This window comes from Micromys minutus (assembly GCF_963924665.1).
Source record: "Micromys minutus genome assembly, chromosome: X".
Taxonomy (NCBI): domain Eukaryota; kingdom Metazoa; phylum Chordata; class Mammalia; order Rodentia; family Muridae; genus Micromys; species Micromys minutus.
This window is the reverse complement of record NC_137970.1, coordinates 91,538,514-91,610,602: the sequence shown is the minus strand read 5'-3', so window position 1 is coordinate 91,610,602 and position 72,089 is coordinate 91,538,514. Positions and strand designations below refer to the sequence as shown.

General features: G+C 45.7%; 1 protein-coding gene and 1 pseudogene across 2 annotated transcripts; both read right to left on the bottom strand.

The window, feature by feature from the left end:
- Positions 1 to 38,253: 38,253 nt before the first annotated feature.
- LOC308415130 (homeobox protein Rhox5-like) lies at positions 38,254 to 42,456 on the bottom strand (the record flags this gene model as incomplete). Its single annotated transcript, XM_080910191.1, has 5 exons — positions 38,254 to 38,400; positions 40,810 to 40,855; positions 41,391 to 41,751; positions 41,926 to 42,007; positions 42,424 to 42,456. 5 exons carry the CDS (start codon positions 42,454 to 42,456, stop codon positions 38,254 to 38,256), a joined length of 669 nt encoding a protein of 222 aa, XP_080766317.1.
- A 1,540-nt stretch (positions 42,457 to 43,996) lies between these two features.
- On the bottom strand, positions 43,997 to 71,689 carry LOC308415128 (elongation factor Ts, mitochondrial-like; annotated as a pseudogene). Its single transcript has 6 exons — positions 71,610 to 71,689; positions 71,419 to 71,554; positions 66,915 to 67,881; positions 64,290 to 64,407; positions 63,885 to 64,052; positions 43,997 to 44,190 (listed from the first exon to the last, which is right to left on the bottom strand). The product of its transcript is annotated as an elongation factor Ts, mitochondrial-like (transcript).
- Positions 71,690 to 72,089: the final 400 nt, after the last annotated feature.

The following is a 72,089-nucleotide window of genomic DNA, read 5'->3' as shown; positions in this document are numbered from 1 at the left end:
GTGTGTGTGCCATGCATGTTCACAAATGTAATAAATCTACAGACCTGAAAATGTGCCCTTCTCAATGATAAACTGCTATATCTTTTGCTTCTTTCAAACTCCAGAGGCCCAGGTCCCACAGTCAAGTTCATGGCAATAGGGAGCACTGTGGTCTTCATAAAAAGCCCATCCAGGGATTTCAGAAAAGGCAAATGCCACACTCTACAGCCCAGGCAGTGAGAATGGGAGCGTGCAACACAAGTGTCCCTCTGATGTGTTCCACTAAGTTTAACAGTCCAGTCTTAATCCAATGTGTGAATGAACTGGATAACCGGTATGATTCTGTCTCTAGCCATATAGTCCTGTGTCAGTGGACACAGTGGAGACCTTCTTTAATCCCTTTGACCCCTTCTAGATTCAGAAAGCAAGGATTTCCCAAGCCTGGCAGCCTGGCCTGGGTAAAGGGTAGAGTGGATCAAGGCACCTCCAGGTTTCCAGTCTCTGGAACGCTGGGTGCCATATTTACTCCTGATCCTATATGTAACAATCATCCTTAGCCCATAGCTTAGATGCATTCTGTTGTTTGGGGTTTTATCCATGCATTTCTATCAGAATCCTTCCTCCATATCTTGTCCATCAGAGCTGGATGGCCTTTACCAAATAAGTAGGTGCGTTCAAGTTGTGAGAAAGAGGCACACAAGTGTATATTCGGATGACATGATCACTCCATGGTAAGATTGAGGGAAAGGTTTGTTTACTGTAGATGTCTCTTTGAACAGCTAGATGCATCTGGAAGAGTCCAAAGCACAGAGAGAGAAAAAGTAGACTAAACATGGCCATCAGATGACATGGATATCTGTGAAAGTCAGGAGAATAGCAGGGCATAGAGACTAGAGAAAAGAGTGGGTGAAGCAGGAACAGGAAAGGAAGAAAACAAAGTAAGAACAAGGGGTTATAAGGAGAATGAGTAGCAGCCCAGAGAGACCCATGAGCTAGATGGAGTTTAGAGGAAGTGAGAAGGGCTAGGGTATTAGCATGAGTATCAGCGCTACTGAGGGAGCCTGAAGACTAGCATGAGCTCATCTGTTGATAATGCACCACACGTAGCTCACACCTTTAACCCATACCTTGTGTCAGAGGTAAAGGAAGTGACTCCTTTGGCAGATAGAAACCAGATCCACAGAGTTCCTGAGGAACGCTGACTTTTTATCAAAATGTCAGAAATACTCCTATAGTCTAAGATGAGCAAATTTCTGGATATTTGGACTCTGGTTGGGGGTTGGAGAATTGGACTTTCCTTTGGACCAGACAGTGGTGGAAACAGCCTCATACTTCCTATGTTGTTCAGACCTAAAAGAAAGCAGTGATAAGGATTGTGAAGGAAAATGACAGAGCCAGCTGACTCTAACTACTCCTTCCCACACTACATTTCTGTCTATGGAAGTAACGTAGTTTAGTACTAAGGTTAACTAGTGCTACCTGTGCGACATGTGGCAAGGACCACTAAGATGAACAGGAAATGACATGTGACTAAGAAGCTAAAAAGTCATTGTCTACCACCTGCACCTACCTATGTGTTCTCCATCCCACTGAGCATGCCAACCCTGGGACCAAGGAGCCAACAGAATATAGGGTCTCCTATGAGACTAGAGAAGGAAAGGGCAATGTCTCAAAAAAAAGAGATGCAATTAAATGTGTCTCAATCCTGAGTCCATACAGGAAACTCACAGTGGGGTGTCATGATGGCTTCTGAGGTACAGGAGTGCTTAGGGCTATAGGTTGTGGGGCCCCAGATAGCTTCCATGCCTCAGTTTCAACTGTCTGCTGGAAATAAATGCTTCCACTAATATCTGCCTCCTACAAATGTCCTGGCTCTGGTCCTTAATGCAACTCTGAAGCTTGCTACAAGGAAGTTGTCCCAGGAAAAAGGGAGTAAGAGGTGGAGTCTGCCTCTGAGTCACAGAGCCCTCTGGTATTACCTAGAAGCTGTGGTGGCCTGGGTCCCTATGTGTGCTATCAGCTATCTGGGGTCTTGCTTCCTGGCCAGAGACACATTATAAGTAGACAAGGAAGAGGGACTTCTACTAGGTGTAAGGTCACAACAGCACAAGAAGCTACACAGCCTAGGAAGTCTGCTTTATATTACCTAAAAAAAAGTATTTGGGCTAATCTCCAATATTTGTGAAGAGAATCCTGTTATCTTAGCACCAATTGCAAATGTGGAAGCTTGTGTTCAGATCAACCCTAGCCTTGCAACCAAAGTCTGCCAAAAGTACCAAAAGTACAGCTGTCCCCTTCTAGGCCTCCAGGGGAAACGGCTTGCCTTCTTTCTAGGTGAAAGTACTCTCAGAGTCACCTGGAGTTTGAAGTCAGTAGCACAGCGTGTTTGCCAAACAACTTTGGATGAGCCATGCCTACAGAAGCCCACACAATCACTGTGATCCCCTTGTCATTTTTTTTTTTTTTGTTGTTGTTGTCAAAAAGTCCCTAGAGTATTCAAGATTGCCCATCTTGGCATGTGAGCAATCTGATAGGCTGATCATCAGAACTTTGCTCAGGGAAGCCAGAAGAATAAGGCAGCATCCAACATCCACAACTTAGGGAGCCAGGTTGCCTCATTTCTGGTATCTTTGCTAGTTTGAAGGAAAATGGACATCAATATAAGTGTAAGGAATTTATCTTTAACATTACTGGTGATCTTTTAGTAGATTGTAACAATGCTTTAGTAGTACTTTGCAGGTGCCCAGTGCCATGGGGAGACGTGGGGTTTCCTTTATCTATGCCATGTATGTCAAGGCTTTGCTCTCTTGTTCACCTTTTGTAGAAGTAATACAGTCTATACCTGGTCAATCTTTATATGCCTAGCCATGAGGAAATTTCTTCCCAGTTAAGTGGCCTCTATGGAGCCACTTGCTTCTTGGGAAATTTCTTCCCGGTTAAGTGGCCTCTATGGAGCCATAGCAGATAGGAGGTGCCGGGCTGAGTTCTCAATATCCCTAGGCTTGGGAATGATTAAGGAATAATCATCTCCCTCGTGGAAGAGGGAGACTAAAAAGGCACTCTGGGAATAACAACATAATTTTTGATCCAAGCACCTTAATAGCTATAAACACTTCATATGTCTAGCAGTACTTCCTTGGACATCCAAAGGTCCTGAGCTCCTCCTCTCCACATTATCTTCTGCCTAGGAGCTAAAAATAAGCACTGGGTGGACCAGCTGCCCTCTAGGAATCCTCCCAGACTCTAGCACCAGATTATTATGACAAAATTCCCAAACAAAAGCAACTTAAAGAGTTTGTTTGGGCTCAAGCCAACATCATGCAGTCCACCATGAATTGACATCATGGTGGGAGGGGCTCAAGGCAGCTGATCACACCGCATCCATAGCCAGGAAGCTCTCTGTTCACACTCTCTTCTTTATTTAGTGTAGGACACCCACCCATGGAATTGTGCCACTCATAGTTTAAGATGGGTCTTTCCATATTAGTTAACTTAACTTAAGCAATCCCTGTGGTCATTTGAATGATAAGTGTCCATGTAGTCTAGGGCATTTGAATACTTGGCCCCCAGTTGTTGCTTCTGCTTAAGGTGTGGCCTTGCTGGAGAACTTATGTCACTGAGGTTAGGCTTTGAGTGGGATAAGCCTTACCTGCGCTCTCTCTCTCTGCTTCATGTTTGAGGTTTGGAGATGGGAGTTCTCAGCTGCCTGCTCCAGTACCTATGTCTCTGCTCCGCCATCATGGGCTTTTATCCCTCTGGAACAGGAAGTCTGTGGAGAGCTGATAAAGTACTAAGTGAGTATGCATTATTGACATGAGAGTGGCCTATCATGGACCTAAATTCCTCAGGCCCACAGTAAATGGCAAGGCCTTCCACTAGCCTTAGTATGGATGTTGACAATGTACAGAAAATAATAACCACAGCTTCTTCCTCCCAGATGACTAGAGCCTAAAGTCTTCCCCTACAAAGATCTTATACTGAGATTTGCTAGCCCTCCACCTCATTCAGACTGTATGTAGTGAATTTCCTGAGTTTCCCTGGTACTGGTGTGTCTCCATCAGAGCCCACAGCATCCAATCCAAGAGTATTTATTTATTTATTTATTTATTTATTTATTTATTTATTAAATTATTCATTCCCTATCACCCCTGTCAGGTCAATCTCAGAGCCATGCATGTCATAGCATAAACCATAATAAATTTTTTTAAGTTGCTTTGGCTATGGTGCTTTATCATAGCATTAGAGAAATAGCCAATACATACTCTTATAGGCATGCCCAGAGACCTATCTCATTAGGTAGTTGTAGAGGTTGTAAAGTTGACATTACCTGTCACACTACCTTAACTAGCTTGGAGTCAACCGAGTCACAATGGTTGCATGGATATACTCTCAACCTAGAGGAATCCACATTCACCAAGACTTTACTTACTCCGTTACTCCGAGATACCATGTAAAACCACAGCTAATTGAAAGCCCCGGTGTAGCATTGGACAGGCCAATACTTCACAGAGCTCCTGGTTAGGCAAATAAAACAACTCATCTCTCTCTCAGAGTAAGCAGATGTTAAACTGTGTTAAGATTGTTGTTAGTTTCATAAGGTAGAGCTCACTTGAGAAGTCTTGTGGAAGAGTGTGGGATAGAATTGAGTAAGCTGGGGGTGGGGATGAAGGTTACCACAAGAAGACCTACAGAGTCCACTAACCTGAGCCCATGGGACTAACAAAAACTGAACCATCAACCAAAGAGCCTGCAGGGGCTAGACCTAGCCTCCCATATGTAGCAGATGTACACCTTGGTCTCCATGTGGGTCCCCTAACAATTGGAGCAGGGGCTGTCTCTGACTCTGTTCCCTGCCCTGCCATTGGATCTCCTTCCCTACCTGGACTGCCTGGTTGGGCCTCAGTGGGAGAGAGTGCACTCAGTTCTGCTGGGACTTGATGTCCCAGGGCAGTGTGTTACCTAAGGGAGATTTTTCCTTCTCTGAGGAGAAGGGCAGAGTGGGGTCAACCCAGTCACACTGACCTCCCTCCACACATACACCTTGCCATACATATGTGCACCTACACACACATACACACACATAAATCAATGACATTCACACATAAATTACACACACACACAAACACACACACACACACACAAACACACACACACACACACACACACACACACACTAAATAAAACAACAATATAAGTACCATCTCTCTGACCATGGTCCTAAAGTCAGCATCCTGCCTGTCTTCCTTGTCTGCATGAGCATATGCTGGTGGTGCCAAAAATAGGAAGTCTCTGGGAACCTAAATGTGGTTGTATAACTGCATACAGAACTCTGACTCTACTATCTAGGATGGCAATAAACATACATGAGTTTCAAGGCATTCAGTGTCATTTCAGGGAGGGCATGACATCTGATTCACCCTAACAAACACAGAACAAATTGAAAGCATCTCCCTATTACTGTGGATGATAGTATATGTGCATATGTATATTTTTCTCATTTTATTGCTGATTTCATATACTATATTTTAATCATATTCAATTCCTTCCCCCAATTCCTCCCAGATCTATCACTGAAAGACTTTGTGTCTTTTTTTAAGAAAAATAAAATAAAATAAAATAATCAAGTACAGTTTACACTGCCCATATACTCTTGCATGTGTGGCTTTCAGTGGTGGGGGGGAATAGACGTGGGGATGCAAAGAAGAGGGGAGGCAGGCAAAAGTCCCATCTATCACCAAGGAGCTATTGGCTTGAAAGAAGAGAGTCAGTTTTCCATTAGTATATTTTTATGAATAGTTCTCAGTTTAAGAATTTCAGATATCATTTGGGGCCCATGTGATTTTTTTTATCTTTCTTATTATGGTTTCTTATTTGGGTTTCTCTCAGTCTCTCTCTATCTCTCTGTCTTGCTTCCAGTTCCTCTGTCTCTCTCTGTGTCTCTGTCCTTCTCTATGTCTCTGTGTCTTGTAACTCTCTCATCCTTCCTCTCTCCATCCCTCTCTCCCTTTAACCTTATCTCTTTGCTAAGTTAGTAAGTACTTCCTGACAGAAGATTGACGAGAATATCCTCTTTCATATCTACCCTTTCCATGATATTTCAGCAGATACAAGGTGCTTCAATCCATTCATGAGCTGGAGAGAAGGAATGCGGAGTGAGCTCTATTGAGTGTGAACCTCTTCACAGACTATTACTGCGATTAATCTGGGCAAGTGATCTCACACCAGAGGCTGTCTATTAGTAACTGAAGCTTAAACGCACTGAAGGACATACAGAGTCCTGAGATCCTACAGAGCCCATCTTCTCTTATACACAGTGACTGGGGTTCACCAAGCTGACCCTGTATTTACTAAGTGTATCTTGTGAGCTACCTGATATCTGTGTTACTGAAATTCCAGGGACGTGAGGAGGTTTATAAAAAATAAAAATAAATAAATAAAGGACAGAAAGTTGGGTGGAGAGGGGTGATAAATGGCTCTGAGAAGAGTTTCTGGAGAGTAGTGGTGTGCATATGATCAAAACACAATGTGCAAATATCAAGTAACACACAACAAATCCAGCAAGAGACCCAGTTAATCTCTGGGAGGGGGGTGAGTACTATCCAAAACACATTATGAAAATATATCCAGGAATGAACAACAAACCCACATAGGACACAATTAATCTCCTTTGGAATGGGTGGTCAAAGTGACTCCCAAAAGAGAAGCAATAGGCTGGGAAGGACCCAGTACCTCATGACTGTGCTTTCAGGACAGGGGCAGGTGACCAACACATGGTGCTGCACACCTTTAATCCCGGTGCTCAGGAGGCAGAGGCAGGCAGAGCTCCGAGTCTGTGGCCAGGACAACCAGGGCTCTATGCAGAAACCCTGTTGGGAAAAACTGTGAACAAAATACCTGAACGGTGAGTGGGTGGTTGGGTAAGTTTTGGCACGTTAAAAACAGACTAGTGAGCTAGGCGGTGGTGGCACACACCGCTTTAATGCCAGCATCAGGGAGGCAGAGGCAGGTAGATCTCTGAGTTCAAGCCCAGCCTGGTCTACAGTGAGTTCTAGGACAACCAGGGCTACTCAGAGCAAAGAAAGTGAGGACAGGAGAGGCCAGATAAATTAAGAAAACTGGCAAAGATGGAGCATTTGGCAATGTTCCCCTGGTGTAAGACGAGAGAGAAATATCAGAGTAGGATGCAAGGGTGTAGGAGGAGGCACTTCAATCAGCAGAAAGGTGAGAAGGCTAGAATCAACCACAGGAGACTGGCTATGACTTACGGCCTCTGTATCCTTACCCAAAGCAGCAGGATGTCTAACTCTCAGTTCTCTGTCAGCTTGTCTCTTAGATGTACTGCCTGACCTGCAATTGTAGCAGGCTGTCTGATTCTAATGCCCCTGATCGTGTCTGTAGTCACCTGGCTGTTCCTTATTCTTTGGGTCTGGGGCTAGCCTTGTCTCTGCACACTTCGACCTCATCATTCATAGTCCAAATGTCCCATCCCTACCCCTCAGAGAACTCCTGTCCACACTACTTCCTTTCTATTTCTCACAAACTGCCTTTCTCTAGAAGCACCTTAGATTTGGACAAAGAGCAGGCCAGTGAGGAGGGCAAAGCCTGCTAGGAGCAGAATGACCTTGAGGATCCTCAAAAGTGGCCAGTGCCTGGGGGAGGATTTCCATGAAGGAGATATAGAGGAGTGTGCCGGCCACCATGCCCTTCAGGACAGACTGGGCTAACTGGTGCAGAGGCCCAGCTGACTCTGCCAGAGCTGCACCCAGCCAGATGCCCAGAGGTGTCATACAGGAGAAGAGGTTCCCACAGCCAGCTACCACCTGCACCCATAGGTAGCTCCGTAATAGCCTCAGGGACACTCTGACTGCCAGGAGACCCTTGTGGAGCAACAAAGCTAGGCATAGCTCCATTGCTTCAGTGCTGTCTCTCTGCAACCCTAGAGCCAGGCCCTCAAATACTGAGTGCAAGGCCAAGGAAAATAACAACAGTACAGAGGGCTGAGGGAGCTGCAGGAGTTCTGATGGCCTGTGGGAGTCCCTGGTCCTTAATGCCATTGTTCACTGTTCCCAGGGGAGCCCTTGTCTCTTCTGGATGGGGAGGACTGGACTGCTCCTTGTTAGCCAGTGTGATCTGCTCCTTCACCAAGACCAGGAAGAAACCATGGCCAGGATGAACTCTTGCCCGGGAACTGAAATGTCGCATGCAGGACCTCCAAAACCTCATCAATGGCAGCCAGGTAGTCAGACAGCAAGTCCAGGAGACAGGTAGCCAAAAAGATTCCCCCTGCAGCTGCTTAGTAGGCATAGTGCTTTCCAGTCTGAGGAGGAACTTTCATGGTTGGGTCCTGGCCTTCGAAGCACATGAAGGGGTATCATGCTGTGGGTGAATGTCAGTGGTAGCAGCAGCACCAGGGCCGCAAGCTTCATATACAGCCCCAGTGGCACCAAGGGCAACGATGTACTCGCTTCTGGGCCACACCAGGAGCTCTGATCCACCAGGTCCCTGTGGCAGTTGTGAGAACTCAGTGAATCCACACCCTCATTCTACTGCTGTCAGTCTGTTCTGGCCCTGTTGAAAATCTCACCATTTTGCCCATTTGGTTTTAAAATTTTACATTCTGGGTCAGAGATGTGTGCAGTAGATAAGATGGCTCAGGCCCACATGATAGATGACCGAATTGATTCCCAGGATTTGTACAGTGGAAGGAACGAACCAACAAGCTCTTCAGTTTCTCCTCTGACCTCGACATGTGTGCCCCCTGATACAATTAACAGTATAGAGAGAAAATAAATACATGATGTAATTGACCTCAAACCAGGAGGTTGGACAGCCTCACTTGCTAATTGAATATTTGTATTGCTTGTATGGCTTCGATCGGTTCAATGTGTGCTTCACCTTTACCTTGTTTCCTGTGTCTGTGACAAAACACCATGACCAAAAGCAATGTGGGGAGCAAAGGGTCCTTTTGTAGCTCACAGATGATCATCTACAGAAATGGAGGCATGACAGGAGGCAGGAACTGGAGGCAGGAACTGGAGGCAAGAACTGGAGGCAGGAACTGAAGCCGAGGCCAGGAACAAATACTGCTCACTGGCTTGTGCCCTGTGATGCTCAGACCGCAGTCTTTATGCATCAGGAGGATCTGCACAGGGGTGCCCATTATACTGTGAGACACACTCTCATATATCAAGCAAGAATCCAGAAAATGTCCACAGGAGTGCATACAGAGTTACACAGACTTTTCAATGGAGAGTCCCTCTTTCCAGATGTATCAATCTTGTATGTAGTTAAAAAAAAAACCCTTATGAGCACCACTGACGTTTTCTCCCATTCAGACACACCCGAAAAAACAAATTAAACACAAACATGTAAACATGCAAACATACAAACTAAAAAGAAACCAAACAGACACACTTGCAAACATACACACAATCAAACAACCTCCCAGAAAAGTTCTCTCAGACTCAGTGGTGCCTATGGAATCCCACAATTAGCTCGATCCGGCTCTGTCTGGATGAACACTAACTTTTCGTGGACATTTTCCATGTACCTCTTGCATATCTGGGGTACAAATGATCAGTATGAGGAGGGAGAGATCATAATAAAGGACAAAGCAATGTACAGGTCAATGCAATGTCACCGAGACATGTGCCAACCTTCTATGGTATTAAACAGCTACTGATGGTCACTCAGTAACATCACCCCATAGAAGGAGACCTTGCCCTTTACTGTAAATGGCATTTCCTCAATAAGTGCCACACATACCACACTAATCCAGAAGACACACGAAGCAAATAAACTGAGAATCTGTTTTATTTCAAATACAAGTGCTTAGAAAACAAAGATGCAGTGACATGTTGTTGGAAGAAAGCAGGCATCTGCAAGTGGCTGCAGGTACAGGGTGGTACACTAGGGGTCCTGAGCCATCTTCAGAGAGAGGTGGAGTGGGTCCCTGGAGGAGCGTCGTCACTCATCTCTGACTGACTTTGTTCTCTCCTGAAGTGTTCTCTCCTCCTCTTAAACCATCTCTAAAATGAGAGGAAAGAGGGGTTTATTCTGTATAGTAAGCAGGATTACAATCAGAAAACACATCCTGTGATATTAGCTGTGCTCTAGAATTTATACCAATATCATTTAGATTAGATGCACCTGCATGGTCCTGAGAGTTATCTTGATGGGTGTCCTCACCTGCATGGCTTCACTAGGCTGTAGCCTGAGGACCAGGTATTTGGAATGTGTCTTTCCACATTCCCACAGGTCTCTGAGTGCTGGGCTCTGCCTGTGAACCACCATACATTCAGATTGCCCCTTTCTACAGAGTGCTTTCATTCAGAGTGCCCAGTCTGCAGAGTGAGCCTTCTGATCTCATTTTCTACCCAAGGAGATCACAGATCTAGAAAGTTACTTTGAGGAGGCTGCAGAGATGGCCCAAGGTTAAAAGCAACTGTGGCTCCCACAGAACCTGATTCCATCCCCAGAAGCCATGCTTCCTCGCTTAGCAATGACCTATAGCTCCATCTATGTGCACCCAGTATCCTCTTGTGACATTTATGGCCACACACACACTTGTGGTTGGAACACACACACAGAAACAGAGAAAGGGACTTTAAAGAACTCTATAAAATATGTACAGTGAGACAAAATAAACTCTCTAAGTTCAGAAACAGGATGATTATATCTGAGACCTGAAGAAAGTTCTCGAAGGCTGTGTTGTCAAATGGCCTTTTGTCCCTTACTCACCTGCACTTTGGCCTCAGTCACACCCATCCACCTTGCCAGCCGTTTTCTGAGAGAGAGAAAAATGGCAGATGTTCAATATTGGGCACCACAGAAGAAGTAATGCATGCAGAGGGGACATTACATTCATGGGAATATCTGTCTCAATCTCCTACCTTCCAGGGCACTCAGTTTCTCTGGGAGAGGTTAGTTCAATAGCAAGGTTCTAGCAATAGACATACAATCCTAAGCGTACATCTAATCAAACACTTGCAAATCATTAATATAAAGAACCTTTAAAATGTTTGGAACATGGTCTGTGGTGGAACTTCAAGCTGTCTCAAACTAAACAACACAAAGCAAGAGCTAAAGAAACAAGTGCTCAGGTCAACAGCCTCTGTGAAGACTTCTATAATGGTGGATGCAAATGAAAGAGGATTACTTCCTGGAAATCATATGAGGACTCCCAACATTCAGTGAGCACACAATGAGTCCAGCATGCTGACCATCAGGAAAATGCCATGTCACATTGCTTCATTGACTGTGTGTGCACATGCGTGCTTGTGCATATGGGCTGCTGTGTGTGTGTGTGTGTGTGTGTGTGTGTGTGTGAGTGTGTGTGTGTGTATACAAGAGTACATGTGCATTTGGGCTGCTGTGTGTTTGTATGTGTGTCTGTGTGTGTGTGTGTATCTGTGTGTGTGTGTGTGTACAAGCATGCATATGCATTTGGCCTGCTGTGTGTGTGTATGTGTGTCTGGATGTGTGCATGATTGCAGGTTCATTTGGGCTGCTGTGTGTTTGTGTGTGTGTTTGTGTGTTTTCATGACTGTATGTGCAATTGGGCTGTTGTTTGTGTGTCTCTGCGTGTGTACGTATGTGCATGTACATTTAGGCTGCAGTGTGTGTGTGTGTGAGTGTGAGTATGTGAGTGTGTGTGTGTGTATACATGCTTGCATGTGCATTTGGGCTGCTGTGTGAGAGCACACCCTTGGTTGACTATGGCCACAGTATACTTGTGAAGATCAGTGCAAGCCTTGAAGGACTTGGTAATTAATCTCTGGGTCCCAGGCCAGCTTGACATTTTACTTGCTGAGCCCCCTCATCAGTCCCGAGAGTGAAAAGATAAACCACACCAGACACAGAGAAATGTTACAAAGTGTCTCAGAGCTGGCCACAGAGTGCTGAATTTCCGGCACAAGGGAGACATAAACATATGTTCCAGGCCATCCCTACTAAGGTTGGGAGACTGCAGAACACAATCTGAAGGAAAGGTGCACAAAACAAAAACTAGGCCTAAACCAGCAGCAGGAAGGACCTCTGGGTCTAGTCACACAACTAAAGATGACCTTGAATGACTTAGCTTCCTCCATGTTCAAGTACAGGAGTACAGACATGCCTGGTTGATAAACAGGCTACTTTTCTGCGTTGACTTAGGGTTCTCTGCAGCCCTGGCCTCCAGGAACTCACCACCACAGCCCAAGCTTGTCCTTCTCTGTGAGGAGATTACAGGCAGAGGCCACCATGCCCAACACGGGCTTATCTGTCTGAGCAATTTTCTTTGGGCAGAACATAAAATTTCCATAAAATACTAAAAATATCAGTAAGGAGAAAGGTGTTGCTGATGTGTTTGTTTTAGGAAGCACAGAGGGAAACACACAGGTTATAAAAATGTATCAACACTTTGACTGTCACCATGTATCCCAACCACACCTCCAGCCTCTGAGGTCTGTCCTACCAGGACCTTACTTAGATCAGCAGACTCTGACAAAGATTTTTACTTGTTCCAAGTAGATGCTACAAGAGAAGGGCTCCACTGCCCATTGCATAGTCCCACTCCCATCCCAGAACCCAGGGACAGCAAGGTAGGGGTCTGGTGGGCTGGATTACTTCTCTGATTTTAGCCTTCGTCTAGAAGGCAAAATGGAGGCAGATAAGATAACTCAGCAGATAAACCTGCTGACAGGAGAACGTGATTTTGCGGCCAGAGCCCACACATGGGAGAAGAGAAACAAGTCAGTGTAAGCTGGCCTCTCACATCCAAACATGAAGTACAGATCTTGTGCCCAAACCAGGACAAAATAAAAAAAAAAAATTACCCAGACAATAACAGAAAAAAAAAACACTTAAAAAGTATTTAGTGTCTCTAATAGAGGAAGAGAAGGTCAGCTGCCTGAGTACCACAGGCCTCCCTGTACCAGTTCCTTCCTCCCTCAAAGCACTGAAGCCATGCAATGTGCTCACCCTTCTGCAGAAGAGAGGTAGTGATTCCTCTGGAAAATGCATTCCAGCTCCTGCAGCTGTGGCTGTGTAAATCTGTCACGGAGGCGGCGGCGAGGCACCAGCACTGGCACAGGCCTTATACAGGACACCGGAACTATCCCGGGACGTGTGCAGGGAACTGCAATCGGTATGGGCTGTTCAGGGGCCATGCCAACTGGCATAGGCTGCTCGGCAGGCTCCGGCATATGCGGTATGCAAGACTCCTTAACGGCTGTTCGCTGTGCATTAGACACAGGAAATGGCACAGGGTGTGTGTGAGGCACAGGGATTGTCACAGGCTGTATGCTGGGCACAGTCACAGGCATAGACAAGTCCTGTGGCCCATGAAGAGGGAAAAGCTGTCCACCGAAGAGAGGCACCTGCGTATTCTCTGTGTGAGGCACACTGGTTGGCATAGGCTGCATGTGGGCCACAGTAACAGGCCTAGACTGGGTCTGTGGCACCGAAAGTGGCAGAGGCTGGACATGGGGCACTCTAAGAGGCATAGTGTGTGCATGGGGACCAGGAACAGGCACAGGTTCTGTGTGAGGTACAGTGATTGGCACAGACTGTACCTGGGTCATAGCAACTGTCATAGACTGGGCTTGGGACACAGAAAATGGTCCAGGCTGTTCATGGGGCACAGACACTGGCATAGGCTGAACATGGTGCAGAGGGATGGGCATGGACTGTACATGAGGCAGAGAAATGGGCACAGAATGTATACTGGGCACAGACTCTACCTGGGGCACATTGATTGGCATAGGCTGTACACGGGGCACAGGAATGGGCACAGGTTGTATACCAGGAACTTTTCGGGACTCAGACTGTGCCCGGGAACGACCTTGTTGCATCCTCTGGACACGGGGCATCAGCACTGGAATGGGCTGCACATCCTGAGTGCCCCACATAAACCCAGAGATAGGCTTCTCAGGACAGTGCTCTTTCTCACTACTGCTGCTGGTACCCTCTTGGGTCCAGGCATCCCTGAGGCACGAAGCACCTACAGCAGAAGTATTTTCTCCATTCCTCCCCTTCATCCCCATTTCCCCCAGTTCTTCTATTCCTCCCCATTTTACAGCTGAGGCTCCCGGTCCAGGGGCCGAAGGTTCAGTCTCTTCCCCATTTCTTCCCTCTCCAGCATACAACTTAATCTTTGGTTTTGCATCTGAAAGTGAGGAAACAGAGAAAGATCAGGTGACAGGACCTAGGCTGGTGCAAAGTTTTCATGATGTCAACCAGGCCAACCCTGCAGCACACAGAGCCTGTCCAGGCAGCGAGGACATGTCTTCCCTCGTAGAAGTGGCGAACCCTCCAATCCTCGCATTCACTGACCCTTCGGTTTTTCCTCTCCCGGTAACATGTGTGGTGGGTAGTCGGTCTTTCCACTCGCCGTCACCCGGATCTTATCAAAATCGCTTGAGATCTGCAGTCCCTTGAGCTTCTCCAGACTCTGAGCTGGAGACCCCTACAGTTCCGGAAAAAGAGAGCTCCTATACCAGGGAAAGGACCACAGGTTATCTTAGCCAATCAGGGCACCCCTTCCTGGCTTCTGGACTTGATTGACAGTTGCTATTGGTTGAGCTTCTGAGGAGCAAAACTGAGAGCACCTTGAAACTGCACCGAGTATAGTGTGATTGTAGGGAGGACTAAGTAAGTTGTACATGGAGCGTTCCAGGTTGAATCTTGGTTGGTATTTTCTCTGGTGAGTTAACTTCCTAGGGAAGCGTATCATTTAACCGGAAGAAACTGTAGATAGTACAGGAGCTCTGGAAGACGTAAGAAATGTGCAGACCTCTTGGTCTAGGGAAACCCATGGTGACCCCGATCCTTTGCACAGACCGGATATTACACTGACATAGTTACCCATTATGTTTGAGTGGAATGTTTACTGTCTGGTGCCCTGAATCCAATGACTGGCCTTGAAGAAGTAGCTGACCAAGGGTTTTACTGAACTCATGAGCATGTGAAGGGGGCAGTACTGACTGACAACACACTGACTGGGGACAACTAGGCCTTCCTGGAACACGTTTCTGCTCCTTCATGGTCAGCATGAAGGTGTGGGAGGCCCTAGGGAGAGGCCACAGAAACACTCTGATGATCAGGGACCACTGAGGGTGACACAGGTATGCCGCCTCAGGCAGGAAGCCCTCTTGACCCATCTCTTTGTGTCTTCCATAGGGAACGGTTTGCATCGACATTCCACAGTCAGAAGGAAATACAGCGACACTTTCTTCTTCATTCTTTCTGTGATACCAGTGCAGGTACAGAAACATGAGTCTCCCTCATGAATGGCTAAATTGTGACACCATGCAACATATGTCCACGTGGCTCCCCGAGGTTTGGTACCCTAGGGCCCCTCCGGGTCCATTATGAAAATGTGTTCCTGATCATTGCTGTCTTCTCGCTGACCCTCTGTCTGGCTCTCCTATTGCTAAACCAGATTTGTAACAGAGAACCGCAGGAAATGTCTCAATATGCCGAGGGCTTTGATGGCAAGAACACGTGGAATGTCAGACACTGCCTGTCAAAAAATTATGATAGAAAGTATTTTGAGATACACAGACCTGTGGGGCTGGGACAGCTGCTATCACTAGTCTACAGAGTTACGGCATGCCTGCTTCTTCAGATCACACTCAGACAGCACCATTTATGTGGAGTTCTGGAACAGACCTCTAAGGATACATGATCATCACATGGGAATTCTAAAATGCATCACTTTTAAAATTTCACTCCATCGTATTCACCATGTTGTTGGGCCTCTCATAAATTGAGCATTACTGGTTTTGATGTTTCATTCATTATACATGTTTTCTAGGACATTTACCGAGCCCTCTTCCCATGCCATTGGTACAGTTTTGGCCAAGTGGTCAGGTGGAGACAACATGTGAACTAAATTCAATCCTCCAAGTTAAACTGCTCATGCAAGCTCACAAAGAAGGAGAAGCCACCATAGCCTAAGCTGCTAAACTGAATTTCTGGTCAGTCTGGCCTTACCAAAGTAGCTAAAACTTATGGTGGAGACCTGGAATTCCAATTGCAACCCTGAGCTAGCAGATGCCACTACGAGGTTTGGGTGAGCTCAAGATTAAGTTCAAAGGTAGCCTTAGGAAGTTAAATCGAAGCTATTTCAAACCCCACGACTAATAAGGGGAGCCTGGTAGAAAAAGTATGCTGGTACAGGTTGCAATTCTGAGTGTTGATAAGAGGACGACATAGTTTTAAAGGCTAGTCTACATTACACACAGGGTTCCATTTCAGCTGGGAACACAAACTAAATCAAGCATCCTCTCAATATGAACAAACAAGAAAAGGATACTGTGGCCATGATTATCTGTGGACTGGCCAAGGACCATACAACTAACCCTAGCTTCAATCCTCTCCAATGGCAAAAACATAAAATGTGATGAAGGCAAGCACAGAATAGGAAAAGAGTATTTGAAAAGAACATTTTCAAGACCTCTTATGAAGTACAGTAGCTGTACCTGACAGAAAGCAAATGGCCAGTGTTGTTGAGGGAGGGACAAAAGGAAAGCCTCTGTCCTCTGGGTGGAATTTCTGACTCAGACAACAAAGGCACAAAGAGAACTGAGTCTGAAAAGGCTCAATCCAGAAACTCCACTTCAGCATTTACTAAGAAACACCAGAAGTCTGGATCTAAAGAGTTATTTGACACTCCAGGTAAGAGCTACCCCACCCCCAGTAGCCACAAGGTAAAAACAACCCTCAACTCTCAAGGGAAGGGATTCTAAACAATGAGGGGCTATGTCCACACAAGGGTGTGTCATTCAGAGTCAAAGGCATCTGACCACCTCAGACACCAGAGCCATAAAACCTGAGAACTCTGCTAACTCAGACAGTCAGGAAGGGACTTGGAACTCTGTCACAGGAGGCTTTTAGAGTATTCCTGTTTACACAAGAAGGAACCTGTCAGGTTCTGGGGTGGAAGAAGAAAGAAACTATTTCTTAAATTTTGTCAAGAGGAACTGCCCTGCAGAGCTCTGTCAGACAAATTACAAATAACTTGTCAATGCATCAGAATAGTTGAGACCCTCATTTCTTGTCTCTCAGTGTAGCGACAGTATTAAGAAGCGACTTCAAAAGGCACATGAGCATTCAGCACACATGCTTCCTGTCCCCACTGACTGACTCTTGGACCTTGTTGCCACAAGGTTATCCCCACTCCGGTCTCTGGGTAGAGTTTACCTTAAGCTCAGAAATGTCTGGGGAGGAGGACAGGGCTCAGAATGAGCAAAGGTCGGGTCCACATAAGCTCTAGCCCCTGGTGCTCAGGTGCTGACCACATACCTTGTGAGCACGTCTGGGCACTGAGTTTCTTGGATCGAGGACTGTATCTTCTGCACCTGCCACTGTGTTAGGTGGAACTGGATGTGGTGCCTCCTTCCCTGGTACTTTGTAACCACAGACAGCAGGAAGTTGGGCTCCTCCTGGTCAGGCTCCATGCCTTCCTGGTCCCTCTAGTCATCTTTAGGATCCAGGTTGTTGTCAGCACTCAGTCAGCTCCACGGTTCAGCTGGCCAGGTAGGCTCTCACTGTCATCCTGGCTTTGAGGGTCCTTACAGGCAATGCCACCCACTGATGCCACTGCTCCCTGTTCAGACTGGTGGCTGCTATCCTCCTCATAGTCCTGCAGGTCGAAGTTGGGGTCCTTATAGTAGTCACGGTACTGGGGCTCCATGCCTGCTACTCTTCAGAAGCATAGAGGTTTTGTGGCTGTATTTTTTTAAGCCTCGCCTGGGGCTTTCAACATGTTGGGGAGTCACAGGCTCGGGTCCTCCTCTTTCAAGACTGCTATTGGCTCTCTGTGTGCTTCCTTTCTCAGTGGGTGGGCCTCTGAAGTGAGGATGGGGTGAGTGCATGTGTGGAATTGTGACGTAGGTGGAAGCAGGCTGTATGGACCTGGGCACTGAATCATACTTTTAGGACACCTACTCACATCTGCCAGGCAGTCCTGCCTGCCACTCTTGGACCTTACAGAGGACATTTGGAAAGGGGCTGTAGGAGACCGTGCAAGCTGAGGTTAGGCTGGTGTGTGGAGAAGAGGTCAAAGCTCACATACGGACAGAGCCTTGGGTAAACAATTGGGGATTTCCCTTGATCCCAGACTCCACATTTCATTGTCTGTATGTTCCATCAGACCATTTTGAGTGGATGTGGTTAGAACTCTGGATATCTCTGCTGCAGAGTGTTCAAGGACTCTGAAAGCACAAGCCAGTCACAACCCTCCACCTTCAGCGGTGACACCTTGCTCTTTTTTTTTTCCTAGCAGTTTCTTGGCCCACATGATATTATAAGCACCCGAACGGTGCCCTTGAGAAATGTCACATACTCTACATTGCTGGTAAAGATTCTCCATCAGAATCCTTGTTCAAATACCAGTATAGTACTTCTCATGTCTGCAAATGCTGACCTGCATGGGTAAATGACTTCTGGGCGGAGAAATGTAGAGAAACAACTTAGGGGTGAGGGTTTATTGGAACCATACCTGGGTAGGTAGACACTGCAGACACTTTAAGGGAACAAACAGACAAAGCTCTGTGCAGTCATCCTGCAAGAGGGACTGTTGTGATTGAATGTGGTCCAGAATCCCGAGGATGACAGTGGTGTGTGAACAGGATACGAGACTGTAAATGCAACTTTTTTTTTGTGCATGTGTGTGTGTGTGTGTGTGTGTGTGTGTGTTTGCTTTTAATTTATGACAGTCTCTCCTAAACCGTAGGCTATCTTGAACACTGCTTTTCCCATTCTTACTGTCAAAACATACTGGCCTGTCATGGTACATTCCCAAGTGTCTGAGCTTCTCAAACATCCCAGGTGTACATAAGATACCCAGCCATGATCAGATAAATAATTTCAATCGAAGTGTCCCTTAGCTGCATGTAGAGTGGTTCATGGCCGGTCAGCACACGGGAATTTAAATATATTCAAGGTCACATCTCTCACCTATCAATATGAACTCCAATCAGTGCATAGAACACAGATAGCCTTGTCAATCACTTGCAGATAGACATGGGCCGAATGAAGCAGTCCATTTTTGTTTCTGAGGAAATAATGAACCAGCTTTTATGGATGCAGGGCAGGGAGTGTTGCCACTTTGGGCTGAAATGGCTTCAGAGAAAGGTCCAGAAGATTGAATATGAGCATTTCATGGAGATATTGTTGGGGTTCTGTAAACCCCACCCCTCAGTTAACTGGCAATTGCTAGGTATGCTCATCCCAGCGACCTGACATTATAACAGGGTCTGCTTGCCCCCTTCTCTCTCTCTCTCTTGCCTCTCTTGCTCTTGCTCTCTTGCAACCTTGCTCTCCCATCCCTACCTCTCCTCTACCCTCCCCTTCCCCCCTCTTTTTCTATGTGCTCATGGCCAGCCTCTACTCCTCTCCCTCTCTCCCCAACCCTCTCTCTTTTTCTCTCTGCCATTACCACCCTCTTAACTCTCCCATCACCTGTATAAACTCTATTCTGTACTATACTGTCATGTGGCTGGTCGCTCAGGGAAGGGATTCCCAACATGGGCTCCCCAGAGGCATCTCCCTTGACTACAGGCCTCACTTCACCTCTATGGGCCAAATGCCTCCCACTCTCTTTATCCTTTTCCCTATCATTGGTGCCGAAACTCGGGATGTCATCTTTTCACAACATTGGCGCCCTGTGTCTTTTCCTTTCAGATATACTCTGAAGACTCTCTGGGGAATGAGAAGCCCTTTACGTGCATGGCAAATCCAGCAGTAACATCAGAGCCCATGCCAGTGGTGCTTTTGACCTTAGTAATGCTGTGTCCCCAAAGAACCTCAGTGCAAAAAGGTCATGGCCTCTTGAGATGGAAGGGCCACATGCATTTTTGATAGCTGGATGAAGGGCTGTGTGGATTTTGGATAGCTGCAGGAAGAGCTGTGTGCATTTTGGATAGGTGGATGAAGGGCTAAGTGTACTTTGGATAGGTGGATGAAGGGCTAAGTGCACTTTGGATAGCTGGATGAAGGGCTGTGTGCATTTTGGATAGCTAGATTAGGGGCTATGAGCTATTTGGATAGCTGGATGAAGGGCTATTTGCAAAATTTCCTCAATGGGCAGCAGAAAGCTTTTCCTCCTCCCAGAGTGTCTTTGGAAGCTCTATTCCTTAAACAAGTTCCCCAGGAGGCTAGGCATTCTGATCAGAATTGCAGAGCCCTTTTGAAAACCTGTTAGCTGGTTTCCCACCAATGTCTGCCCATGTTTTATGAAGGTGCCTTCTCAGAGACACAATAAAAATGGTCCCTTGCACAGCACTCTGAGATTCAGCAATGCACATCTTATAAAATTGGAAGGAAGTTCAGTCAGAATCTGATTCAGGCATGTGGTCACCTAGATCTTGCCTCAGTAGGACTGGCCCTGCTCCCGGGTACACATGTTGAGACCCAATTTCCTCCAAGAATGGACATTCCATTAAGGAGGAGAACTGCTGAGGACCTAAGACATTCCAAATTGAAGTGAAATGTTTCATGATGTGGGAGAGTCACTTACGACACGGGGCAGAAGGAGCTCAATCTCTTCCTTTGGGCTTAGTAGAGATTGTTCACATTTCCTATGTCTCCCCATAGGAGCCTCAAGGGCACATCTCCATTCTGTACAGCGGACTACAGGAGGAGAGCCTGAAGCCGCCATTAGATTCAACTCATGGAGTTTGGGCCCTGTGGAATGGTTGATGGCACCGGATGTGGCAGGCTGGAAGTCAACCAGTCTGGAGATAACAGTTAGTACTGTTGGTGGCTGGTGCCCAAGCACAAATCACAAATCTCAAAATGAATCTTTGACTGGCATGTCAAACCAAGAGCCTGAAGATCCTTCCCCTGTATACCCCAGGATCCCTAGTGAACCCATCTTTCTTTCTCTCTGAGTTTCCATGGTTGCTCCCCTCCATGAGGACTTGGTGATTATCTCAGGGAAAGAGGGTTGTGAAAGACTAGCAGGAAGTCAGCCAGGAGCAGGGGCCCTGCTGTGTCATCTGCAGCTGCTGCAGGGACAGCAGGTGGTGGGCAGTGCTCAGGAAGAAGGAGGAGGCCTCACTGGTGCTGGAACTTTCTCCCAGTGGAAGGTGGAAGCTTTGGACTGGATTAGGTTCCCTGAGACCACCTGAAGCTTCTGGAAACTGCTGTCCCCGCCCCCCCCCCACAAGCCCTGTGGAGACTGAGAACAGCTCCCAGAGTTTCCTGAACTCCCATTGCCCTAGGAGATAAGTCCTGGCCAGGCTCCATCAGGCTAAGCAGCCTGAGGGCTTAAGCCCTGCTCAGACTTCATTGGTCCCTCCAGATCCCTTCACCCTTCCCTGAGCAAAGGCAAAGTCGATTATGCAAACCTCCTGTGCCTGCCATCTTTGCACATCACCAAACACATAATGTCTCCTGACCAGCTCAGAGAAGATCTCATTTGAGCTAAGTCTTTGTTAGTGGAGAGACTCAAACCTGGACAATGTGCAGCAATTAACAGAGTATGGAGTACACACTGAATCGCTTCTCCTGGGACCTAATGAATGCATAGTGAAAAGGCAGGTTTATAGGGACAGCTCTAGGGCAGGTTCTTTGAACTTACAGGTGGGCTCTATGAAGTCCCAAGGCTGGGCTGGGGTAGGTGTTTCTTTAAGGGAAGTGGAGAGAGTCCTGTTGAGATGGTGAGGTACTGGGTCATAGCCTTATTTGGGGATTTTTAGGCCCTGTGGGTGGATCTTAGGTGCACTGACTACATTGGAATCCGGACATAGGAGGTTACATTGTCCAGTGTTTTGCGCCGGATGTTGAGAAAGCTCTTGGAAAGCCCACCTTTTCCACAAGCTTTTGTAAAGTCCATCTTTTGCTGGGGTTTTGCGAAGCCCGGTTTTTGTGCAGGCTTTGGAAAGGCTGGCTTATGTGTGGACTTTTGGAATGTCTAAGTTTTAAATCCCTGGTTTTGCAAGCATGGACTTTGAAAGGTCAGGCTGTTGATTAGGCAAGGAGGGTGGGGACATCATGGTCCACGCCATCTTGCCTTTGTCTCTGAACCTCCCGCCTAATACTCAGGTCTAAATGGGACATCTGTATTACACTCCTTGTTCACAAGGCATAGATAGGGACCATAGAGGAAGACCCATCATATTTGGCAGAACAGAGTGTTGTAAGTGCTCTGGACTGACTGATTGCTCCAGAACATTGCTAGGGGCTCATCTTTGTTTATACACCTAGAGCTGCTAAGAGGCAAAGTGCCACTCCTCCCCCCAAAAGTACAAAATCTCCCTAGTGGGGGTTCTACAGGATTAGTGAAAAAATACAGACAGAAGAACTATCCCTCATGGTCTTGGCTGAAGGGTTGAGGGTGGGCCCCTATGCTCCCCAAGACCTCATGGAAGCAAGGAGACAGAAGCCTCCCTCCAGCAGGATGCACAGATTCTCCTCTCCCTTGGAGCAGCAGGGCCTTTGGCCAGCTTGGCTTTCCTACTGCCTGAGAGTCCACAGAGAGAGCAGGCAGCACACATAATGTCTCCATACCTCTTGCCATCACACCTGGAAGTAGCCTCTGGGGTATTTCCGACAGTGTCCAGGTGTGTGGTGTGGGGGGAGGGCTTACTGGAGTGTGAGTACGAACAGCCATGTCTAGGAACAGACTGTCCTCTCACAGGGGATTTTCCTCTGTGTCCTTATAATAACTTGTTCTCACATTGGCAGTGATTGCTGCTAGTGAGTGTCCCTTCAGGAACCAAGCTCCCTTGTCTGGGATTGACTACTACTCTTCAAATATTTATGCCCGGATTTTAGTAACATCAAAGACAATGAAGCCAAATTATTTTGAATGCACTTCTTTATTGCTCAAATACTTGTAGGGAAGAAAGGGTTGTCCTGGCCATCATGGGTGGCTCATAAGAAGCCATCTTATTGTGGCTCCAGGACAGGGGTGGCACCAAGTGCTGCTCCAAAATCTTCAGGGAGTCTTGTTCCTGGGAAGTGGTGGCAGAGAACGGTGCAACATCATTCTCCTATTTCTCTGGTAAAGGGATCGCCTCATCCGAAACCAATTCTGTAAGCAGGAGACAGGGATGCTTTAGTACACCAAATAGTATCATCATTAAAGCACATATCCTGGAGCACTATGTGCCCAGTTTAATTCACTAACAGTCTGGAAGGTATTCTGAACCCATCCCAGGGCAACGTATGTGCTAGGCCTGTGCTCTAGCACGGGGCCCCTCCCCCAGCAGAATCACTGCCACACCCAGTCTTTTAACCAGATAAGGGACCCAAATATTGCCTCTTCTCTCCATCCTTGATATATATATATATATATATATATATATATATATATATATATATATATATATATATATATATATATATATATATATACATATTTTAATGCGTTTCTTCAGGACAGGATTCACATGTAGTTCATGGGTGGTTCCTGGGACCTTGCTGTGGAAAAGTATCAAAAACACTCCACCCCACCCCCAAGAACCATAGGAAGGCCTGAGGCAGTGGGCAGAGGGTCCACTGTGAATTCTAGACACCAACATCACCTGGTGCAGTGTCCTACCCCCCCCCAAAAGGTGTGTGTGTGTTTGTGTGTGTTTTCAGAATACTTACCTGCACATCAGATTCCTCCACACCCATCCATCTTGCAAGATCCCTCCTAAAGGGAAAAAATTCCAACATTTAGTCTTTGTGGTGGAAATTAAGTGTGTAAGGACATGGCCTATTTGTTTTTATATGTATGGGTCCACATTTGTATGGGCGTACATGTTTACTTACACAGTCACTATTCTTAACCTTTACCTAACCCCAAGCTTTAGCAATTGGATTCTTTCAGGGACCAAATTTAAGGGTATCTTCCTGCCCGAAACACAGATGCGCCTTTGGTGTACTGAAGTTGTAAAATCCGTAAATAGAGCATCCGGGATGAAACGCATTAGAATGGAGGTGGAATTCCTCCTGCTTTTCCCAGCCACGCCTCAAACTTCTCACCCATACTTCCTGAAAGTCATTTAGAACACCAAATACTGTCTACATTTCCCAGTCTTGAACAGGGCAACAAAACATATTGTTTCCACTTGGCAGAGCTCACATACCCCTACCCCAGGATCTAATTGCAGGCGGACAGCCCTAATTGTAGGGGTCGGTCCGGGATGGGTGCCATTATTTGTGCAGGGAATCAGAGGGACAGGAGGAGTCAAAGCACACTCTGGACCAGGATGTATTACCTGTAAATGAGGCGCCAAGAACTGGCCATCTGCTTACCTTGTGCGCAAGCTCGGGTAGCGATTCTCTTGGAAGAGGCGCTCCAGATCACGCAGTTGAGAGTGGGTGAACCTGCTGCGGCTGTACGGCAGAGGAGGATGACTGGTCCCAGCCTGTTGGCTCCTGCTGCCCTCAGGAAGGGCCGCCTCTTGCTGAGGCTGCTGTTGATCATTGTTTCTTTGGCCACCTTCTTGCTGGGCGTTGTCATTCTCGGGGCCAGAAGCACCATCGCCAGCCTGTCTTTCTCCCATTTCTTCTTCCTTCTTTTCTCCCTCCTCTCCTACTCCTTTGGCTTCCGGAGTGAGATTGAACTGGGCAGGCTCTTCTTGAGCAAGCTTGCCTTCAGCAAACTCGCTCTGAGCCTGAGAGGGTTCGCCCTGATCAAGCTCACCCTGATCAAGCTCACCCTGATCAAGCTCACCCTGATCAAGCTCACCCTGAGCAGGGTCACACTGAGCAAGCTCACCCTGAGCAAGCCAGCGCAGCACAAGCTCTCTTTTGTCTCCTACCTCTTCAGCCTGTAAGACCAGCGCATTCCCACCTGAAAGATAAAAGATACAGAGATAAAGATCTGAGCATCGCGACCCGGGATCTCTGGAAATCCCGGAGAGGGATCACAGGCAGAGCTCAGTAACCGAACCGATGTCCATGTCCACTGCCCTTTCTACCACCGTTTCTCCCCGAATTTCACCCAGGTCCCGTCAGAACCGGTTTACTGACCATGCTGTTGCTCCTGGTCCTCCTCAGCTCCCGGATTCGGAGGCTTTGGGGAACCTTGGCAGCTGTCTTTAGGAGCCTCCATAGCGAGAATCACTGGATCCGACCCTGCTCCCGAACAGGCTTCCAATGTGGTGTCCTCAGAGCTCTGGAGCGAGAATATATAGCTCTGCTCTGATCCTTGACCCGGAAGAATTTTTTTTTTCTCTTCTGGAGCCTCACCCACATTACGTTGTGTCCAGACATACATTCTCTACTGGCTTCCTGCACAGTCGCAGTAGCTGTGAGCTTGTTGCCTAAGGTGCAAACACAGAAGCAGTTCGCGCCACAAAGTGCAGAGGGCTTTGGGAAAGGAATGCAGCCTAGTGGGTGTGTGCTGGTGCAGACCTCGTGACTCTGACTAGCCGCTTAGGGGCCAACTGTAGCCCTGGTTAAGGCTGAACGGTTCTAATTCACTCACAAGGAGTAACACAAGGACCTTCTCAAGCTCAGCAGGCCATTGAGCTGTGCTGAATAATTTTATTAAATTATGCAAATGTCCTTCAAACCAGATGACAAAGACACACCCGTTAATAAAGCGGTACACATTCGGCTCCATCCTGTAGGACCCACATCGTGGTTTGCCCAGTTGTTCACACTCTTACTGCCCCTACGTTGGTTGTGCTGCCCTCAACAGCCCAGTATGGTGGCACATATTGGAGGAGCCCAGGGCAAGATCGCCCTGAGAGACTTGTGTTCCCAACAGGGCTGGTTTCTACCAGTATGCACACGTTCATTCTCACGGAGCGTTTGTTTGGGAAGAGACCTTTCTGTGCCCAGCTGTATTTGACCCAAGGACCCGGGGTGTCCCAACGATCCCCCTTGGGCACTGTCTCCAAAGTTCTTGTCTCACAGCTGTGAAGATCAAAGGCACGGAGTAAGCGATTCTGGACACATGCTTTAACGAGAAACAGAGAAACTGAGGAACAATTAGAGAAATTCCCCAGAGTGGATGATGTCCCCCGAATTTAAAAATGCCATCGAGCTCTTCTGTCGAGTGTGTTTTGTTTGTTATAGGAACAGGGTGGGGCCTGGCCAATGGCTGAGGTAACTGTGATGCTATGGGTTAGTTCTCTGGGGCAGCACTGGCCAGGCCCAGGCGGGAGGATGATCAAGCTCTGTTCTCCTATTGTCTGCATGGTTAGGGTGGCTGGGCCAATCCTCCCAGTTCCAGGCTCTTCCTTTGGTCTTTTTGGCATTGACTGTCTGCTGGCCATTAGCCAGTGGGTGGCACTGCATCCTCTGAAATGGCAGCTCTGTCAGTCTCTTTTATCACTCCTCTCTCCTCACAGCTACCAAGAAGCAGCTGTGATTGTTGGTCCTTTCCTCTGTGCCTCCCTCAGTGCCTCCCTCAGTGATGTGGAGACCTTCCGGAAGCAGGGAAACAGGCTCGCTCAGAAGCTCTCCTTACTGACTCTCACGGTTAGCTGCTTAAAACCTGGCTCCGTTAGGAAACCAGAGTGTCATGTGTGCTTCCCTTTAGGACTTGGGGGGCTGGCTGGCCTGCTGGTACTAGCTGTGAGCCTGGTCCTTCTTGTCAGTCTGTCTGTCTCATATGGGGCTGGCTCACTCTCGTTGTTTGTCAATCTCAGTGGTTCTGGTTTAATGTTTCTACTCTCACCCCCTTGTAGCCCTAGCATCTCTGTGACATATGGGAGCAACTTTCAAATTTGAACGTGGATGCTTTTCTCTCATTGCAAACAGAGGCTCAGCTACTGCGTCAGTATCAGCCCTGGATTCTGAGATAACTTTACCTTGACACTGCAGTCAGAGTTTGGGGGGAATCAGGGGAAGTGATTATAGATTCAGAATTTTCCCAGAGTCTGTTCATTGCCATCCCTTTCTGGAGAGGTCACGGGACTCTGGGCTTAATGTTTTATCAGTGACAGTTTCTTTCCAGGCCTTAGCAGGAGTTATGCTTGGAGGATGTTTACAGGCTTGGGTCGCTGATGCTGGATTTGGTGTGCTGTATAGCTCAGATGTGCTGTGGAGTGGACAATGGGGCTAAGATAGGTAAACACCAGGCTCTGATCTGCTTCAAGCTGTTATCTATGTGAGCCTGGAATCCAGCACCTATCTCTGCCTTTCCCATGGGTCCCCCTGGCCTTGTTGCTCCTGTTGAACTCACGGGAGGCCTCTGCACTCTCTTGACTCCCTAGGAAGTCTGATGCTTGCCTGCAGTCAGCTGTTTGGTACAACTTATCCCTGCTGCAAGGGAAAACCTGTTCCCATGCACACCTTTTACAGTGGAACAGCAGAGGTGTGTGTGTGTGTGTGTGTGTGTGTGTGTGTGTGTGTGTGTCTGTGTGAACTCAGTTTCTTGCCACATGTCATTTTTTCCATAATCTTCTGTGACTGCCTCTTTGGGGCTGACACGAATTAGTGAAGTCTTGTGCCTACTCCTTGTTTGGTTGCACATTCAAAGCTTTAGGTCCGTCCTTGTCAATCTTACTAATACTGTGACCTCATTAGCCACCTCATTTGATACAGTTCCTCATGCTGTGGTGACCCCTAACCATAAAATGATTTTTGTTTTTACTACATAACTGTGATTTTGCTGCTGTTCTGAATGGTAACGTACATAGCTGTGCTTTACAATGGTCTTATGTGACCTCTGTGAAATGGGCACTAAACTCCCAAAGAGGCTGTGCCCTATACAGGTTGAGAACCGCTGCCTTGGGTTAAAAACTGTGATTTTGGAACTTGTACAATGCTTTCCCAGCTGACTATGCTCATCCTCGTTATTAGACGAGTAACCTATCCGCACACGGGTTTTCCTGAGGGATGACTGTCAGTGTGTGCAGATGTCCTTTCCCAGGCTTATACAGGAAACGTTCACATGTAGTCACGCATGTAGTCAAAACCATCCCATCCCATTGACCCATCCTCTAGACAGAAGATACTCTTCAGAATGTAAGAGTCGTTCCAGAAAAAAAAAATGGAATTCATAAAGGGACAGTGATTATAAGTTTCACGAAGCTAGTTATACCCTCGAGGTGAGACGGACTGAATTTTAAGCCTGTTTTCGGGATAAGCACAAGGTTAAAAACAAAACAAAAGCAAAAATTTGATTCGCTGCCTATCTAAAATCCCAGACAATGCTAAGTTTATAGTAGAGCATTAGTTTAAGAGAATTTAAACTAGCAATTTTAGAAAAAGCAAGTCACCAGCTTCAAGAAGAAATATAATTGACAAAGAATGAATTCTTTAATGAACTTGTATCTGTACTCTGACATAATATCACAATCAGAAAGAATAATAACTTAGGAAGTTTTCCCAGATGTGAGCCATCTTCCATAAATTTGTGGTGAGCATTATTGGGGACTCTTGATATTTTATGACCTGGCTGTGTCCAGGTTAGCTCTGCTATGAAGCCTTTGTGTGTTCATGGTACAGAATACAGTGACCCCTGCACTTCCCAGTTAGTCACAGCTCACTATGTCATTTTTCTATTCTGTACTTGGCACTCCATGACCATCAAGTGAAAACCCAGGTCTTTCTAGAATCTTCCTAGCCCCTGGGTATGACTATCATGTGCTGCCACCTAGTGTACATGAGCTGCAACTGCAGCTTAAGTAGCAGCTGTGCGCTGGAGTTTTGTCTCTCCTCTCTCTCTCTCTCTCTCTTCTCTCTGTATCTCTGTTTCTCTGTCTCTTTCTGTCTCTCTGTGTGTCTCTCTGTGTGTCTCTGTCTCTGTATCTCTCTTCTCTCTGTGTCTTTGTCTCTCTGTATCTCTGTATGTCTGTCTCTCTGTGAGTCTCTGTGTGTCTCTCTCTGTCTGTCTTTCCCACTCCCCCCCGTGTGTGTGTGTGTGTGTGTGTGTGTGTGTGTGTGTGTGTGTGTGTGTGTGTGTGTTTGTGTGTGTAGGGATAATGAAGGGTAAGCCCCTCTCTGAACCAGGAAAGGAGTGGGTAGATCAGGTCCAGGATCCTGCTTCTCAGTCACCCACATCTTTCTGGACTGTTCTTAACTAATTGACCCTTCTGGTATGCTCCTTCCCAGCCACCGGCCTTGGAGCAGTCTTACCTAACCCCTTTGGCATGCTGTATCCAGGCCACAGGTCCAGTCCCTGGTCACAGGTCACATCCTTCAGAGACTCAGTTAAGTAGTCTTCCTGGTATATTTCTGAGAGACACGTGGTTGAAAGAGACATGGGTGGACATAGAGGGGGGTCGGGACTGGGAGGTAAGTGAGCAGACATCTAGGAAGATAATAAAATAAAGAGGGAGAAGGAGGAGTGGCAGAATGAGTCCAGAGAAGGATACCTCTGATACAAATGAAAAGGGTCTAGAGACACACTGGGGCAATTTTCCAGCTAAAAGGAATTAGGACTGGGGAGGTTGAGCCCCAAGGAGAAAGTCAGAGCTGGGGGCACCCAACAGGGCCCCAGAGAAAGGACCCTGAGTGATCAGAAGACAATACAGGGGGATGAGGACATAGTGACACGGGCTATAGGTGTGACTGTAGTACCATGGCTGGTGATTTATCATGTCAGGTCAGCCTGGTCAACCAGGGTTCAAAGTACAGAAGGAAACCTGGGCCCTTATAGAATTTCCAGAATCCTAAATGTACCTCTGTGGGCTTCGAAGAGCAGTAAAGATGTTTTCTCGTGCTAATCGTTTTTGGTAAGTGAACAGTTGACCACATAACCGCCCCCTCACCACCACCATGCTCTCAGAGAAAGACCTGTTATTCCTGGATGCAAGTTTAGACTGGTATACCAAGCTCAATGATAGTCCCCTGGTGGGATGGTAAGAGGATTCGACTTCTTCAATGATACCCCTCAAGGCGACTTAGTAATAGAAACTGATTGTGAAGGTTCAACATGTATCGGTTTGGCAGTGATGCTCACTGCAGAATTCTGTCTAGCCGGACATCTGGAGAAGGCCTTGATATCCATCATCCGGGGACTGATTCCACAGACAAATTCAGACTTTCCCATGCCGTCAGGGAAACGCTCAGACACTGTCCACAGTTGTCCACTGCCCAGTGCTGCCCTTCCCTGGCTTGTTTAACATTTGAATTTGTCACCACACATTGTTCCTTGGCCCACCTTTGCTCTTTCTAATTTTCTCCCTGGCATGTGCTTCTTTTAAACGCAACTCCGAGCCTTGTCCTGTGCAGTGTCTGCTTTTTCCCTCCTGTGTGTGATTCTTTACTGCTGCCGGGACTTCATATCACTGAATTGAGGGGTCCCTCAGGACCTCTGAAGATTATAGGCATGTCTAGTACTGGATGTGTCCCTGTGGGCACACACTTATGCTGTGAACAAGGAAGCATTTAGGCAGGTAGGTAGCTTCCCCCTTCCCCCAAGTAAAAGAGAAGGCAGTCGACCAGTATACCTGTACCAGCACCAAACCTGCTGAGGCTGAGAGAGTGGGCATTTAGCTCGCTCTCAGATAACAGCAGAGTGCCAATATTCTGCTATGCAAATGAGAGTCTGGAGGAGGGTTGGTGGCAGAATGAAGGCATGGTACCCACAGGAACCCTAGCATCATCTTCTCACCAAGCTTCCAGGAGTCCCATACACTTCTCTCCCATCCCACAGCTTGCATTACCACTGAGAAACTATGGGGTCCCTAACCCTACGAAATGCTTAACTCCATTTCTAGCCCCCATTTCACTGTCCTGGAGCCGCAGAGGCCTCTACAAGTCCCTGCTGTGACTACCCCTAACAAGTCACCCAGATCACGATGCTCCCCACTTTGGGAAACCAAGTCCACAAGCCCTTCCTTCTCACATACACACACCCTCACCCCCAAGATGGTCTAATATTTTTTATTGTATATGTTCTTTATTTACATTTCAAATGTTATCCTCTTTCCGGGTTTCCCTTCTGAAAACTCCCTATCCCATCCCCCTGACCCCACTGCCCTGGCATTCCAGTACACTGGGAGATCAAGACTTCACAGGACCAAGGGGCTCCCCTCCCAGTGATGCCAGATAAGGCCATCCTCTGCTACATATGCAGCTGGAGCCATGGGTCCCTCCATGTGTTTTCTTTGGTTGATGGTTTAGTCCCTGGGAACTCGGAGGGGGGGATACGGTCTGATTGGTTGACATTTTTATTCTTATCTTGGTTTCTTGTCTTGCCCCCCCCCTCCAGGAATAAAGTGGACCTTCAGTGAAGGGAAAACAAAACAAAACAAGAGGAAGTTTTATTTTCCAAACAGAGCACTTTACACAGCAGAATGGGGAAATAGGAAGAGGCCGCCAACCAACTGGGAGATGTCGGTAGGGTTTCAGCAGTAAGTTCTCAGCAGGCTCCAGTGTGGCTACTCAAGCCACCAACGAGTGTGCCAACGGCAGGTTCTCAGAGAGTCTCAGCTTACCAGCTGGGAGCAGTCATTTTCAGCCACATCTGTAGAGAGCGAGCCACTGGGCGGCAGTGCACTGGATCTCCTGTCTCTGGCACTTCCCAGAGGCTGGAGAAAATGCTCTGCTTGTGGCTGAAGCAACAAATCTCAGAGGCCCTGGTTGCAACGGTGGATCTCAAACCAAAGCAGCATCTCTCTGAGTAGTAAGATGTGTATTCTGGTTTTCAAACAGGAGAGGTTGTGAGGTTACAAGAGTACAGGCTACTCAAATATAGCTGTGTCATTGGAAGTCCCACCATAGCATGAGGAAGAGCTTTGCTATGTACAAAGTCCCTGGAGCTCTTTGTACAATTTGCAGGCATCGGGTCTGCAGGGTCCCCTCCCCCGCAGAATTCCATTTACTTATTTTACAGCCCTTGGGAGGACTCTTGTGATGCTTCTGAACTTAGTAAATTTACTTCGCTTCTGAGTCTCTTGTTTTTGGAGAACAGGGTTTCTCAGTGTCACCCTGCCTGTCCTGGAGCTCACTCCTAGATTAGGCTGGCATCAAACTCAGAGATCTGCCTGCCCCTGCCTTCCTAGTGCTGGGATTAAAGGCGTGCACCATCGCCTAGCTCAGCTTCCTGAGTTTTCAGAGCCTCTGACCCCTCTCCCTTCAGGAAAAAAAAAATATCTCGATCCAGAGTAAATACATGGCGAAAAGGCTTCCTTAAAGAACAAAAACAAACAAACTGGGGGACAGCGTGTACAGAGGTGCATTCCACCGTACCAGCCCAGAAAAATCTAACTCCTACCATGCATCTATTTTGCTGGGAACCTCCAGACCCATCTCAGAGGCTTGTGAGAGGTTTGTCTGCCTTCTCCCACCAACTGCAAACAGACTCAGGTTTCTCCTTAGAGGCACTGGAATCTACCATGTACTGATTTCCTACCTTGGATCCACCATATACTACGGACCCCAGCAAACTCCAGATGACTGACCTTTTTCCCTCTTACGGGAGATGGTGGAAACTTCCCTCTGGAAGCCTAGCAGACATTGTGATTCTGCTAAAGGGGAAGGACCAAGGTTGGTTCAAACATAGTCCTCCATGTCTACAATGCAAGACTGTGATTGGGCCAAACAAATATTTCTTCTCGGATGACATAAGCAGGCTGCTTAGGCTGTTAATGAGTTTACAGGAAGACATCCCCTTGTCCTCTCTCCTGTGATGTTGCAGCACTAAACCCAGGAACAACTGTTTTTCCTCGCCTGCTCATTAGTTCTGTCTGGCTAGAGCAAACGGACCTGCCAGCTTACCAGCCAGTAACATAGGACAGAAGCCTTTCAGGACTCAAGCCACAGCCCAGTAGGACAGACACAAACATCCATGTTGATCTCAACTTGTTAGTCCAGGCACACATGGACTAAGAGAAAGACTGGCTCTACTAAAAGCACCAATGGCTGTGTGGGAAGTGATATTGATTACTATCATTTCCGTCTAAGAAATGGGTAAACTGAGGCACGGGTGTGCTATCTGAAGTTAGAGAGGACACTCAAGACCCCATGAGACCTTTTTGTGATTCCCTACGTAGACTCTACCTGGCTCATACACCTAGATTTTTGAGACATTTCCTCCCCAGCTCCCAGCATCAGAAGGTGACCCCACTTCCGTCTAGGGGCCCTCATCCCAGAGTTGGGAAGCTTTATAGGGACTGAAAAGTTCAGTGACCTGCCATGAGGGTATGTCCAGTGAATAGGCAGAGGCCACCCGGCTCAGAGAGCAGGGGAGATTGGTTGTGGGGGACCAAGACTAAGCAGATAACCCAAGGCCAGGAAGCACCATCTCACTGGCAGAACTCTTATTCCAGTACTAGCAGAGACTAGGGAACTGTGTATAGCCCCTCTGACAATCCCCCTAGCTTCACTGTATATAGCCTTGGATTTAATAGTCACAGGCCTGAAATTCAGCCTCTACTCAAACCTATTAACACAGTAGCCTGTGGTTTCCTGATACAGAATCCTCAGTTACAGTACTTGTTCCAGGATCTTCCAAAAAAAAAAAAAAAAAAAAAAAAAAAAGAAAGAAAGAAAGAAAGAAAGAAAGAAAGAAAGAAAGAAAAAGAAAAAAAACAAAGGTGTGCTAAGAATGTGGGAGTGCTAAGGCCACAATGAAGCCTGAGACTAACCCTCCTGCCTGGGCTCCCACCCCCACTCTGAGAAGCAGATGGCTGTCTCACTGTGACTCAGGCTGTGCCCTCTGTCCTTTCTTACAGTCACACATTCCCTTAGGCAGCATGAGCAAAGAGGTTTCACATCACTAGGTGGCTGGGAATGGGGTCTGGTCTTCTGGAAGTTTATCAGCAGGACATTCCTGAGGGATGGGCGCTTGAAAATGACTGTCCCTGCAGCTATCAACGGTGGGGCCTGGGAATGGTGGGAACGGTGCCGGTAAGTCTATAGCCACGGGCGCTCCGAGCAGGGGATTCTGGTACACTGTGCCGGGCTCAAACGCTGACAAAGAAGCACATGACCTGCAGCAAGCTGCCACAAGAGAGAAAGGCAGCCCTCCCCCCAGCCACAGCCCTTCCACGGATCTGCAAACTAGAGCAGATCTGGGGGTACCATAGACCACCATCCTCTACAGAAAAGAGGCAGTGTAACTTGCCCATAGATACAACACCTTTAATGTCCTTTATGATAATTTGGAGTAAACCTCCGATTCCAGGGTCTGAGGAACAGCAGGAGAGGCCCAGCAGAGGCCCTGACCAGGCAGAGCAATAAATACCCTTGTGTTGTTAGGCAGAGAGGTAAAAGCGCCCTGAAGTCACCCAACAAGTTGAGAGAGAACACAGAAAGACAAAGGCTCTCTAGAGTACACAGAAGAGTCCCGGTACTTCAGTAGTCAGAACTTATCACATGGTAGGTCCAAGTGGCAGAGGATGGTCTCCTCAGGTTTCTCGGCCCTTTTCCCTCTGTGTCAGCATCCGGATCCATCACAGCCGGGTTAGCAACTACTCCACTTGAATCTAGTCGTTAGATACATTGGATTTTATTGTTTTTAAAACTGTACAAAGAACGTATGTAGATGAGTATTTTTCTAATGTAGAAAATATAGGGAGCTAAAGAAAGGCTGGGTGGTGGTGGTGCACCCCTTTAATCCCAGCACTCAGGAGGCAGAGGCAGACATATGTCTGTGACTTTCCGGCCAGCCTGCTTTACAGAGTGAGTTCAAGGATGACCAGGGCTGTTCCACAGAAAAACCCTGTCTTGAAAAACCAAACCAAACCAATTAACAACAACAACAAAACCACACACACACACACACACACACACACACACACACACACACACACACACACACACACACACACAAAAGAAAGAAATGTAAAAAAAAATTGAGATGTGAAAGAAAAGAATTCATCCGGTAAGTTATAATCAAAACTATTTTACCTTCTACAAAGTGTTGATTTGGTATCTTAGGAAGTCCTTTCTTTCAATTACTCATTAACAGATAAGACTGAGTCTCAGCCCATTTGAGGAGAATCGTGACATGACACCGACAGGGACCGAATGTGAGTGGAGGAAGGACAATGTGCATGAAACAAATTCATCAGCTGCTCAACAAGGCCAGCTCTGTGTATCACTAACTTTAGTTGTCCCTGGGAGACCCCGACCTCTGTCCTTCCTCACATGCCTTACGGTGAGGACCCCTCACATTTATAAAGCAGAACTCATAGTTGCAAAAGCAGCTCACTCGTCTCCTCCCCCATCCCCGCCATGTGCTTCTTCAGATCCTGTTTGTGACTCAGAAGGAAAATCACAGAGAATCCTGTGCGCATGCGCGTGGGGAGGAGCTTGAGGGAGGGGTCGAGGATCGATGTACTCCGGACTGTAAAGATTCTGTTGTCTTCTTTTGCCTCCTAGTGCAGAATTTTGAAGTCCAGGAAGCACAACGTGATTCAGGCAAGAATGAATGAAATAATGAAGCACACACAGCCAGTGCCTTTTGAGAGGAATGTTTTTAGAGGATCCCTTTTGCTGATCACATGGGCCTCATGTTTGGCTGTGTGTATTTGTTCCCATCTGCTATACAAGAACATTTCTCTGATAATGGCGGCTGAGTAGGACACCGATCTCTGAGGATAGCACAGTGTCATTAGCACTAACTTTATTGTTACATTCTTTTAGTAGAGTTTAGGTTGCTGTCCCCAAACTGATGACAAGGCTCCACTGCTGACCTAGAAGCCAGGGGAAACTTCGGTTTTTAATTATCTTTAATTCACATTCTCTGGGCAATTTGGCCAGTGCACGGAGACAAACAGGCGCACTTCCTGCTATCTTGAATCAAGCAAGACTTGCTCTCTGAGCAAGAACAAAATCATTTCTCCAAAGCAGTCTGACAGACACTTGCTTCTTCTCATACGAAGAGGCTTTAACGAGTAGGCAGTGAGTTCATAAAAGCAAAACTTCAGCAAGCTTAATGTTTTCTTTTATCAAGTCAGAAGTATAACTCTATGTCCTTCGGCTCCCTCCCCCGAACTCTCCAGCCCAGTGGTTGAGCTGCTCTTCCCCATATAATCCAACTATCTTGGTCACATGCCCCTTTACCTTTGGGCCTCCTGGCTGCTTCATCTTGTTCCCCTCTCCCTTCCCCTCCCTCTCTCCCCACATGGCTCAGTTCAGTCTGACCTTCTAATTATGTCTCCCTTTTATCTCCACTAAGCCTTTCCTGCACCACCATATCTAGGAGCAGTTGTAATCTTTCCTTTTCTATTTTTTTTTTCATTCAGAGTCCTATTTTTATTGGTTATTTTATTTATTTACCTTTCAAATGTTGTTCCCATTCCTGGTTTCCCCTCAGCAAACCTCCTATCCCATCCCCCTCCCCTGCTTCTGAGCGGGTGCTCCCCAACCCACCCACTCACACCTCACTGTCCTAGCATTCCCCTGATGGGGCATCGAGCCCCCCTAGGACCAAGGGTCTCCCCTCCCACTGATGCCAGACAATGCCATCCTCTGCTACATATGTATCTGGAGCTATTGTTCTCCTCATATTTACTCTTTGGCTGGTGGTTTAGTCCCTGGGAGCTGGAGGAGGGGTCTAGTTGGTTGATAATGCCGTTCTTCCCATGGGGTTGCAAACCCCTTCAGTTCCTTCAGTCCTTCCCCTAACTTCTCCATTGGTGTCCCCATGTTCAGTCTGATGGATAGCTGCAAGCATCCTCCTCTGTATCAGCATGGCTCTGGTAGAGCCTCTAAGGAGGCATCCATATCAGATTCCTGTCAGCATGCACTTCTGTCAGCAAGCACTAAGGCATCAGCAATAGTTGGGTCCTGTGAGCCTCTTGATTTCCTGGTGTCTGGGACTTTCTGGTGGCTAGCCTCAGTTCCCCATTGCTACACACCTCTGGTCAAATTCCCGACCCTGTGAACTTCTCTTTTGTCTCTTCCCATACCTGATCCTACCCCAGCTGATATGAGCCCTCTTCCACTGACTCTGCCACCACATACAGAGCAGGGTACGTACGGCCTGGTCCGGCCTCAGTGAGAAGATGCACCTAACCCTCAAGAGACTTGAAGCCCTGGGAAGTGGGGAGACCTGGTGGGATGGGGGTGGGAGGCACATCCTCTTGGAGACAAGGGAGAAGGTATGGGATGAGGAACAGTCGAAGGGCAGACCAGGAGGAGGATAATGACTGGACTGGTTAAAAAAAAAAAAAAAGATTAAAGAATTTTTTTTATAAAGAAAGCAAGCAGGCTAAGTAAGTTATAAGGAGCAAGCCAGTAAGCATCACCCCTCTGTGGCCTCTCCATCAGCTCCTGCCTCCAGGGTCCAGCCCTGCATGAGTTCCTGTCCTGGCTTTCTTCCCTGATAGACTATTATGTGGGAGTGTAAGTATAATAGGCCCTTTTGTCACCCACTTGCTTTGGGTCATGGTGTTCCATCGTAGCAATAGTGGACCTAGCTAGGAGAGCTCACAGAGGTGACAGCCACTCTTGACATTGTAATTTCCATTTATTCCACAGGGGAGTGATGGGTACCCTAATTTGTTATACCCATTTATATGTCCATGGTGACTTATGTTCTTGACATAGTTGTTCAACTTTAGCACACAAGAGGGTGCCAGACACACTTGACATCGTTGTGCTCCTTTAATCCACCATGGACGAGAGGCACTCTTGACTGTTTTTTCCCTTTTGTCCAACAAGTGGCAAAAGGGCGAGCACTGCAGAGACTTGATGTGCCAGTGGTGGCCCCCACCCTCTCGGAAGAGAGAGATGGGGGTGGGGTGGGGGATAAAGACTGTATGAAGAAGAAATCAGAAGGGGACAGAGATCAGGATGAAAGTGAATGAATGAATGAATAAAATAAGGGGTAAAGGGCACTCTGATATTAGTCCATGAGGCGACAGGCACTCTTGAAGTAGTTGTACCACTTTATTCCTGGTTGAGTGCCCAGGACAAAGGACCCAGTTTGAAACATGACAGGCCTTAGGTGGTCACCACTTAACTTTTCCTACTCCCCTCACCCTACCTCACAGCTCATCTGAACCACCTCCTGGAGTGCTGAGCTCATCCTTGGAGAACCAACCCACCTTCCAGTCACTGACAAAGTCATAATGGACTCGAAAATAGCAACATTCAGCCCTGTCTGGGAACACACTGAATCAGCAGCTTACCCTGCCCTTCCTTGACATAAAGTGGCAAGGTGAGTTGAAGGCAGCACAGTGACACAGTGACAAAGGAGACCATGTAGGTTCATGTAACCCATTACTGTAGTTGTGGACCTTCTCTGATGTGTAGGGAATACTGCAGGTGACTCAATTATTTCATGTTTAAAGGGCATTTCCATAATACTAGAATCACTAAGATACTGTACCAATATTTTAGTAAACAGAGATAATGGAACAAGCATACTGAGAATTCATTTCTTTATTGCTGACAGAATTATTGAGAAGCAAGAGTTGTCATGGTCGGCATATATGCTCAATATCTTGGTGTTGCAAAAGGACATCTCACGCCCCATCTTGCTCCACGACAAACAGGGCAATCCACCGATGCTCTGAAATGTTCGGGGATTGGTGTTCTCCTCCTATTCCTTCTGTATGCAGCCCTCCTAATCTTAAACCAATTCTACATTCACAAGAATAAAGGGTTTTGTTAGTACACTAAACAGGATTCCATTAAAACAAACAAAAACCAAAACCACATACCTCTCTGAACACAACCACTGATGTTTTGTTGGTGGTTTTTTTTTTTTTTTTTTTTTTTTTTTTTTTTTTTTTTTTTATCCTAGGTACTAGGAATTGAACCTAGGGTTTCATGTATGTTAGGGTAAATGCTTCATAATGTAGTTACATGCTCAGCCCAACCAGTGACATCTTAGCTCACACACAAAAAAGACCTTCATTCTGTGTTCTGATTCAGTGAGGGACTAGGGGAATAGTAATTGCTTAACACGTGTGAAGTTCTGGCTTCGTGCAGAATACCACCACGCCCTTCCTTCAGCAACACCCCCAATTGAGAACCACTGTGTTTTGTGTCCTGTGACTCGGGCTACTCGGTTTGTCTAATGCTTCCATCCTGGGCAAGAGGAAATCTAGAAAATTTCCAGTCTTTGCTGTGGAGTGGTATTCCAAAGAAACACTGGTCTATAAATACCTGTGAACTTCTATAAAACCAAACCTAAACCAAGACCTGTTAACCTGCTCTATTCTCCCAAACTCCCGCTTAATTTTACTATCTTTTTAAGTTCAAAACCTATAGAGCGGGAGGCAAAGGTCTCTTCTCCCTGAGTAACCTCTTTCTCTCCTATGCCACTAGTGGGAGTGCTTCTCCCTTTTAAGTAGATAGTGGAACTCATAGTGGGGAGTTCCAGGACAGTAGCAGTCAGTTTACAAACAGTTCCAGAGAGGAAAATGAGGCCCACATTTACTCCCAGAACACTGTCAAGATACATTTCTGGTGATGCTTAGAAACCAGAGCGGGAGGGGTCTGTGGCAAGCTTTTTGGAGACAGCCATGTTAAAATATCTGAGAATGCATTAAAAGGTCCTCTTTCCCGTGTGCTGCAGTGTGTGGGTCACTGTACCCTTGGAAGGGCCACTGAGAGCACACTAGGTGAACTGAAGGCAAAGCAAAGCCACTCTGTAAGGTCAGCTTCTCCTTCCCAGGCCTGTGTTTAAATGCCTGGGAAAGCGGAAGAGCCTCGCCCTTTGCCCTGAGCAGACCAGGCTGTGAGAATGGAGTGCAGTCTTGGGATTGTAGCCTCAGGAGCCTGCTGTGCTCGGCCATTGTTCTAGAAGCACAATCCCCCAAATCTTTATTGCCCTTCTATTAGTGAAGGCATAGGGGTTGGAGGTGGGGGTGGGGACACCGAGATATAAAGCTAATGCCATTATCCTGATGTTCCCTCTGGATCTTTCACTCTTCATCTCCCCAGATCAAGTTCTGTTCTGCTTGGACCCTCCCATGTGCTCATGTGATCACTTCCGAATCCAGTGAGCTACAGAGTCACTTACCGCTGCCTGAGCTAATGGAAAAAAATATTTCAAACTACCCCAGATGGGAATCTATCCCACACTACAATCTAGTCCCCTACCATCACACAAAGCAGTTCTTCATGACACTACCAGGGGTGGGAAGAAAAGGATCTGCTGTGAGGAAGCTCTTCACTCACACATTAGGTACTTTCAAAAACACGAATGTGTAGGTTTGAACTGTGGGTATCTGTCAGCTTTTGAGACAGGGTCTCATATAGCCCAGGCTGGCCCTGATCTTCCTGTCTCCACCTCCAGGATGCTGGCATTAGAGACAAGCTCCATTGTACGTGGACTCCTTACATGTCAGGAAGACACAGAAAGATGTACTAGGCAGCTTTAAGTCAGGTCTGACACTCAGTCTATTGCTTTACCAAGCACTTATAAACAAAGGAGCAGGCATTCCCACTGCTGCCCCCATTCTCATCAGTCTCTTTAAACACCAGTATTGGGTGCAGCATGTAAGTTGTTTGCTACAATGCAATGGCTGAAAATTTACAAATTCCTTCCTTCATCCTAGAACGGATGCTTAAATTTGCTACCAAAACTGATACCATAGAACTCATAGATTTATAAATTTGAATGATTTCTACATCACACTTAACGTAAACATTGTGTAAAGGGTAGGTGTTATAGAATTTGAACATTTCTCAGAAGTATGTCTATGTGCATACTTTATACAAGCCTATCTATATTTATTTGTATGAGGTATAAATGTATGTATAATTTTAACTCATGCATTTATATTTTACTAATATATATATATATGTAATATATGAATGCATGTGAAGATTAAATTACTTCCATAATATTTTTTTGTCTCTTTAGCAAGTCATGCTCTCCTATGCTTTCTGACTCCATTTTGTACCCACAGACCTTAAAGATCCCCCTGAAATCAAGAGGCTTCAGCAGCAACACACCAACTAATCAGGACAAGGTGCCCAAGACCTCAGATGAGGTTTAGAACGGCTGTCCTGCCAAATCACCCTTCTAGGATTATTTACCTGCACCCTGGCCACACTGTAATCCATCCATCTGTCAAGTTCCTCCCTAAAAGGAAAAAGTACACATGTTCAATTTTTGGATGTGTGCCCTGTCAACCCTTCCTCCTGCCCCCAACAGTGTTTGTAACATCCCCCTTGAGGCTTAATTTGCCCAATACTACCACCTGATACCAACTTTAATGGGAAACTCCCAAAATAATAATTAATCAAAACAAGTCACAGTCTAACATAATTAAGAACCCACAAAGCAATTGAGAGATGTAGAGGTGAAATTTCAAACAAAGGCATAAACCCACTCTGCACTTCACCAGTCAGACTGCCTGCTTCCCACCTTGCACTGCTCCGTTTCCAACCAGACTCATTTAAATATAGCAAGAAAATAGCTCTATTCACAGTTGCCATAGCTTTCACTGTGCCCTAGAACCCACCCACAGGAGGAGGGGTTAGCCAGTCTACGGTTGTTGAGGGCCCTTTATTTCAAGAGGGGACATTGTGGGCCCTGGGAGGAAGCCAAACGCCACCTAGAACTAGCACGCGTTCCCTGAAAACTGGGCACTAAACAAGACAACCAATCTGCTTACCTGGTTGGGCCGATGGAGAGATTGCTGCTTTGCAAAATGGACTGCAATTCCTCCAGCCGCTGCCGGGTTAAACTAGGGCGGTGGAGGGGCATCTGCTCACCCTCAGGCTTCACACTCCCCTGGCTCCCAGTGCCCTCAGCAACTGGCTCATTCTGCTCCTGCTCTGTGTCACCAGCCCTCGTGCCACCATCCTTGTCCCCATCACCCACAGGACCTGGAGCACCAGGACCAAAGTGGCCTTCTCCTCCATTGAATTCTTCTCCTTCACCTTCTGTTCCCACTGCTCCCACTCCAGCCTGGCCCTGTGCACCTCTCTCCCCTCTCCCCTCTCCGGCCTCAGAGAAAGCCTCCGCTTTCACATCTGGAAAAGAGAAAACACAAAAGGAAAAATCAGAGCACGGGAGCCCAGTGTGCCTAGAAAGCTCTGAAAGCTGCCGACTGAGCTGGCAGTGGGCACTGGCACTCCATTCACTTCTGCCAGGGCACATTTGCTCCCCAGAGTCCGAAAAAATACCAATTCAACCCAGGTACTAACCATGCTTTTCTTCCGAGTCTTCCTTGACTCCCAGGGAGAGTAACTGGGTGATATCGTGGCTGGAACTTTGAGCTGCCATAGCCTGAAAATAGTCAATAATGAAGTTATGCTTCTGCAGATTCTGAGCTTGGGCCCCTGGTGTCCCCAGGAACAGAATGAAATTTCTGACACTCAACCTAGAAGGGATCTCCTCCAGCCTAATTCAGGTTACAATGTATCCAGCCCTAGGCTGCTCTTGGCATTTTGCTCACAGGCCATTCCTGTGGGCTGAGCCTTTGGGGTGCACAAGTGACAGCAGTTTGGAGATGTATAAGAATGATGTGCTTGCAAGGACACAGTTCGTGAGCTTGTGGATGTACAGAACTTGGGGGCCCCAGTTACAGCTCAGCTAATTCCTCTGGCTTTGGTAAGATATGCAGCTAGGCATAAAGATCTCCAGAGCTCAAAGAGGAGCTTTCTTCCCCTCCCCCTAACTCTTTTCCTGGGAAGATAACTCACAAAGGCTCGAGCAGTCAGCTGACCGGAAAACATGGCGGCCTATGTACTGCTCAGAGAGAGAGAGAGAGAGAGAGGACGGAAGGGAGGGAGGGAAAAGGAAGGGAGGGGGAAGGGGAGGAGAGAGGAAGGAAGAGAGGGAGGGGGAAGGGAGGGAGGGAGAAAGGAAGGAAGGGAGGGGTAAGGGAGGGATGGAGGGAGAAAGGAAGGGAGGGGGAAGGGAGGGAGGGGGAAGGGAAGGAGAGAGGAAGGAAGAGGGGGAAGGGAGGGAGGGAGAAAGGAAGGGAGGGGGAAGGGAGGGATGGAGGGAGAAAGGAAGGGAGGGGGAAGGGAGGGAGGGAGAAAGGAAGGAAGGGAGGGGTAAGGGAGGGATGGAGGGAGAAAGGAAGGGAGGGGGAAGGGAGGGAGGGGGAAGGGAAGGATGGAGGGAGAAAGGAAGGGAGGGGGAAGGGAGGGAGGGGGAAGGGAAGGATGGAGGGAGAAAGGAAGGAAGGGAGGGGAAAGGGAGGAAAGGAAGGAGAGAGGGAGGGAGAGGGGTAGGAAGGGAGAGGTGTAGGGAGGGGGAGAGGGAGAGAGCTACATACAAAAGTGGCATTTTAATGATCATTGTAAAAACCAATATTCTGTTGCCCATCCCTGGCTCAGGCTGTAACCCTTGACCACACTGCCCCCCTCCCCCCACACCGTAGGCATACATACTCTTTGTGTTTCCTGTTGTCCAACTAGGAAAACAGGAGGTGATCTTGAAGGCTAGAGAGGAAATGGACAGTGTGAGCTTGTATGGGAAGCTGGAACAGTCACAGAAGCAGAGAGAAAGAGAACAGGAAGAAGTGAGAGGGTCATAATGGCTCACCATTGCCAACAGGAACCATGGGAAGAGTGGCCTCACCAGTAGATACCCAGAGACATGACTGGCAGCAAAGGGAGCCAATCCCCAGGGACATAAAGAGTCTCCCCACTGAGGACACACAGCCTCTTACCACTATATCAGGTTCACCTCATCACAGCTGAAGGAGCATGTGTGGGTACCCTTAGGGGCTAGAAGAGGGTATCAGATACTCTGGAGCCAGTGAGGCTACTGACTTAAGTTGGGAAAGCACTTACTATAAACATCTGAGGTCCTGAGTTCAATCCCTGGAACTCATGATAAAAAGGGAAAAAAATAGCTCCTGAATGTTCCTCTAATTTCCACGTGTGCACCAAGGCAGGCACATATGCAAACAAGTAAGCATGAGCACAAGTGTGCATGCGCACACAGGCACACTCACGAGTGCTGTGTGTAGCTTTAGCTGCCCCACCTTAACTCCCGGAATGGGCTGCTCTACCAGCCCCCATCCAGTTTTCCTTAAATTCAAGGATAAAACATGTACACATGTACACAAGTACACACACACACACACACACACACACACACACACACACACACACACACATTGCTCATTTTCAACTTGTCCTCTAACACAATTGCTGAGCTTTACTATCTCCCGCCTGGGAAAGCATGTCCTTATCAATAGTCTTATCTCCACACCTCTCCTTTTGCCCTAAACTTTAGTTGCTCAGTTACACCTAGTCCCTGCTAAACATCCTTTACCACCCGCCTGTAGAAGTGGCCACAGGCCGCCACTCCTCCGGAGAACTCACATGGCTGTTCGTCTTTCCTCTCTCCGAAGTATGGCGAACTTTGTCTCTTCTCCTTACGTCTCTTTTCCTCCAGAGATCCGGAAGTCCCGCCTATTCCTTCCGCCGAGCAATTGGCCCATAGCTTCTTTACTGACAGATCAAGAACCAATTGAGAAACAGGACCTAGGATCAGAATGACCCCTACACACACACACACACACACACACACACACACACACATACACACACACACATGCACGCACGCACGCACGCATGCACGCACACCACACATGAAAAGAAGACGATGAAGAAGATGAGGGACATATTTAAAAAGACAAAACAAATTGAAAGAACAATTTTGAGCAATTTCCTACTTTTAAGGCAGATGAAACTCCTAGGTAAAAATCTTAACTTTAAATACGTGCTTTGGGCTGAATATAATGTTACACACAGTCCTTGATCTCTGGACACAGACAAAGAAAGAGTTAAAGGCCAGCCTTAGGTACATGAGACCCTGGGAATAAAAACACCACTTGCCTTTGAAAAAGTGCTCACATTCTTATGTTGGAGTCTGACAAATGCATTAATGTGTATTTTCCTGGAGCAGACTTAACAGATTTTCTTTCTTGTCTCTTTATAGTCTTCCATTTGCTTAGGCTGAGGTGACCAGTTTGTAGATCCTCACACTCAAAGGTGACTATATGAAGCTATAGGAAATTACAGGTTATATGAGAGCTGTTTGGTTAATAAAAAAGGCTAAGGAGGAGAGAGCATTAGGATGATGTCATTGGCTGTGTTCCTAAGTGTCCTGGGAAGGCAGAGCAGACCAGCCAGCCCCTGTGGCTCTTTCTAAAACAACAGGCTAGGATCACAAACAGGCCTGGCTCAGGGAAATGGATAAAAATTCCAGGCTTTCAGGCAGGTAAGATCAGCTGGGGAACCAAGAAACTGAAGGTTGCTTGCTCCTACTTCAGTTAACCTAGTGCACTCAATAGCACCAAGGGCAGTGTGACCCATATGGCACAAGAAAAGACAAAAGGCAGAGTTCTCAGCTACTCTTTAACCTTTGTTCCCAAAGGCTTCCCAAAGACCTCCAGCGGCGCATTCAGTTCAGATCTCAAGTATCAACACACATATACACACATCACACTATACCACACATACCACAACCCACATACTACACCAGAAACAAACCACAAGCCACACACACCAAAACCCATACACTACACCACAATACATATACCACACAACACACACACTACAAATCACATACAAAAACACACAGAAATACCATACCACTCACACCACACAACCCACACAACACACCATCCACAAAGAAACATATCAAACACACACCGCAATCCACACACAGAAAAGCACCATACCCCACATATACCACAACCCCCACACCAGAGACACTATAACCCATCCACCATACCATGCACACATCCCAAGCCACACACCATACTACACACACACCACAATCCTCATACCACATACTCTACAACCCACACACCACAATATACACACAGAAATAATATACCACATGACACACCACAACCCACACCACATACACAGAAACACCACACAGAACAACACACATGAAAACACCACACTGCAACACACACATAGAAATACCACACCACATATACACACCCACACAGAACACCAAAAAACAGAAATACCACACAACAACCCACACACCATACAGCACATACACTTCAAACCACACACCATGCTACAAGCACCCAAAACCCATACACCAAACATAGCACACCATACACATACCATAAATCACACACCACGACCCACCTAACACACAAACCACAACTCACTCACTACACCACACATACTGCAACCCACATACCATACCACATACACACCCAAACCAAACACCACACAACATACACAAGCCATGTACCTTACCACAGACACTATATAACCCACACACCAAACCACACACAAATACCATGGCACACATACCACAACCCATTCACCATGCCACACATACAGAAATACCACATGACACACCACAACCCACATATCACTCCACACACACAGAAACACCACACAATACACTACAATACATACACCACACCACATACATAGAAACACCCACCACATGACACATGAAACCTAAACCACAAAGACACAGCAACTCACACACCATGACACACAACACACAAAGCACAACCTACACACCACACTATACAATATTAACACCACAGCACACGCAAGCACAAAACACAAAAACACCACACATACACTGCAACACATAAACACAGAACATATATACCACAAAACACACAGAGAAACACACAACCTATATACCACAAAACATACAGAGAAACAACACATTATACACCACAGGAAACACACATACACACAGAAAAACCTCAAACTACAGACCACAATCCACACACCACACCATACCAGAAACACCATATAACACAACACCACAACATACACACAACCCACACACTACACCACAAACATTGAAAAATCATGCACACCATACCACACAGACTACAACCCACACACTGCAACCTACATATCATACCATAAACACACCCCAACCCAAATACCACACCACATACATGCCACAATTCACCAACACCACCATGCATACATCATGGCCCAAACACCAAACCACACAAAAACTACAAACCTCACACTATACCACACACATGGCAGCCCACACACCATATCCCCACACACACCATACTCCCCCACAACCCATACTACAGACCATACCACACACATCACACAAACCACACCCTACATACATCACAACCCACACACCACACCACATACACACACCATGACCCACACACTACACCACACACACAGAAACACCACACCACAAATATACTGCAAACCTACACAGAACAACACACAGAGAAAAACCACACCACACACATATTGCAATCCACACAATATACTACACACAGACCCCAAAACACACCACACACATATCTTCACACTATACCACATAAATACCACAAACCACACACCATACAACCCAACACACCACATCATAGACACACTGCAACATACACAAAATACCACATATGCACTGTAACAAACACTCCATACCACAACCTGCACAACATACCACATACACCTTATAACCCATACAAACCCACACCTACACTCACTGAAATCCACACACCACACTCCACACATTACCCAAGCCACATACTGCACCACATTCACATCACAACACACACACCGCATAAGCTATGCACCGCACCACACTCATACCACAGCCCACATACCATACCACACACACAGAGCACAGTACACCAGAAACACACATTACACCATATATACATACCACAAGCCACACAACACATGCACAATACCACACATAAAACTACGCCCACACATCAAACCACACTGACACCACAACCACACAAAATGCCACACATACTCCTCAAACCTCATACCACACAACACACACACACCAAGACAGACACAACACAACACACACTGCAACCCATATGCCATAACACACACACACACACACACACACACACACACACACACACCACACACCCCACCCCATTACAACATACCACACCACACACATAGAAACTTCACAGCACAAGACACACTGCAACACACAAAACACTATCAGAAAGGACTTAATAGCAGTGTTATTAAAAGAGCTTAATAATTACTGTAAATATAGGAATTCTTATAGGATCATCATTAAGGATAAAGAAGTCATCTACTTGTCTATATAGCATCACTACAAGACAGTACATCTTTATTGTTCTGCAGAGAGCTGCTCAAAATCCTGGGCTAATACCTAGTGATTGTTATATATGTTTAACAATAACAGAAAAAGCATGTTAATAGCAGGAATGTTTCCTAAAATGAATTTCTCCTGGGCCTTGTCTATCGGAGCAAATCTGTTGTGGATTATAATTCAAGGCAGACTCATCTCGGGAAGATCACCTGCTAGTTATTAGCGTCTCCTATGTTGGCTCCTGACAAGGGCAGTATTTCTGGCATTCACAACAATAGTGCTTGATCTCTTTCAAGCATTGCTGCTGGAGCAAATTAATGATTCTATCACCAACCTAGAGAAAAACTTAAGAGATGTAGATTGTTGGCAATAACCACTGTCCCTAGAAAGCATTTGGAAAAATAAAATTGTTAGGAAAATTATTAGATGGCTCTGCTGTAGAAAATGTTAAGGAACAATTTGAAGTTCAGAAAGCCCCACTCTTATTAGGTCAACTCTGGACTCTTTCTGGTCAGGGAACAAGAACAATGGCAGCACTGGCTGACGTGACTCTCACTGAGGCTGGACTGCTGATGATTGATTTCTTATACCCAGTTTTGCCCTCAGCTTCCTCATATGATTTAATAAGAGTTGCTGATGAGTAGATACACATTCTGAAGATTTAAGGCAGATATGACTGATTTTTTTACATAAAAGTTTAGATTTGTGATTCTTTTAACCTTTTTACAAGGTTACTTTTAAAGATAAATAATAAAATAAATACTTCTTTCTTTGTAACAACAATTTTCTGTCTGCCAGTAAGAGAAACTGGCTGAGAAAACTACCTCGCTTACTTACATTTTGTTAATCTATAATGAGTTGCTTGGTGATGAATGTACATGGAACCTTTAGAATAATTTGTTTGTTTTACCAGTACTACAGAATGTTATTTCTTGTAAAGGTATTAAAAACACACTTTTTTCATAATCATTTACTAGAAGAAAACTAACATGTAATCACATTGTAATTGTATACTGCTTGAAAGATTTTGCTGGGATAGATAAGCTATGAAAGAAAGAATAGCCTCCCCCTCCCCTTTTTCTCCTCTTTACGATAAGAAACGGGAGGGGGGCAGCACTAGGGCTGCTCCTGGAAATTTTTTCTCTCTTCCAAACCAAATGTACTTAATCTCTACCTATAATGTATACATATGTGTGTTCCAGCATCTTGTCAAGTCCAGGCGCTCATTACATCTAGAACAGCTCCAGAGAAGCAACCTACAGATGCTTCAGCCTTCTCTCACAGACGCAGACGCTTCTACTGGACATGTTCCTTCTGACCTATCCTCAGATGGTTCCACAGACCCTGGACAACAAGTGAACAGCCAACTCTAAGACTGGACAAACATCCCTATCCCCACTCTTCTAGACTCTCTAGAAACATCACCCCAAAACAAACATGAAGCAGTCAGAGATCACAATGATCCTATTCCTGGTCCATCATCACCTCTGATTTTTCTTTTTTAATTAAACCAAAATGGGGGAATGTTGGGATTCTGTAAACCCCACCCCTCAGTTACCTAGCAACATCCAGGTATACCCCACCCCTCAATTGCCAGGCAGTAGCCAGGCATGTTCCTCCCCAGTGATCTGACACTAGAAACAGGACTGCTTGACCCCTCCTCTCTCTCTTGCTCTTGCGGCCTTGCTCTCCTCTTTACCCCTCCTCTTCCCCTTCCCTCCCTCCACGTGCTCATAGCCGGCCTCTACTCCTCTCTTCCTCTCTTCTCTTGCTCTCTGCCTCTACTACCCACTTAACTCTCCCATAACTTGAATAAACTCTATTCTGTACTATAAAGAAAGAAAGAAAGAAAGAAAGAAAGAAAGAAAGAATAAAGTATGGTATGGTGTGGCTGGAACACTGTTTCTTCCATCTATTAATTGTATGTGTGTGTGTGTGTGTGTGTGTGTGTGTGTGTGTGTATACACGTGTAAGTTTTCTCTTTCTCTTTCTCACAGGCCCCAAGGAGGTAAAAGAGTCCATAGTTTTTCCACTGGCTCCAGCCCCAGTAAATTAAGCTTTGTTTCCTCAGAGAAAAGTCTGCTGAGTAACTTCTCGAATCACTGGCTGCTGTTGATGGCAGTCCTTGTAGATGTCCGGATCCACCCCGATCAGTGGCTCTAAGCACTGACCTCCAACAGCCATGGTTTACCCACTACATGGATGCCAAAACCAGTCATTAGGACAACACAACCCACACCACACACACAGAAACTCCACAATACACATACACACACACACAACTCATACATCACACCACACACAGAGACACATCAAACCATACACACTGCAATCACCATACCACACTACAAACACAGTAATAGCACACACCTAAACCACACCACACACAAAGAAACACCACACCACAAACACTGCCACACACTCACCCCAACCTACACCATACCACACACACACATTCCACAACACACCATATAAAATGTACATCCCAATTCATACACCACACCACACACAAAGTGGAACCTCACACCATATCATCCAAACACCACAATCCACACACCACAACAGACCACAGCATGCTGCAATCCACACACCATACTACACACAGACTGCAAACTACACACCCATACCACACACATCCAAATGCACACACCACACCACTCATGCACATACCAGAACCCACACACCACACCACATGCAACCCACATACCATACCCCATGTACACAATCCACACATCACACACACAAAATAAAACACCACAGCACACACATACTGCAACCCTCACATGACCTCACACAGAGAAGTATGACACCATACACATAACCTTATCACACGCAAAGAAACAGTACACATCACAAACACAACACAACCCATACATCATACCACAAACACAACACAACCCACACACACCCTGCAACCCACATACCATATCACATATACACACATACCACAACCCACACACGTGACCCACGCAACAAACCACATACACACACACCACCACCATACCACACACATACTGCAACCCACACATCATGTGACATACCCCAACCTACACAACACAATATACCACACACAGAGAAACACAACACCATACACACCATACAACCTACACTCACCCCAATGCACATACCACACCACATACACACTCCAACCCACACACCATAAACCATACACCACACTACACCCTCACAATCTTGAATTCCTGATTCTCCTGCCTCCATCTCCAAACGAATAGTATTACAGGTGTGTGCTACCATGTCTGGCAGCTTTTGATGTTCTTGCCACTTGGAATACCCCGTCTGTACGTGATGTGCTTTTCATCAAAGTCCAGTTATAGACATAATGGCTTTGACAATCCAATGCCTCCCTCGTCCCCACTAGCCTTACACATTTGAGAAACAAATGGAGGACAGTGACATGCTTATAACTTTGCACTTTTGCTATAATTGCCAATGTTACTTAATAAAAAATTGGTGTGTGAAGCAACTTTGCTCCTCTAGAGTGGGTCTGCTCTAACCGTATTTTCTAGAACATGGAGAACCAACAGTCCATTCCTGATGCATAATAAGCATTCACAATCCTTATTACAGTCTTGCTCCAGTTTTGAAGAAAGCTAGCATACTTAAGATAGATCTCAGTGCTTTGAGTTCCACTGGGCAGGAATCCTACCGGGAAAACATGCAGCCACCAACAGAGCTGGAGTGGTGGTGGTGGTGGTAATGAATCACACTGGCTGCTCTTGCAGAGAAGCAAGGTTTGCTCCCCAGCACCCACAGGGCAGCTTCCAGATGCCTTCAATTCCAGTTCCAGGGGGTCAGATATCCTTTTTTGGTCTCATAGTACACAGACATATACCCAGGCAAACATTCACACACATAGATTTATGAGAGTCTGTCCTAAGCAGCTTTCACATAAACCAACTGGAGTGATCCTTTAGGAATGTGAGTTTTTAGTGGCTATCAAGTCAGTGGATTAGGAGTGAAAGGCTAAGCCTGGGATGTCCCCTGTAGTGCATCAAAATTCTCTCAAAGTCACAGCAAAACAAGCATGAAAAGAAGGCATTCACCACACTAATCAGCAGTGGAATGGGAGGCTGCATTCCCAGAAAGCTATCAAGATAATTACAGGGAGGGGAAGAGAAGTCAGGGTCAATGCTAGACTAAAGTTGAATCCCCCATTTTAGCCTAGACACTGAACTACCAGCTCTGTGGCCCGGGCAAAAAGATAATTTTTTCAGTTTTTAGGTCTTACAGCATGGGCCAAAATAGAGGTCACTCACTAAGATGCAGCATAGCCAACAAGGGTGAGGACCTGTGGACAGAAACCTACTCCTGGAAATCCACTGCTGTAAAGGAGCATGTGGCTGAACAAAGCTAACAGGACTTGTTCCAGTCAGGCAGGGTGCCCTGACTTCCATTCAGTGTGAACAAGGGCTCTGGGGGTTCAGAGCAGACATGGAGAGCACTCGGCTATGCAAGACACCTCAACTGCCTGAACAAGAGCTTTGCTAAGCCTGGACTAGGCAGACACGAAAATGGGAAAGGGCAGACTCCAGGACTAGTCTCAAAGAGTTCCAGAGAGACTTGTGAAGCTTGGTCCTTGAGATTTATGTCAGGACCAAGAATTCTAGGTGTCTGAAATTAGGGCTCTCTTCTCCATGAGCTCAAGCTAGAGGGGAATTAAAGCATGTCCTCTAGCACTGTTGTTTTAGTACAAACATGCGTACACACAGAGATGTTGGTGGTGGTAGTGGTGATGGTGATGATGATGATGAATAGTACACTAAGAAAGAAAATTGCTTCCGCTGCGTGGTTCAGAATATCAGTGTCCTGATGACGTGCCCATTCCAGGAAAGTGCTCAGCATGCTGAGACATTCCCTGTGCTCCTCTGCTTGGTTTAATGATAGCAGAGCCAGACAGAGGGCCAGTAAAAAGAAAGCAGTGCTCAGGAACACACCAGGTGGGATCCAGGACCATATGATGGACCTAGAGGAGCCCTAGGATACCCAACCTCCAGGAGCTATGTGGAAATGGGCTGCATGGTGTCACAATTTGGCCATTCATGAGGGAGACTCATGTTTCTGTACCTGCACTGGTATCACAGAAAGAATGAAGAAGGAAGTGTCCCTGTATTTCCTTTTGACTGTGGAATATAGATGCAAACCGTCCCTTATGGAAGATACAAAGAGATGGGCAAAGAGGGGTTTCCTGCCTGAGGCAGCATGCCTGTGTCACCCTCAGTGGTCCCTGATCATCAGAGTGTTTCTGTGGCCTCTCCCTAGGGCCTCCCACACCCCCATGCTGACCATGTAGGAGCAGAAACATGTTCAAGGAAGGCCTAGTTGTCCCCAGTCAGTGTGTTGTCAGTCAGTACTGCCTCCTTCCCATGCTCACGAGTTCAGTACAACCCTTGGTCAGCAACTTCCTCAAGGCCAGTCATTGGATTCAGGGGAGCAAGAATAAATAGTCACCTTGCCTGCACTCTGCCTGCTCCCCAACCTCCCAAACTGCTGGGGAGGAAGCGGTGCGTGTATCTTCACTTCAAATTAATCCACTGGTGTAGAAAAAGTGACAAGGGTTAATACAGTTAAGTGACTGGGACCAGCCTGTATTTTCAGGACGGGAAGTGAGCAAGACTGAGGGAAGGGGCACACATGACACTAAGAGCTACTGTGGACAGAGGTCCTGCTGCCTTAAAAGGAATATGAGACTCTGTGCCTTGCAGGCTGCAGCGAGGCTTAACCTTCTCTCTTGCCTCCTAGCCCTGGATCCTGAAGCTCACTTTCGATCCCTCTTTGGTTGTAATCATTTCAGAAATAGACCAAGGTATTTTGTTTTCATTTACTTTTGCGGCCTCTTATATAATTGGACAAGACCCCCAAAGTGCATCATGTGCTCACCGGTCTTCTGGTTCTAGGTGGCAGTCATCTACCTTCCCTTGTCCTGCAGCCACAGAGGCGCAGGCAGTAGCCCCAGCTACCGCACTTGCTCCTTCCCTTGGTCTTACCCACTTCCCATCCGGGGTATACAGGCTGCTCCCAGTCACTTAACTGTTAACCCTTCTCACTTTTTCTATATCAGTGCATTGATTCCAAGTGAAGATGCGTGGGCTCCCAGCAGTTTGGGGGATTCGAGAAGGCAGGCAGTACAAGATCAAATGACACAACACCCACTGAATAGTGGGAATGCTGAGTGTCAGTTACTAAAAAAGGCTAAATGCATTGGACGGTGAATGAACAGGTTGAGTTACACGGTTATGTTAAGGATGAAGTGATCTCCAACTGAATTTGAGCAACAGAAATGGTTGTTTGCCATGTTGGAACAGAAGAATGATAAATAACATAAAACACCTTTCCAGCAAAATTAGGGATCTAGAAAAATTTAAGAATTTTGCTGGGAAGTATAGAAGATTTTTTTAAAAGATTTCTTATTTCTATTTTATGTGTGAGTGTGTTTCCCTGCATATATATCTGTGTGCTGTGAACATACACTGCCTGTGGAAGCCATAAGAGGGGAGCAGATTCTATGGAAGGACTTATTGAGCATTATTAGCCATCATATGAGTTTTGGGAATCGAACCTCAGTCCTCTTAACCACAGAGCATTCTCTCCAGCTGTCAGTGCTATGAAGACTGAGGTTCCATTCCAGCTGACTCTAGTGTTCCAGAAGACAGCATCTGTTTTACACGTTTCTTTGTGCTATGCTTGGTGGATTTAATTCAGACAAAGAAAATTAAAGCACTCCAGGGCGCACGAGATGATTCTGTGGAAGAAAGTACTTGCTGCCAAGCCTGAGAACTTAAGTTTTATCCCCAGGATCCACATAGTGAAAGAAGAGAACCTTTTCCTGCAAGTTGTCCTCTAACCAACATATGCATGCCCTGCTACCTTGCACACACACACAAACACATACACACACACACACACACACACACACACACACACACACACACACACACACACACATATTTATGATTTTAAGGCTATCTGGTCTACATAGTGAGTTCCAGGCTGAAAAAATATTCATATCTGTGTGTGTGTGTGTGTGTGTGTGTGTGTGTGTGTTTGTCTGTCTGTCTTTGTATATCTCTCTTTTTCTCTCTCTCAATTAAAATATTAAACACAATATTTAAAGCTGAAATATGAACGAAAAGATGAAAACTAAAGTACTTGACCTCAAGAAGAGGTAGGAGGTGCTACTGGTGGATTAACCACCCCAAACCACCTCAGAAATACCTGATGATTGCTGTTGCCAAAGAAATGTCAAGACTCTCACCTCAGAAAGAAGACGATCTGTTCTTAATTTAAAAGATAAGAATTTGCAGTGGGCAAAATCAATTTCTTCACTCCTCACCAGCCTCTCCATATGAATCTACCCCTGGATATCCTGCTAAAGAAAGAAAGGAAATTGTGGCACTTGTAGATTTCCCAGTCCACACTGAACCTTATGTAAGAGAAGCAGGCACACCTCCGGATCCCCCAGGTTTACTGCTGAATTGAGACTTCACATAGAAAATTGAAGTAAAGACTGAAACTGCTAAGAAGGTGGAAAGAGGCTCTTGTAAGAAAGCAGATTTTATCGTGTGCCTTCCAAGTCCAGAAAGCCAGAGCCCAACAGCAGTATTGGCTGCCTTCCAGTGGAGCTCAACCCAATTCATCTTAATCCAAAGGGATTAATCCTTGTGGAGTACTCACACATTCTCACTGCATAAGGCCTGGTGCTTTCATTCTTCTTTGACCAAAGACTCAAATTTTCTGGTAATTCTAACCTGGAAAGTCTCTTAAGTGGTGAGTCTAGTTTGCTTTCTGGTTCTGTAATAAAACACAGACCAAAAGCCATATGGAAAAGGAAACAGCTTATTTACTTGGCTGGTGGGTTACAGTCCCTCCTCAGGGGAAGCCACGGCAGGAACCTGGAAGCAGAAGCTGATGCACATGGAGGAGCGCTGCTTCCAGGCTTGTTCCTCATGGCTTGCCCAGCCTGCTTTCTTATAAAACCCAGGACCACCAGCCTAGAGATGCCACTGCCCACAATGGACTTGGCCTTCTGCCCTCCACATGAATTGATAATTAAGAAAATGTCCCACTGACAGGCCCTCAGACCAATTTGATGGAGGCTACCCCTCGGCTGACTTTCCAACTCTTCCCAAGTGACTTTCTGTCTTTCTTTCCTTTTACTTTTCTTTTTGCTTTGGTTTGGTTTTGAGACAGGGTTTCTCTATATAGCCCTAGCTGTCCTGGAACTCACCCTACAGCCCAAGCTGGCCTCAAACTCACCTACCTGCCTCTGCCTCCCAAGTGCTGGAATTAAAGGTGTGCGCCACTACCGCCTGACTTAAAATATTTTTTTTAAATGGCTAGTGGGGCTGGAGAGATGACTTAGCGGTTAAGAGTATTTACTGGTCTTTCAGGAGGTTTGGTTCTCAGCATCCATGTCAGTTGGCTCCTCAGGCACCTGCACACAGAAGTGACAGAGGTAAGTGCTGAGTTTTGGATAGTGCACTGGGAGCTTGAGTTGACATACCAGGATGGATTACTGGGCATGAATCAATTTACTAGACATCAGTAGAACGATGGAGAGACACACAGAGGAGCAACATGGCACAGGTCTGAGGAGAGTTTGGCACCAGAGTTAGAGTCAGACAGCAGCCCAGGTTCTCTGAAGAGAATCATGGGAGCCCCTATGGCAGGAAATGGAATGTGTACTTCTACTGTGTGAGAACAGGAAGGGTGCACATCCAGAGCCTGCAATCAGGCAGGAGGTGCACATGAGGAGGCAGGACACTGATTTGCTTTCTATTTGAGATGTGCTGATACCTGTCAGTCAGCTAGTTGGGGGCTCACTGACAATTTCACAGTAGAGGAGCTGTCAGAATCTGAAAGAGAAGGCCGAAGCAGAGGCGGTATTCTACCATTACGTTTCTTACATTACAGTGTAAAAATGGCAAATTTGCTTTAAAAAACACACAAAGCAAACAACTCAAGGCAAACTAAAAGAACAAACTTACACAATTTCCCACTGACAAGAGTAGAAAGTGTGCATTCATGAATATTTTTCTGGAACAGTTGTGATCACATGAAAAGGGGTTTTGCTTCGCCCTTAATTTGTAGGAAGCTATTAGTATGAACTATACTTTGTGTGACTTAAAGAGTAGGGACTAACTCTCAGATTTAGCTGTGTGCTCAACTGGAATCTGAAGACTCATTTACTCAGTCCGTGTAACTGATTCTAGGATTAAGGTTACAACGCAAATTACTTTAGTCCCTATCAGTGGTTCTCAACCTTCCTAATGCTGTGATGCTTTAATACAGTTCCTCATATTGTGGTGACCCCCGACCATAACATTATTTCATTGTTATTTCATAACTGTAAGTTGTCTACTGTTAAGAATCATAATGTAAATGCCTGTATTTTCCAATAGTCTTAAATAACCCCTGCTAAAGTGTCATGACCCACACACAGAGTGAGAACCATTAAAAGAACATTCCTTATCAGAGTTGTTTTGGTAAAAGAGTAACCTAGAAACTGTGTCAGGTGATGCGATTAGCTCTGCTTCTCAGTGCCCTCCCACAAGTGAGTAATCCAAGAACCTTCAGTCAGATAAAGGTGTTACTAGATCACTAGAGCAACATAGCCATCCCCCCAACCAGAAAAACTGCATCCCAACACCACAAGCCAGGATCATCGCCACACCTAACTCAGGATGTAAACTAAGACTTCTGCTTTCACGGGCATTGAAGCCTCCAGGAGGACCAAGAAAATAAAGTTTGCTAACTGCTTTGTTTACCCAAAGAAGGAGCTCTAGGGGGCCTGAGCATGGCAAACAGGACTCTGCAAGCCCTTGTTCTTCCTCCACCACCACCCCCATTGATAAAAACTGTTACATTCCATTCCTAAAGCTACCAAGGTCCAGTCCCTTATTTTGCCACTTCCTCCTCCCAAGGCTGACCGTCAATGGTCCAGCTATGGAAGTATTGAAGTACAGCAATAAATAGCCCCTTTTGGCTGCCCTAATTACCATGTCCATTCAGGTTTCCCCTTTTACCTGTATAAAGTCATTTGCCTATGAGCCGCTTCTGTCTCCTCTCTTTGTTCCTCCTGGGCGAATATCCCTTCCTACTCTCCCTTGCTCCCTTCCCCTTGTCCTTCATCTTCTATCTCCTACCTTTTATTCCCTGCCTACTGTCCTACTGTGGCAAATAAAACTCCTTTGTGCTAAGATCTTGGACTTGGGGTGTATCATGCTAACTTTGAGTTCCTAGCTGGAGTTCAGAAATCAGAGTGACCCACATGCCACCAACAGGAATAAAGACAATGTTCTCATCGACTCCCAACCCTTGTAAACATCTTAGAGCTGTGTTAAGAAATAAATTTTGGAAAACGGACCTAATGCCAGCTCAAGGGACTTCCACTGTGGCACTGGAAGTTCATTAATATTAATGAACTTTGACCCTTGCTACCTTCAAATCTCACAAAGTATACACCATGGTTCAAAGTTAAGAATCTACACTTACAGAAGAAAAAAAAGACTCTGAATATTGGAAGTGGGGGGCCTCAAACAGGAACATGATTCCTTTGACACAAAAATTTTCAGTTTAGGAATGTTATCAAAGGAAGATACAGTAAAAACCTCAGTAATTGGGATAGTAAGAGGGTAGGGGAACTTGACAGGTTTACTTTTGGCCATCTGATAACTTACAGGAGTGAAGTGGAAACTTACAGGTTCTTTGGAAAATCAGTTGTGTTGGATGGTGTTTTGCTGGGGCAAACACATAATGAAATGTTTTCCTAAAGAGGACGCAGGTGAAAGGCTAAGGCAAAGTCATGATGGAACGTTTAGCTGAAGCAGACACAAGAGAAGAGATGTTCTGTTAAAGCAAGCACATGAAAGGACATGTGATGAAGAATTATTTGCTACTGACAAGCATGCACTGGCCTGCCTTACCTTACGTTGTTGAGCTGCATTTGTAAGGGACTCCATAGAGAGAAATCCACCCACAAAACTTCTGATAGTGTGCTGCAGTTTCTTGCTGTTTTCACAGACTCGGGCTGATTGTCAGAGTGATTCAGATGAATCAGACTCACATGTAGATTTTCTAAGACTCACATGCTGAGGCAAGACATGTGCTGAAGCATGACCCAGGAAGGACATGTGATATTTGAAAAGGGAGTATAATACCTGGAGGCTCAGCTTGGCTTGCAGGTAAAGCTAGCTGTGCAATGCTTGCTGGTTTCCTGTCTCCGCTGATCTTTGCTTTTCTGAGAGAGACATAGCCAGAAACTCCTCCTTGTGTTCCTGTTGGCCCTGGTCCCTTCTCCTGCTGACTCATGTGGAGGCTGAGACTTGGCTGTCTCTATTAAGTAGTGCCACCACTGCTGATTCCTGTTTGCTGTCTCAACTCTACTGAACTGGACTGCTAGTGTATCTATGAAGTGTTTGCGAGTGGATTGAGCTGCCCCTTCTGACCTGTGAACTGAACTGGCAATTTCTTGACAATAAAGATGGGAGTTGCTCTAGAGAACCATTTCTAAACAGGTCCACTTCTTCTGTATCCTTTCTTGTCCACTACCTCAGGTGGGTGGTGAGCTAGAAATAAGGTTAAAGTATTTAATACCCATCATTAAAAGTAGGTTTTGAAAAAAATTAAACTTACACAGGAGTTCACAGATTTAGTCTTCCTTTGATAATTATACCTACATCCTATCCTCCATGAAAGCACTTGAATGTATTTATATTGGAGAGGAGAGGCAAGGTCCTATGTATATTCCAGAGCCTGCTCCATACCCCATATTCAAGAAGGGTTTCATGAAGGACAGGGTGCAATATAAGTTTCCAGAAGGGATTTTTGATAGATTTTGATATTTTCAGCCCATAGTATTGGGTTTAAGGCCTTACACATCGAGACAAAAACTGCATTCTATGTTCCACCTCAGCCCTCACAATATTAAAGCAATAAGAAATAAAGTTCCTCTAGGGAATGTAAAAATCTCACTCGCATATAAACTTACATTATGTAATTTCAGCTATGAATGTAAATTAAGCCTTTTCTGCCTTTTATTGTAGGGTTGGTTTAAAAGGAGGAGAGCTAAGTATATGAAACAACAGAGGCTGTAAATACTTAGAAAGCCCCTTCTGCTACCCAGATCCCATTTCCCTGAAGACTTAGAAAGAGGACTAGGATGCTGCCCTTACACAGAAGCTAGATGCAAATGATGTTATCTGATGCCAACAATACCTCGTTACTACATTCTTATTCCCTTGGCGCTGGTATTTACAACAAAGAAGTGGACTCTCAGGTTCTCTGTTTCAAGTGTCTTCTGGATTAGTAAAGTAGATATCTAAGTTATCGAGGAAATACTTAAATAGAAAAGCACGTTCGTCTCCCATGACGTGACAATGCTGACTTCACCTGAGTAGGCCCTTTTCAGCCTTAAGCCTCCAAATATGGCACAGTTTTCTTGCACTGACTGCCAGTTTCTTTTTTTGACCCCCCCCCATTGTTGTGTGACAATTTTTTTCCATGGGGAGATAAAACAAACATGTCTACTTAATCCAGATAGGGAACCCACTACAGACCAAAGTATGGATAACACCAAGATCCAATTTGGTGAAACAAAGAACTTAGGGGGTTTACTTATAGGCACAGTAATGACTAAAAGAGAGCTGTATCACCAAAGCCCACCACAGAATGGATGACAGACATCTCATAAAACTGAGAACATGTAGCACACTGCACGTCCTACCAGCAGCTCAAGAGGTTGGAAAAGTGCCTCGTTTAGTCTAAACCCTTTCCAGGAAGCTCGACTGCTTTCTGCTTCTTCCAGCAGCTGATCATGTCTCGTTGTCTTCTTTGCAGGTCAGCTTGTCTGAGAGTCTTCTGGGCGGCACAGCTCTACTGAAAGTCTTCTTTGCAGCACGGCTCTGCTTCCCATGGCAGAGAGGGACCCAGTGAATATTGTCATTTTCAGGGACTTCTTGAAGCTGTTTTGAATTGTTTATTTTCCTGTTTAAGGAGATTCCTTACAGGGTGGAGTGTTTTAATCTCAGAAGAAACTGTTACACAGTATCCTGCCCTTTCCTCCAGCTCTTACAGTCTTTCTGCCCTCTCTTCCACAATAATCTCCAAGCCTTGGAGGGGTTGACTAAAGATGCCCTCCTGTGGCTAAGACTATGCCACCATGCCATAGTAACAGTCACTTGTTCTCAGGAGCTTCGCTATGATTATGAGTTGAAGCTGCTCACAGTAACCTATGAACATGAACACACATTTAGAAGACATTTGACAGACACATTATATCCATAAAGAAACTTGTAGCAGTCCCACTAAAATCAGGAACTAGACAAGGTTGTCCACTCTCTCCCTAGCTATTCAATATAGTACTGAAAGTACTAGCCAGAGCAATCAGACAGCTAAAAGAGGTCAAAGGGATACAAACTGGAAAGGAAGAAGTCAAAATATCACTATTTGCAGACGACATGATGGTGTACTTTAAGTGACCCCAAAGATTCCACCAGAGTACTTCTACAGCTGATAAACAAGTTCAAAAAAGTAGCTGGATAGAAAATTAACTTGAACAAATCAGTAGCCTTCCTCTACTCAAATAATAAACAGGCTGAGAAAGAAATTAGAGAATCAACACTCTTCACAATAGTCACAAAGAATATTAAATACCTTGGTGTGACTCTAACCAAGCAAGTGAAGGATCTGTGTGACAAGAACTGCAAGTCTCTGAAGAAGGAAATTGAAGAGGACCTTAAAAGGTGAAAAGATTTCACATGTTCATGGATTGAAAAGGATCAACATAGTAAAAATGGTCATCTTGCCTAAAGCAATCTACAGATTCAATGCAATCCCCATCAAAATCCTAACTTAATTCTTCATAGAGTTAGAAAGAGCAATTTGCAAATTTATTTGGAATAATAAAAAAATCCAGGATAGCAAAAACTATTCTCAACAATAAAAAAAAAAAAAAAACTTCCAGGGGAATCACCATCCCTGACCTCAAGCTGTATTACAGATCAAGCGTGATAAAAACTGTATGCTATTGATTCCAAAACAGGTAGGTAGATCAATGGAATAGAATTGAAGAACGAGAAATGAACCCACACACCTACAGTCCCTTGATCATTGACAAAGGAGCTAAAAACTTTCCATTGAAAAAGGACAGCCTCTTCAACAAATGGTGTTCATTCAACTGGCAGTAAGCATGCAGAAGAATGCAAATCGATCCTTTCTTATCTCCTGTACAAAGTTCAAGTCCAAGTGGATCAAAGACCTCCATATAAAATCAGGTACACTGAATCTAATAGAACAGAAAGTGGGGAAGAGCTTAGAACACACAGGCACGGGAAATTTTCCTGAACAGAGCACCAATGGCTTATGCTCTAAGATCAAGAATCAACAAATGGAACCTCAAAATTGCAAAGCTTCTGTAAGGCAAAGTACGCTGTCATTAGGACAAAGCAGCAACCAACAGATTGGGAAAAGAGCTTTACCAATCTTATATCTGATAGAGGGCTAGTATCCAATATATACAAGCAACTCAAGAAGTTAGACTCTAGAGAATCAAAGAAGCCTATTAGAAAATAGGGTACAGAGTTAAACAAAGAATTCTCAACTGAGGAATACTGAATGGCTGAGAAACACCTAAAGAAATGCTCAACATCCTTATTCCTCAGGGAAATGTAAATCAAAACAACCCTGAGATTTCACCTCACACCAGTTACAATGGCTCAGATAAAAAACTCAGGTGACAGCAGATGCTGGCAAGGATGTGGAGAAAGAGGAGCATTTCTCCACTGTTGGTTGGGTTGTAAGATTGCACAACCACTCTGGAAATCAGTCTGGAGGTTTCTCAGAAAATTGGTAACAAAAGAACACTAATGTTATGAACTCACTGATAAGTGGATACTAACCAAAAAAGCTTGAATATCCAAGAAACAACTCACAGAAATTATGAAGCTTAAAGAGAAGGAAAACCAGAAGGTGGATGCCTCAGTCCTTCTTAGAAGGGAGAACAAAACACTCATGGGAGGAAATAATGGGACAAATAGTGGATCACGGATTGGAGAAAAGATCATTCAGAGACTGCCTCACCTGGGGATCCACCCTATATGCTACCACTAAACCCATGCATTATTGCTGATGTCAAGTAGTGCTTACTGGCAGGAACATGATATGGATGCCTTCTCAGAGGCTCTGCCAGATCCATACTGATACAGAAGAGGATGCTTGTAGCTAACCATCAGACTGAACACAGGGACCCCAATGAAGGAGTTAGAAGAAAGACTGAAGGTGCTGAAAGGGTCTGCCATCCCATTGGAAAAACAAAATTATCAACTAACCAAACTCACAACAGCTCCCAGAGATTAAAACACCAACCAATGAGTTCACATGGAGAGACCCATGGCTCTAGGTACATATGCAGCAGAGGACAGCATTCTCTGGCATCTGTGGGAGAAGAGGACTTTGGTCCAGTGAAGGCTCCTTTTTCTAGTGTAGGAGAATGCCAAAGCTCTGAGGTAGGAGAGGAAGGTTTGGAGAGGGATCATCTTCATGGAGGCAATAGGAGGGGGAGAGGGGATAGGATTGGGGGAAAGGAATACCATCTGAAATGTAAATACAGAGAATATCCAATTTTTAAAAAACTATAAATTACGATATACATTTATAATATCCAACCCATTTATACTTGGCAACTTAGATAAAGCATTTATCATCTATCTTATCTTGGTGAATTTAGAATTTTATATCTAAATCTTTTATTTTAACTTGTATTACAATCCTAAAAATGTGTTTTTAAACCTAAAACATCTTCTTAAATGCTAAACAACTTAAGTTTAATTGTGAGACTTTATCTAGTCTTCAATCCCATCAGAGACCTGAGAAGAAATATTATTTGCCTATGTAGGCAGTGTAGGAACACAGCTTCTAAAAATTCTAGACAAACTGCATAGTTCCTAATATGCTTTATAACATTGTAGCATATATCTTCAGCCTTCTGTCACAGACTATATCTCAGATCTTATGTGAAGCAGGAATTTCTTTTTCATTTTAGCTTTTTATTAAAATGCTTAGGATACAGACTGACCTTCTTTTGTAAATGACAGTTTTACTTTTGCTGAAACAGGACACATGTGCACTCTGACGAACAGCATGAAGAGTCGCAGTTCACTGGAGCCCCTGGGCAAGGCCCTGGCCCTCGGGTGGAGTTGCACTCGCTGCAGCAACCTCGTGGCCAGCTTATTTAAGATGGTGTCTGTGCAGCATGAAGCAGACTGGGGCACTGTTCAGCCATCTTTCTCCGGTGGCCAGGATAAACCACTTTCACAGAGAGTCACCCTGGACATGGTCCAGTCTTCTAGGTTGCTTCTAAGGGACAAACGAGAAAGACAAATGAGGAACCTAACACCGAGGCCATCACACCTGTCATGTGCCTGGACAGACATGTGGGCAGTCTTTAGCCAAAGGCAACAAAGGGCACACCGCCACCTACCCAGCTCACTCAGGACTTTAACACGGCCCATCCACACTGACAGTTCTCGTTCCAGCTGTTCCTGGGTAAAGGCAATGGATGCAGTTTGCAGACAGACACCTCTCCCAGCATTGGGGACCTGGCAATGTAACAGAACTGTCCCATGAGCTCAGTGCTCAAAACTAAAACGTGATACATCACTCCCCAGGAGTGTTCTTTCACCTTCTCTACCCTCTTGCTGGACACGAGTCTGTCAGAATACAGCAGCAGCATAATTTCCGCTTAAGAACCAACTCACACCGTGCATTAAAGGAAATCAGAATCAAGATACCCTCCCTTCGGCTGACTCCTCTCAGCCACTCTAAGGGGTAGACTATAAAGTTAACATCAGGAGAACTCAACCTCACACAGCAGCAAGAAAAACAAATGCTATCTATAGAAACCCTGTTCATGATCCTCACAGGGCGGCCACTGCCCCTAAGCTAGTACTTGCTGCTGCCAGGTCATCTGGGTTTGCTGTTATTTCTGAAGAGGAAAACACAGAGCCCCCTGAGAGTTTTTCCTAGGTTCTCTCATTGCCTTCAGATCAGATGGGTAGCATCTCACAGAATTCAGAGCCTTAAGCTGCTGATTTTGACCTGCATCCTCCTGCTCAGAACTGTCCCTCTAGAATATGTTCAAAGCATCAGAGCCACACCCGCAGCACAGGGTCTACATGAGCAACGTCTGTAACTCTCTCATGAGGCAAGTCACTTTTTATATCTACAGTGAAAAAGGAAGGTGCTACAGTACAGAGAGATGAGATTCCACAACAGTATAAAAGCAAAGCCTGCTAAAACCGATAACAGCAAATAAAGTTTGACAACGTGACCATGACACTGCCCACTCCAGATGAGGAACCCCCTACTATGGTAGAGACCACCTTGAGGAAGCAGAGGCTCGAAGCAGGAATTATTAATTACTAACTTACCCTGTCTTGGCAGAGCTTAGCAGTCAACTATCTTGAGTCTATGTGTTGTTTAGGACAGTATTCTGTCTGTAGATGAAGTTAGGGTATTTATTGCCTGGTGGGTAGCTTGCCATAAGTGAAGCAACTCCATATGAAGGATATTGATGCTCATCATCATTTTCAAAATGGAATGGGGATACCGTCAGGAACAGATCTGTCTCAGAGTCAAAAGATTTGTTAATTAATTATTGTATTTATTTACATTCCAATCATTGCCCCCTTCTCTTGCCCCCCCCCCACAGCTACTCATTCCATTCCTCCTCCCCTTGCCTCCAAGAGGGTACTATTAACCCCCACCAGACCTTCCCCTTGCCTGAGGCCTCAAGTCTCTCACAGATTAAGCACACTGAGGCCAGACCAAACAGACCTCTGCTATATATGTGCAGGGGGCCTCGGACCAGCTAGTGTATGCTGCACCGTTGGTGGCTCAGTCTCTGGGAGCTTCCTGGGGTCTGGGTTAGCTGAGACTGCTGGTCTTCCTATGGGGTTCCTCTTCCCTTCAGCTTCTTCAATCCTTCACCTAATTCAACCATAGGGGTCCCCGACTTCAGTTCAATGGTTGGGTGTAAATATCAGCATCTGTCTCAGTCAGCTGCTGGTAGGGTCTCTCAGAGGACAGCCATGCTAGGCTCCTGTCTGTAAGCACATCATAGCATCAGTAATAGTATCAGGACTTGGTGCCCTTCCATGAGATAGAGCCCAAGTTGGGCCAGTCATTGGACCACTTTTCCTTCAGTCTCCTTTCCATTTTTGTAATGTTCGAGTGCTCTGCTGCAAATACATCCACATAGCAGAATAGGGCCTCAGTTCCCAGTTGTGAGCCACCATGTCATTGCTTAGGAATTGAACTCGGGACCTCAGAAGAGCAGCCAGTGCTCTTAAATAGTGAGCCATCTCACTAGCCCCCCCAAAAGATCTTTTAATAATGAAATAATTTTAAATGCCATATTCTGAGGATCTCTGATGCTTTTGAAGACTATTCATGGTATATCTGAATTGTCAAACTCTTTATTCTTAGCTATTTACTATCTAAATGGTCTTGAAAACACTGTATTGTAATTAATTAAACTAGTATCTAATATAACCATTAGTTTGGTTGAAGGACTATTAAGTTGTATTATTTAATTATCCTATCTTGTAAAATCAACTATTAAAAGGACTAGGATTAAACCTTGTATTTTTAAATGAGTTGTTTAGGCATAATGCCTGTCTAAGAGTTGAAACACACATGCACGCGCACGCGCGCGCGCGCACACACACACACATGCACACATACACACACACACACACACACAGAGAGAGAGAGAGAGAGAGATTATGCTGTAATAAAATTAATCTCAAAATTTGTACCAATATACAATGATCTCAATCAATGTAGGATTCTGGATATAAAATGCTTTTGTTTAAGAGAAAATTTAATAATCCATCCCTATTTGTCTACTTTATTATATTATTCTATCATCCCTTATTCTTTTTTTAACCTTATTATATTGCCATTTAATAACTTTACCCACAAATATATAACTTCATTTTAAATTTTAAAAAAAAATGAGGGATGAAGAGGTTTAGAAAATAACTTTCTATAAGAAAATCCAGGTGTAAAAATTAAGTATTTCCACCTATTTGGTCTGGACTACCTGTTCACCTTCTCCACATTCGAAACGCAGGAAGTCGATTACAGTCACGCCCAGGGGCTGCACATATTGCTCCAGTGTGATGGAAGGGTCCAGGAAATACGGCTGGGACAGCATCCGGGTCTCTGTCTTGCCTCTAGGCTCGTCATCCAGGGAGCCCACGGAAAGAAGGGCCATGCCCACCACAAGCGGAAGCCAACCTCCTCCGGGTTTGTGATCTGCTCAGGAGTCTCGCAGCCGACCAGGGCCCGTACTTTCGGAGCACCGGGCTCTGGAGGGAGGGGCATCACTAGGCATCACTCCGAGTATGTAAGAGCCTATATAGAACCCAGAGGGCACCTTCACCCAGGCAGCTCGCTTAAGAGTCGTGTTTTCTCCCAGTTTTCCGATCGCCAAGGCCAACTGCTCCCAGAGGGAGCCTTCCCTGTCAGGCCCAGCTGCAAGTTCAGAAAGCTCAGAGAGTTGAGGAAGCTGGGAGAGCTGATCTGATCGGTCAGGTTCTGACAATGCAACACGGTTCCCAGGGCTACTTCCTGGACCAACTGTTGAAATTTTACGTTTCTGGAGACAAAATCTGTCTCGCAGTCTACCTCTACTCAAACAGCTGTGTTTCCCTCCTGCGCAGTCCAATCAAGCCTTCTTTAGTCTTCCTCCCAAGGAGCTTGGCGGCTTTGCTCCATCCTTCCTTCTGGGCCTGTTTGTGCTGCCAGGCCTCTGCCTGTTTGAGATCACCGCCACAAGTCTCCAGAGCCTTCTTGCAGTTGACAAAGGAGTAGCCTGTTTTTCGCTTCATGAGGAGCTCCTTGCTGGAGGCAGAAGATGACAAGGAGAGGCCCATGTGAAACGTGTGCCATGGCTGGGACTCTGAAGCAGGACAGCCCTCACCATGTGGCCCTGGGAAGAAGCACAGACTGCAGCAGCGACATCCCTCTGGCACTCCCCTTATTCTTTTCAGCCCTCTTTTCTTTACCTAAGGAAGGAAGAAGGATAGAAAAGAGGAAAGGAAACATAGAAATATCCTTATTATTTATAAATCATCCCCACAAATGACACATATCTATTATTTATAAAATAACCAAACCATCCACCCCAACTTAAGGGACTGGGACGACGATCTCCTTATAATTGCTACCTAATCCATTGGGGATAATTCCTGTTTAGGGACCCAAAAGAAAATTGAAAAATTTGTTAAGTCAAAAGTAAGATAGCTGACATTTGTTTTCAAGTCTATATATGGTGAGAAAATTTCAAGCTTAATTCAAGTCCTGACTGGTACAATCTGAAAGGCTGTATGAACCAAGGTCATATGAGGTCAGTAGTTCTTTTTGAAGCTGTTCTAGAAGCAAGTTTCTGGAAACAGCATCATTTTGAGGCATAATTGATCAGAGAGCTGGAATAGTAAGTCTTAGCATCCCTGAGGATGAATCCTGTCAGGGCTGCCCTCTTGGCTGTTTTTTGTTTGTTTGCTTGCTTGTTTTGTTATTTGTTTTTCTTCAAACAGAAAGCTTTTAGAGGTAATATTTGTTTCTACATTAACATGATATATGGAATGTGAAATGTGCACATATCAATTAAGAATAAATTTTTGCTCTTTGAGCAGGTGAAAGACAACTGTCTTTCTTTATGAGTTAGTTTGATCACATAATCAAGCCATAATATAAATCTTCACACATGCCATATGAAAGGACAGCATGATGAATCTTGAGGATTCTGTAGCCAACAAAATCCATTGGCTATGTATATCTGGAGCTCTGGCTAGAGACATTATTACATCTCAGCCAGTTTCTGGATTGCTCTCATGTAGAGGTATCAGCAAATTATGTTACCTATCCTGTTTGGTTTTTTTTTTTTTTTCTTACTGTTTGCAAAAAATTCTTCAAGGGATCATCCTCTATCAAGGTTGATCCTTATTTATTTCGGAAGGAGTCCAAAGCCACTTCTTTTCTGTGAACACACACCTACAACCTCTCTCTCAAAATAGCTTATACTTGGTCCATAAACTTGAAGTCATCAAAAGTGTAGACTGATTTAATTTAGCAGCTTCTTGTTTATCTAGGTCTACTCTGTTTCGACCTCTCTCATAGAGGATTTTTAATACCATTACAATCTTAGAACTCATAACCACCTTCATTTTGATAAATTAAAACAGTTTAAAACAAAACAATTTAAAACAATTATTATTTACTGAGATGGGGCCTTCTGTGTAACCTGTGCTGACTTGGATATGTTCTGTAAATTAGGCTGGCTTCAAACTCACAAGAAACCTATCTGTACCTGGCTGTGGCCTGGTCTCTTAAGTACTGAGATCAAAGGCTTAAATTTGTTTATTTATGTATTTATTTATGTATTTATTTATATACCATTAAAACATCTATATCAATTCTCATTTCTGCCTCCCTTCTTTGGAGATTAATATCTCTGTGGATAAATATACCTATATCCCCTTTCTCTATATATAAATCAAATTAATTTCCTTCTCTATATTCAACTTTATTCAAATTACCTTTCAAGTTAGCTCTCATGAGCTACCATAAGTTCTCTTGTGGGAGCCCCATATTCCAAGAAGACATGATGACTGCCCAGAGTAGCATGAAACTCTACCATATGTTAGCTCTCATGAGCATGGCTTTGTTTTTCTGTTGGACAAATGTAAAACTATTTTGCTCCAACCCCAACTCTGGGACCCCACATTGACTATGAGAGCATACCTTTCCTAGGGCAAAATGTTTTTTGGAAGCAGAAAAGCATTACTCTTAATTTGAAACTATAACATAGAAATTATAAAGATACATCCTGAATATTAAACATATTCACCTTTCTCTTTATATAAATTTAGGATTAATACATATTTTTAATTGCTAAGGACCCTACTAATGATATTAACCAAAAACCTATATAATAATTTTAAGAGAAAATGTGTCCCTTTGAATCTCAGATTGCTGTTTGTGCGTGGCTGCATCCATCAGCAGAAGGTCCCACCGTGACTCCATTCTGTAAGCCAGGATGGTCCAGAATTAAGAGATCTGTTTCCTGTGTCTGTTGCGTTTTAGTTCAGAAGCTGTGTTGTGCCTGTACAATTAAGCTGACATTTGCCCTCAGCTCAGAGCTGCGCTTTAGCGGCAGTGCCAAGTGGTACCCAGGAAGAGCCTAAGCTGGCAGACATTTAGGCCTACAGTTGAAGCTTAGGGGCTCTGACTCCTGGCAAACTATTCAGTTCAGTGGGTGCATCTGTGCTTTAGCTCATGTGTGAACCCCAGAATAATGCATGACAAATAAACATGTATTCTAGCCCTTGTCCGGAACTTCTTGTGGCTTTTTGCTTGGCTTGGGGAAATGCTAACTTTGCTAAGGAAACATTTTTCTCTGTCTTCCTAATCTTAAAAAGACAGTGGTCTCCTCAGACCCGCAGCCCGAGAACCCCAAACCCTGCCTATGTCTCTTCTGCTCAGCTATTGGCTGTTGGTGTGGTTATTTAACCAATAGTTTTAAATTAAGGAGCAACGTCACATTGTACCTGCAGATTCTCTTCTTCCTGGGAGCAACCAGGCCTTGGGGGGCACTATTTACCATTACAATACAAGCAGCATCAGACCACTACATCTGGGAGTCTCTAATCGAGGTTTTTGTGAGTGCAACACAAAGACTCAGTAAAATGAACTACATCCTAAGCCCAGAAATACGGGTCTTCATATAGCTCAAAAGATAGAAAAATATTCTTAGGGCTCCAGACACCTCACCAAAAGGTTCCGTTTAGACAGCTAAATAAGTTAATAAAATCAAAAGTCAGGAAACATACAAGTACAGATTTACTAATAAAGTAGTTATCAGAACTGTGAGGTAACTCTTATCCTGGAAGAACTCCAGCACCAGGGCTCCAGAATATTTCCACCCCTAACAAGGAGCTGCCTGGATTTACCAAAGCTTGACGGTATTACTAAAGTTCGGTGTCCCATCCCCGCTCCTCCTCCTCTCCATCCGGCGCCCAGAAGCTCTGGTGAAGCTGAGCCCTCTGATCCGTCTGCTGAGCCTGCAGGCCCTGCACTTCTGCCCAAACTCCTGGAAAGACAGAGCGTGGAAGCTCGGTATACTACGTGTGCTCCACTTTCCGTGAAAGCTCAAAGGAAGAGCCTCCCATGTAAACACATCAGCTTAATATCCGGTCTGTGCGAAGGATCAGGGACCCAGTGTGGAGAACTAGACCAAGACGTATTGTCCACACACTTCTGCCAAGGCCTCCAGAGCTACTGGGGATCTTCTCTTACTTCCCCCAAATGGGTTCCGATAGTTGACCGCCATCCCTTCCCTGGGAAGATAATTAAGCAAGGCCGGAGGACTCGGCTGAGGTGCAAAGTGAGAAGAAAGGCCCCTTCTACACCTCACGTTTCCAGGGGCCACGATTTCCTCGTTGCAGCTCTAATCTGCCCTAGGTTTCGCAGCTCAGGATCTCTGCCCATAGCAACAGGAGGGCAACCGGAAGCCAGGACTGCGCCCCCGATTGCTTGCTTACGTAACCCTTTCTGGTTGAGACAGTCTTTTCCCGGAACTGTGGAGGGCTCCAGCTCAGAGTCTGAAGACGCTCTCTGACTTCGACAACATCCGGGTCATGGAGCATCGAGACAGCAGCTACCCGTCTCGTGTGGGACCTGAGGAAGAAAAATGGGAAGGTCAGTGCTTTCTAGGACTTGGAGGTTGGGCTACATCCACGAGGGAAGGAGTGTCCCTCGGACCTGACAGAACAGCGCCGCGCGCGCTGCGGCCTTCGCCATTCTTGACATCATGGCGACTTCGCACCACAGTAGGCCCGGTCACTCAATCTTTGTTTCTTCAGTTTCAGGTTCTAAAGCACAGATGGTCTTGCCGGATGGCGAGGGAAGAAATGAGGGAGAGAGTGGGCAGGGCCAGCCTGGGTCAGAAGCCACGGCAACAGAAGGGGAAGGAGCAGCAGAATTAAGTGGAGAAGGTGGGCCCGCTGCTGGCGCTGCAGGCCTCATGGATAACAGGAACCAAGAGGACAGTGGCGCCACTGGCTGTGACCAGGAGAATGAGAAGCAGCCAGAGGAGCCAGTTCTCAAGGACACGGGGGTCACCGAGGACGTGCAGTCTGCGCCAGAGCTGGTAACCCGTGTACACTCTATGCCACTTAGAGTGTGTCGTGTAGAGCCAATTTCAGTTAGAGTT